General features: G+C 32.3%; 2 protein-coding genes across 2 annotated transcripts; both read left to right on the forward strand.

Moving 5' to 3' along the window:
• The first annotated feature begins 18,789 nt into the window (after positions 1–18,789).
• On the forward strand, positions 18,790–37,958 carry LOC134727005 (uncharacterized). Its single transcript, XM_063591393.1, has 3 exons — positions 18,790–19,012; positions 21,259–21,408; positions 37,722–37,958. Exons 1-3 carry the CDS (start codon positions 18,816–18,818, stop codon positions 37,762–37,764), a joined length of 390 nt encoding a protein of 129 aa, XP_063447463.1. The 5' UTR covers positions 18,790–18,815; the 3' UTR covers positions 37,765–37,958.
• A 14,021-nt stretch (positions 37,959–51,979) lies between these two features.
• LOC134726384 (uncharacterized) lies at positions 51,980–54,688 on the forward strand. Its single transcript, XM_063590784.1, has one exon. The coding sequence runs from the start codon at positions 51,980–51,982 to the stop codon at positions 54,686–54,688; it is 2,709 nt and encodes a 902-aa protein (XP_063446854.1).
• Positions 54,689–72,089: the final 17,401 nt, after the last annotated feature.

Raw genomic sequence — 72,089 nt, forward strand, 5'->3', positions numbered from 1 at the left:
TCTGGAGGTCAAACTGTGTTTTAAAGGAATCTATAAAATATTTTGGGATGCTATGAATAACAAAAAAGCTAATTGCATTCAAGTGTGGACATCACAATTTGGTACCTGATTTATAAAATTTAAAGCTGGACGAAAGAAGTTACAGCAGTTTAAAGTTTTGGAGGTGAAAAATATTTGTCCTGTGCTACCCTAATAAGGGACTTATCGTTTGGAATTTTATTTGGAGTTCTGTAATTTTAGTTATTTTACTTTTTTGTGTATTTTTCGTAAATTAATACCGAACATACTAATTGTTCTATTTCAGTTTCAAATAATTTCTGATTTTAACATTATAAGTTATCAAAAGTGTTGCCATTTGTTGTCTCGAAATTTTAAGTGAAGAAGATATCACGGCCTAAATCTCAAACTGACATCATTAAACGCTTGACTTTCAATTCTCCAACTGTTACTATGCTAATTGGTATGAATTGCTGTTTCCTACCAAAGTGTATTTGGATTATGCTGACGGAATTAAATGTATATGTAAGACTAGGAATGTTCACTTGACAACTCTTCATTATTTTAAGTTGTTCATGTTCAACGGAGGCTTAATATAACTGGAAACATATCAACATACTTGACAGAACAGTCATAATAATTAATTAATTTATACAGTATATGAAACGTACCAAATAAAAGAAAGTGTGCTTACAAGTTCTGATGGCTAATATTTTAAATAAGAAGATATTGTAGAATTACCAATGAGACGATCGTCAATGATGAGCAAAACCCATACTGCAAAATCAGCTATATAAGGCCACGAAATTACAAATGTTAAACAAATCAAACGAAAAACTAACAGCTTAATTTATGTAAAAAAACAAAGAACGAAATACAAATGTGATATAAAGTATCAAATGAAATCCACATAATTACACACACCTGACTTGGGTCAGACACATACAGAATGCGGCGGGGTTACACATATTAGCGGGCGCCAAAAACTCCTAACCAAGAAAGTGGTGTATCAGTAAAACATATAAATAAATTATAAGATTTTTTGTTTAATCCCTTCGCACGCACCAAGCGTGGCAGGATATTTCATGTACATCCCGTCAACTAAAAGTACAAAATCTGTGAGAACACGCGATTAATGACAGATTAATGTACAGCCAAATATACAACCCATATCTTTGTATCTATTGAAGAATTTAGGTTCTAGGTAAATTGTTATCACGAAATCCCTGACCTAATAAGTATACATAATGCAAGGATAACGTTCATTAAAATCCGAAAACGTCACGAACTACACGGGCATAGGTAATGAGTTGTGATATATAAATCCCAAAAAGGAACAAAAAAGGGCAAACAAACAATAGGGAAAAAAATAGCCCGTGTAAAGTTTACCATATAAAACTAAAATATCTAAATTTAGAAAAGGACAGTTATTACAGTTAAAATTTCATTTGTTGAAAGTCAGTTCTTGAGGATAGATTTTGGCAGTTTGTTTAGAGAGTTTTTGGTTTTTTGACGAAAAAAATTTATCAAGATAACGATACTTTTTTTTTTTAGTTTATCATTCAAATGCTAATCAGACGAGTGTTAACTGAGTTTGATCATGCAATTCTAAAAGTATCAAAACAAGAATATTAAAAGGGTGCAATTGTTACCCGTAGGAAATACATACAACCTATCGAAACACTTTATTGTCGAAATGGATGCTAGTTACATATCTTTATTTGTTCAATTTTAACACATGTTTTTTTTGTGGACGTCGCATGACGTTTCCGTAGATTTTACTTTTTTCAGTGAATAATTCTTCTGTTGATATTCATTGTGAATGTATTGTGAATATCTTTATATAATAACCTAGTTGAAAGCCGTGCATGATGTAAAATAATAAAAGCAAAGAAAACTTTAGGATTTTCACTGCAATTTTGCTAAATACAGTACAATTTTGGTAGTCAATGCAATTTGGGTACTGAAACGTTAACATAAATACCCTTCTTATCAATTAGGAATGTTTTAAATCAGTTGCAGCAACAATTGGATTTTTCAAAAAGTCAAAATAGGAAAACTTTGTTTGACAACAGTGTAAAACAGCCTAACAAATAGTTTGCACCTCAACAATAGATAACTGTTTTTTATCACAATTATAGTTAATGATGCGTTCTATGGCAGTTGTCAAGGCACAAATTCAAAGGACTGAAACACATTCCTGGAGGACGAGATAAACTGATTGTTTACGGTCGAGGCACTGCAACATTTTGTATTAAAACAATAGTTGATTTATTTCTTTTGTATTTAAATTCCTTTCCATTGATTACCTTTTTTCACTAATATATGTCACATTTGAAAAATGATGGCACTTTGCTATCATTTTATTGTACTTGATGTCACAATATTTAAAACATTGTAATCTCTGTCTGCTCTTTCGTCCTACATTATAATGAATAATAGATAGTGTTACGATACAAGTGCATTATCATTATTACACAGTTACTGAAATGGCAAACTGGTTTGTTACAATATGCATTCTTTTGTATGCCAGTGTGCAGCTTTCATTGGAATATTGTTATCCAGGCGGACCACCATTAGATTTGAAAGGAGGTAAGTTGGATATCAAATAAATATGTTTAAAATTGCAATAAAACAATGTCCATTATTTACATATTCAGATGAACTGACTATCAAATAATGCAAAAACAAATCATCATAATCAAATCAGAAACACCTCTTGCTTGTCAACTTTTTGAAATGAAAAGAATCATGTTCAAAGGGGTGTTAGAGAAGAATTCGACAAAAGACATGAAATATATATTTTTTTTTTCTTTTTCAAACATTTATCAAAGTAGAATAAAGGAAAAATATTGTTGCGTCATCTTAGTACAGTAATGTCATGTATTATTTACTTCCATGTAAGTCATTATTAATTTTTTATCTTATTTAAATTAGTATTCATTTAACGTCACATTATCAAATTGAACACAGTTCTAAAATTGACCACATTTTGAAAAACTCAAAGCAGCAGAAGTTTTCATAGTGACTAAATAATTATTAACTTCATAATTTGCCATTATGCATAACTTTTAACAAATCTTTTTTTGCAAGAATGGTCAAATTATATATCAACAGATAAAGTATTCTAAGACAAATGTGAAAAGCTATTACATTTTTAATTATTTTAACTTAATGCTGACTTTACTTTTATATATATTCTTTCTTTTTTTTTAATTTCAAACAAAATATTAAATAGCTGTTATTATCTCCCTGATTAAGTATTTAAGAAAGAGCTGAATTAATGGACAATTTTCTAAATGGTGAAAATGTTGATTGTAAAACAAACAAATTAGTGTTTTATAGCAAACAAGACAAGGTATTCTATGATCTTATAACAACAACAAAATTAAGTTTTTCAAATATCAATCAAATTATGCAGGAAAATGTATGAAAATAAATAAAAAATAAATAAAATTAGTGTAATAAAGAATATATTCTTATGATTAATATATTCTTAGTCAATCAAGAAATCATAAATTTGTTTTAGATAAAACTCCAAAAGCATGTTAAAGATGTAATATGTTACATATCGTAACGGTCAACAGACTCGTAAAGTTTACGTAGGAATGATTTCAACTTCACCATTTCGAACTCTTGGTTTAATAGCTTCCTTGTGTGCAGCAAACATCTATCAGGAAAATCATGATATGTCATAGTGATGATTTTAGTTTCCCAATTGTGAACTTTCCATTTCTAATTAGCAACATTCCAGCAGCGCCTGCATACGGAATATATCTCCCAACTGATACGATAATTTTCTATGTGTTGTACATTAGTAACATCAATGACACGAAAATATACAATCACACAGTAACATGTTAAACTAGACATAATATGCCAAACGACACAGTAAATATTATAGATTTGATTTTAATTGTAAATGACAATCAAACACATTCTTTAACAATCTGGTTAATGATTGAAAAGTCACATGCACGATTATTAGTGCCGTAGAGCATTTATCATTTTGGGTATGAACAATTTATCAAACAGACAACAAATGTAAGTACACAATGATTAAATTAGTATTTCATTTAAGGTACATGTATAATGTTTACAATACGTTTTATTTCAGCTGCATATTTACCTGTTTGTGAAGGTTTTGGTGTAGTCATAGAGTCAATTAAATTGTCGAATTCCGCTTATGATATCAATTGACTTGAAGTAAAGCCTTTAGACTAATATTTAAAGATTATTTCAACATTCCCAAATAAAAAAATAGTTAGTTACTGTGGATTCATTTATTTTCACGAGTACCAATTTTCGCGAATCGAGGAAAACCTGCATATTCGAAAACAAAAGACAACATATTTATTTGCTGTTTTTAAAGGACAAGTAACTCATGTCAAAAACAGATAAGAAAAATGTGTATTCCTCTCATTGTTACCGCCTGTTGACACTATTTTCTTTTACTTCATCAAATTGAAAATGAAAATGGGGAATGTGTCAAAGAGACAACTACCCGACTATAGAACAAACAACAGCAGAAGGTCACCAACAGGTCTTCAATGCAGCGATAAATTTCCGCACCCGGAAGCGTCCTTTTGCTGGCCCCCCCAAAAATATATATACTAGTTCAGTGATAATGAACGCCATACTAAACTCCAAATTTTACACAAGAAACTAAAATTAAAAATAAGACAAGACTTACAAAGGGCATAGGCTCCTGCTTTGGGACAGGCACACAAATTTGGCAGGGTTAAACATGTTTATGAGATCTCAATCCTCCTCCTATAACTCTAGCCAATGTTACAAAGAAAAGAAATAATATTCCGCACATTAAAATTCAGTTCAAGAGAAGTCTTAGTCTGATGTCAGAAGATGTAACCAAAGAAAATGAACAAAATGGTAATTATACATAAATAACAACAGACTACTAGCAGTTAACTGACATGCCAGCTCCAGACTTTAATTACCTCAAAAACATTTTGATTAAAAAATAAAGAGGTATGGTATGATTGTCATGACACAACAATTTCCCTAAGGTATTATGAAGTGGATGTAAGTTATTGTAGGCAATTGTACGGTCTTCAACAATTAGAAAAACTATACCGTATAGTGGGTTTCAAAAGGGCTCGACATGCAAAATATCAAAATATATTTTGGGAATATTCACAGAATACAATGAAACTCTCGTATGTTTTAAAATAAAAAAGCGATTGATGTTTTTCCTTATTTGTAGATGAACTCCAGCCCTGTGTTATGAAAAATAATATAACATTACATGCTGGCGAAACATACAACAACTATCACGAATGTATGAAGTATATGTGTCATTATTTTGGACAATATTCTCTTTGTTCGTACGTAAGTTTACACATAACGCAAGACGACAGCGTACTTTGACCTTTAACGTATTTTAGTTAAAGTAGTATTTTGGGCACCAACATCATCAACAATGGCTTCTAATTTATTTCCAAAAAAAAGGAAGAGAACAATTTCTACTGAATTTGAACCACATCAGGGCTATTTTGATAAGTCTATCACTCTTTACTTAAATTCACAGTATATAGACCAATATAAGAACTTTAATGTAATGACAATATAACGACTTAATACTGAAACGGTTTGTCTTTTTCTCTTTGATATTGCGATGTCTGTTCTTCATTCAAGTTATGGATCTTGATTGCTTTCAAGCTGTGATTTATTGAAGCAGCATGTACTGTAAATTCAGAAATTTTTGCGATTTTGTCATTTTACACAAAAAAGACTTTAATTTTTGCGATATTGAGAAAAATCCTGTTTAACTCTTTTATTAAAATTTCAAAATGTGAATTTAATTTACCATGGAGGTTTTCGCAAAAAGAAACACATCGAAATTATTTCTGAATTAACAGTTATCATTTATAGCAAAATGTATATATAAAATCACATCAAATAAAAATGTTGTTTGTCTTTTTTTTTCTGGACTGACCCCAGAAGTAACATACTGCAATAAGCCCACTAACACAGCAGGACATATTATGTTGACTCAAAGAGTATTTTCTATTGCTATTACAAGTTAAACAAATGTTAAGAGATGCAATAAAAACTATATAAAAAATGTTTTATATGAAAATGTTGGAAGCAAAATATTCATCTAAACTTACTTGCACATTACCTTAGAAAAGTTGAGGTGTTTCAAAAAGAATTAAAACTGACGATACGTTATAATTCATTAACAAAGTTTTGAAATACATGCACATTTTCCTTCACTTTAGCAGTACTCGCAATTATGCAATTATTATTACTTCAAAATTACAAGATAACGTATTTATCATTATAGTTTATCTTTCTAGATACTAGCATGCATGCACATGTCTGCAAAAATATTCATATAGTTTATTACTATACTTAGATGAAATGTGCATATTACATTTCATGAAATACATATGTTTTGTTTTTACAGAATCGATGTACAAAGTGGACGTGTTCCCCCTATCGAATGCATTGAAATACGAGATAAAAAATGTAAATATCATGTTGTAAAGAGGGATAACCATAGTATCCCATGTATTCCTCATAACCCTCCTGATGTTGTTGGATAATATGACAAACAGTTCAACAGAAATTGACAAAAAAACGAACTAATTACGGAAACGATTATCAGAAAATAAAAATAAAAAAACATCATTCGCCTTCAACAAATTATCGAATCTATGTACTTTGTTAAATGTGTTTGACTTGAATGGAAATCGTAAATAAATAACTTACATGTATATAAGTTAAAGTGTTAGGAATTCAGAAAATGACATTGTAAAAGTAAAGTTGCGTTTTATAACTTAGTTCTTTTCTGTGGACAGGAATTACATTGAGACAATACTTTTTCAAAATCGACTTTAATTAATTGCAAAGGAGTGCCTCCATCCTCTATCTTTTGGATCAGTTCCTATATAATCTAATTAATTCACCTTTATATCTACTTTCAAGAAAATCAGTTTTGTATTTAGCTAATTTAATTTACCAGAACCTGTTGAGTTTATTTGCTAGACTTGCTGTACGTCAAATCTTAAAATAAACTTTAGACTTAACTTCCTTTGGTACCACTTAAAGTTGCCTGTATTTGAGGGATAGAGAATTTGAATAAACCTTCATAGTGACGTACATATTTTTTGAGGGGATATCAATAATAGAATTGAAGAAATGTTTTCTTGTGAGATTCAAGCGACAACGGATTAAAATACGTTTCAAAGTTTGAAATAAGCCTTCTATCAATTACCAATAATTCTTTGATCTAATACCTAAACATTGTTATTGAGAATACGTTTTGAAATTATCTTTTTAGTGTATTGTGTTGTTTCCTTTCTTTGGAAAAAGTAAAAGTTCCATTTTGTCCCTCTACTACATATGTTGTTTTAAGACATGTAAACAGTTCATATTAATATAATTTACCTAATAAAGACAATGGAAGTATACACAAGAGGGACTCTGTGTTTAATTGTTATGCTGTTTCGTACTTTATTCGGCATTTTAAACGTTTTTGGATTCGAGCGTCACTGATGAGTCTTAAGTAGACGAAACGCGCGTCTGGCGTATATACTTTATTTAGTCCTGATATCTATGATGAGTTTACTTACGTGTATACACCAACAGTCATCAAGAATCAAACACATACAATTTAAATTAATAGAATTAAAAAAAATCAGATGACACAGTATAATATTTTACTTTTTTTTTAAACTTATATTTATTGTCGAAATGCGCATCTGGTGTAGGAATTTTTTTACCGTTTATGTTATTAAATGCATTCCTTTAAAAATCTGGTCAGTGATCTAATAGGCCACATGCACGATGTTGTTTATTTATAAGTGCTATAGAGCATTAGTTTTGACGGATGAATAAATTCAAAATAGACAAATAATGCAAGTACAACATGTCCAAGCCGAATTATTATTTATCTAGTTATAAGGTTTGCAATTAGTTAATTTCACCTGCAAATTTTATTTTTTGTGAAGATTACGATATATTCAATTTAACTGTCATGATTCGCATGATATCAGTTGGCTGGCATTTTTTTGTACTAACGAAGAGTTAATATCAGACTATTCTTGTTCTATAAAATTGTAAATAGACTCGTAGAAACTCCAACAGAAACATAAAAAAAGAGGGACGAAAGACTACAGAGGGACAGTCAAACTCATATATTGAAAAAAAAAATGATGGCCAAGAATAGAAAACATAGAAAACTAAAGACTTAGCATCACGAACCCCATCAACAACTGGGGTTGATTTCTGGTGCTCCGAAAGGGTAAACAGATCTTGCTTCACATATGGCACCCTACGTGTTGCTTATGTTATTATAAATCCGGTCTAATTATGTAGGTCACATTCGTGGAAAGGGAAGGGTAAGGTAGTGACGACATAAGGAAAATATTCAATATCATCTGTGAAACGGTTATCCCATAACGGTCAACCAATTCGCGCAACTTATTTTTTTATTACTTTTTTTTATTTTTTGGATCTTTTATTACCAGCACATACATATTCCATTTTCATTGCTGAGTTTAACTACTATATCACAGAAAAAGAAAAGACGTCACTGTTTTTTCACCGACGATGACAAAAGTTATCAAAGGTACCAGGATTATAATTTAGTACGCCAAAGCTCGTTTACTCATTGCATATTTCTTTTCATTGATAACATTAGTTGATAATTTACTCTCAAAAACATTACTGGAACTTTACCAAAATATTTAGAAGTTCGGACACATTAATTTCTTTATTGAGAATCAAAGATGGTTGATACAATATTATTATATCACGAAAAATGATAAATAAGGAACTAGTTGCTTCCAACGGGATATATGGCAAATAGTACGAACTAAATTTCTCATTGGGCTCTTACTTTTTCTGTATGTCCTCCTACGGCCTTTATATAGATCAATTGATATATAACGTGTGTATTGTATGAACGTGTATAAAGAGCGGTATCCTTGAGTCAACAACTTCTCCATCAGAGTAATGTGGAAGAACCTTAATCGATAATACACACAACCATAATAAAGAAATCAATGATGAACACGGTCGGTTTCTGTGTCCTCTTATTGAATGGGAAAGTGTAAACATCCGACATCATTAGCTTTCTTATCAGTCAGTTTACATAATGTTTCCTTCTCTCCTTCGTCACCTTTATATGAAACTGAATCGCTTGTTGGTTGATGCAGCCGAAGCAGTTGTCGCACCCCTGTTGATGTTCTCGTATCGTTTTGAAATTCATGTGATTCCAATTCCTTTATGATTTTTTTTGTTTGATATATCGTGAATAGATCTAGATTTACGACTTTCTAAGTTGTAAAATCATTGATAACTATTACATACTGTTCAATTTATATATGAATATATGAAAAGACGAGTTATATTTCATTATCCATGGGACGTGTCATTGAAACTGTCCTAAGATTTGTCTTAAGCCACATCCTAGGACAAATTTAAAAACAGTCTCTGGACTGTCTAATGATACATCTAAGACTGTACATCGGTGTTATCCTAAGATATATAAAACTAGTAGGATTTCTGTACTTACAATAAGTTTGTAATTAGTAAATCAGGTAAAAAGAAGAAAATATTGAAGAAAATATGCCGTTAAATTGTGTAAATATGCATATACGGCAACAGTTATGTTTAGTTATAACAATAAGGGACGAACTCAAAGTGCCAAATTGTTTTGATTTTTTACATCATGACAAAGTGAATCTCGCATCATCTTTCTAAAGAAACTCAGGACATTTCTTATTCATTTGGTAATACTTTACCTTATAAAACACGGATAAGAGCAAAACAATCTCATAAGATGATCGTAGGACATATCTTAGTCCTAAGACACCTGCTATGATACGGCTCCAGTATCAACTTCTTACAAAATAGACACAAATCTGCAAACTTTGTTTTATTTCAAACTAGGATGAATATAGTTCAAAACGATTTACATGCATTAACCAAGTTTGACTGAAGTTGTCAATCCAAACTGTTTGGTTCTGGAATACAAGCAAATAAACAAGAATAGTTATAAAACATAATATGGTTTGTTCGTAATTTCGACGTTTGTAAAATAAACAAAATCTTCCCTTGAAAATGATCTGATTAATTAAAAAAACAATTACCGAAAATAATTAATGCTGTCATACACAAGACCGAAATCAAGCTGTAATTACTATCATTCGACGAAACACTAATGCTGAAAACATAAACTGTGCATTGTCCTTTCACAACCAAAATAACTAATATAGCATCTACTGGTAGACGTTCATTTAAGTACAAATCAAGTACTGTAAAATACGGGTACCTAAAATTTACAATTATCCTAAAGAAACAAAATAGTACTGAATATTAAAAGCTGATTTCCAGTACTACATATTTTACCGCTATTAATTATTGCAAACACAGTCTCACTGCATAATTCGAACAAATTATAAATCTTCATATTAGCTTTGGATTTTGCATACAGTAAAAATGTTATGCATTTGCAATTTGTATTTCGCCTATATTTATTGATCATGTTCGAATTTTAACATTGTTTTGACTTTGATTTGAATTCATACTTTACAGAGTATGTAAGGTTTGAAACGTACATGTCAAATGCGCAAAATAAATAACTTAATATAAGAAATTCACAGACTTTTCGATATTAATAATAATCAAACGATACGTATCAAAATGCACATACATATCAATTAATCGAAGCTGTGCAATTTAAATGAATTCATATCATCATATGTTTAAAAAGATATGTCAGACATGTTTTTAATCAACTATTGGACTTTATCGGAGGAAATATACACTTAATTTATAAACCTTATATTTAATTAGAAAAATATTTACTTACAATGCACTATAAATCACAATATGTAAAAATAAGTTCCTAAGGAAGATAATACTTACCCCAATTAATGGAATCTGTCCCTATGCGCCTTATTTTAAGTCTAAATTTTCAGTATTCGTATTGTCATTTTATAAATTCATGCTGATTCAAATACTACAATAGGAAACAATTTGACAATGATTGAATTTAGAAGTGACAAACCTGTGTTAATTCCCAGTGTATATAGCAAAGACTTAATACAATGTTTGGTGGTGCGCTAGGCAGATAGGAAATGTAACGATACAATGTATGTTTATTTGTAACAGGCGATTAAATTATTGGTGTCGGTATCGGATTCGACCGGAACTTATTAATTATTGGCAATATTAATTATGTGGAAAACAAATGGGTATGGAATAGTATAATTTTTAATCTACAATATTGCCCTACTAGTATATTAGCTATAAAAGTTGAATTCTTTGAATTGTCGTTTTTACCCCATTACGACATACAAATTGGACCTTGTTATTTTAGTATTATAGATGTTCACAAGTTAAAATAGTGTTTTCATTTCAAACATACCTGATATTTCTGAAAATTACAATTAATCAAATAAAACGAGCACTAGAGCTGGAGAAATTGAATAATTTTGATTATTCGTGGCTAGGAAAACATAGATGTCTGTGCAAAGAAATTCTGCAAATGTTGCCGTCGCTAAATTCGCTAAGTTGCTCGCCTCAGCTGGTTCCTCTGGTCTAACAACAACAACAATTTCGTTATTGTTGACTACATTGGCTCTTTCTTCTGTCATTTTAAACCCTGTATTACTCGTCATAATGGTATTGAAACAACTGATTTACGTTGAAGCAGTAGACGATATTTCAACCTTTATTTCAAGCGGAAGTATTTACAATTTTGCAGTTTGATATTCATCAAATATTTACAAAACTCAATGATACCGCCATAAGAGTCTGGTAAATATTTATTTTAATCCTATAAAACAATATATTTTATGGAAAGTGTAGTTTTCGAAAAAGATCGTAACACCTAAACATTAAGTCCTCATCGTTTGTAAAAGTGAATGCTGTTAGTGCCTCACAAGAAAGAAAATAAAAACATTTGAAATTCTCAAAATTAGTGTAACCGAACAAAAATATTGATAATTGACCTGTCCTCGGTCGGATTAACATTTATTGTTGCACTCTGTATGCTGACTTCTAGAAGTCGTTGGTAATAGATGTTCACTTTCTGAATATTGTGTTCTCGATGATCAGTTAATGACACTAGTTGTCGAAATGCGCATTTGATGCAATAAATTTAGTACTTTTAATGTTTTTAGAGTTATTGAGTCGTTATGCATCTTCCCAACAGCTATATATTATTTAACATTTAAAGTGTGTTTCTCCTTCGTCTGTCAAATGTCAAATTGCATCGATCTTTTTGTAACGCAAAATTCAAAAAGGGTCAGAAGAAAAGCAAAATTATTTAAAATGATATTAATACCACTCATTGAGCAATTATGGTCGATTATATAAAAAGTTAGTCTTTCAATAGCACCGACCGTGCAAAAGCTTAGAGCCAGTAAAGGTCTCTAAAACATCCATTTGTTGTTTCACTAGAACTTTTTAAATTTTAGTTTTTGAAAAAATGCATAATATTCATAATTTCATATAAATTGTTTGATAAAGAAAGGCAACAGTAGTATACCGCTGTTCAAAACTCATAAATTCATGGACAAAAAACAAAATCGGGGTAACAAACTAAAACCGAGGGAAACGCATTAAATATAAGAGGAGCACAACGACACAACACCGAAACGGACCAAGCATTAGACAAAACACCACGAGAATAACAAATATAACATGAAAACCAAATACATGAATTTGGGATTAGACAAGTACCGTGCCACGTCTTATCTCAATATCTCAAAAATAAGAGAAAACACAAACGACTCAACGTTAAAATGCAACACACACAGAAACGAACAATAATATAACAATGGCCATCTTCCTGACTTGGTACAGGACACTTTTAAAGGGGAATAAAAGTGGTGGGTTGAACCTGGTTTTGTGGCATGCCAAACCTTGTACTTTAATGGCAAAGTTAAATATAACATTGAAATGACAACATGATATTACAGGACTACAATACAAATAAATAGGAGAACATATTAGACAAAGAAAAACATGATTAATAGATAACAAAAAGCATCAGGTTTAAAATTCAATACGCCAAAAACGCGCCTTGTCCACACAAGACTCACCAGTGACGCACATAAAAGATCGAAAGTGAAATAAGTACAAAGTTGTACAGCACTGAAAATCAAAAGTTGAAAAGGTTTCGCCAAATACGGCATTGTTGTTATGCCCGGGATAAGAACATTCTTATTATATAGAACAATTCGTGCTATTGCAAACAGTAAATTTTATCAAATGAATATGAAAGAGATATACATTAAGAAACTGAAGTATTAACTAATTACAGAAAACTAAACCCGAATACATAACGCCCAGATATAAAAGATCGAAAGTGAAAAAGGTACAAAGTTGTACAGTACTGAAGATCAAAAGTTGAAAAGGTTTAGCCAAATACGGCATTGTTTTTATGAAAACACCGAAATAACATTGTCGTAGTTATTATGAAAACCCTAGAATTAAAATGTAAATGATACGAAGAAAATTAACCTTCATCGAATAAACCTATTGGGTCCAACCTTTATCAGGACTATTGTTTATACAAATAGGCGGATTACTATTAAATGTCATTTATATCGATGTATTTGAGTATTATTATCTTGTAAAAACTTAAATCGACACGGTTATAAGCAATAAACGTTGAATTTTAAACTTTTGCGGTAATTTATTGTGCCTTTTAACCGAAATTACAAATTAATTTTGCTCGTGGATTTCCAATATATCACTATATTGAAGGCTTATGGACTTCCATTTAAAAAAATATATCTTTATATTTTGGAACTTGCGTCGTCAAAAAAGAAATGATTCATTGTTTCATTTTGAAACATATTTTTCCCCTTTAGTAGACTTATTTTTTTCGACCAACATCCAATATTCTTTTCTAATCGTATTCTAGTTATATACCCTTACTTCCATGATTTTTTAAGGAATGATACTAATAAGATAATAGTTCTTTAACGTTATATTATGTTAAACAGCTGAATAGTCTTACTGATTTATTAAAATTTGAATGACAATATGACTGATATACAAGAATGTATATGCAACAACAAGCATATGTACTACTATATATTTGTATGATGATATCCCTAGCTTAACAAGTTTGATCGATATTTGATAAAAATTCTACTCTTTCTCGCACAAGGTACTGACTCAAGGATTTACGTTCTTTTTTATCATGAGTAATGATTGTAATCCTCTTTATCTGTTACTGTTGTCTTCGTTCTGTGTCAGGTTCAAATAATAAAATACAATGTCAACGGATATTATCCGAAAATAAAAGACCTAGTGATTCACAACACCAGTTTTGTGTCCCTTTTAAATATTCCAATTAGGCATTTCATGCGCATTGAAATAAATCATGTATTAATTTCTTTCAATATGACTGTAGATTGTTTTTGTTATTAAACAAATTCATATCATGTTATTTTTATGAACTTAGATATATATTAAGTGGTTTCTGACAATCATCTTTTCTAAAGGACATTTTCACTGATGTTGATTCTTTCTAATTTTTAAAATGTCAAATAGAATACAAATTTCAAATCATGAGTTTGACAATTCTGATCAACGACATACGCAATGATTGCTCTAGACAACTGTGGTTATAAAAACGAGTATATATACTTTTTATAAGACTTACTAAAAAACGGTGCGGGAAATGGACACGATTAATTTTCCGGATGCGGGAAGCGGGAATGTAAAAGAAATAAAAAAAATCTGTTCTGAAAAAAATAGGTGCGGGCGGGTCCGTCGAACAAGAAAGGAGCATGAACCAGTAATAAGTGATCACTTTGTGAAATGGAATTTATACCAAGCATTGTTTGTGGAATTCCTTGGTACAACAATATACGTTTTTATAGCTACAATTCCTTATTATGATACATCAGCTCCAGGAATGGCGCTTATCGCACTGATAGCATGTTTTGGCAAAATCAGGTAAAAATTTAATATGTGAATTTATATCTCAATTCTTTAAATGAGGAAGGTTGCAAAAAAGAATGTTTTGTGTATAAGATTGTTTTTGTGAGATTAGAAGACCGAAATAAATTTCACTAGTCAGAGTAATTTATTTTCGATTTTATTTTCTTATCTTAAAAAAAAATAGAATAAAGTCAAAGTTAAGTAGTGTTTTGATATACTAGTATATGCATTAGAACATAACAAGTAACTTCGATGATCTATAACATGTATAAGACTTTAAAATGTACAAAGTGTTAATGGAAAATCATTGGTAAAGCCTGGTGCTAAGGCTTTTAATAAAACTGCTGTTTTATGAACGATCTGGTATGATTTTAGTCTAAACTTGGTCGCATATTCATCAGCGACGTAAAGCTAGTTTATTGTAGTTGTTAAGATAAACGATAAAACTTCGAATGCGGGCACGTAATTGGAGAATTATGTATGGGTCTTCTACTATTTGTTGATATTTTTATTTAAACAGCAAACATCCTTTGTAACTTTTGTTTTTGTTGAGTACATGTTTGAATTACCTGTACGTTTAATTCGTATTTTAGTTATTCTACCAGCTTGTTGCATATTGCAGAAATGTGTGCAGCGTTCTGATTTTCAAATGTTATCAGTGTATCTTTCAATAAAGGCAACAGTAGTATACCTCTGTTCAATAGTCATTATTCGATTAGGCAAAAATAAAATCCGGGTGATAAATTTAGAACGAGGCAAACAAATAAACAGCATGAATTAGAAGAACACATCAGAACAACAAAAACACTGAAATTATGAAAGCAAACGCCAATATACATAAAAACGGACGTTTGATAACAATTGCCCTATTCCCTATTTGATGAAGAAAATCGGCTAGAAATATTGCTAAATTAACACCATTACGTGACAGACATACAGTACAAAGCAAACGCAACAAATGCAACAACACTTAGCACAGAGAAAACACATAATTAAATATATACTTTTCAAGAGCCCTTTTTCAGTTTGCATGATACATATATAATCTCGTCAAAAGGTCTGTTAGAATAGCTTGTCATTTAAAGTCAAAATGTTGTAATTCATTTGTCTGTGTAGTAATTTCCCTTAAGGATTGTTTAATATTCTAGGTATGATGTGATATGAATTTGTATAAAAATTAGAAACATCGAAGGGCGCAGTGAGAAATATCCTGTCAGGTTACAACAGAAAAAAATCATCTTGAAATCCAGTTAAAAGACTTGTTAGGTTTACATTTTTTTTATCCTCTTAAAAATCAAAACGATTTAAGAAATTTGCACTATGTCCAAAAGCCTTTAACAGGAATTTTACTGTTAAATATCTACCATCTTGAGCCTCACCTTGAAATGCATTGCGATATTGACCTCAATTTTATATCTTTACACTAAACTGTTTTCCTTGGAGGAAAACATGTTTAAATTATTTTAAATGGCGTTTTTACTCAATTATATATATAGGTTCTTCTTCCTACTGAAGTCGAACTGGATCGTTGTTAATAGGTGTTACTCAAACATACCGGTTCACCAAAAGCAATTTTGTTTAATTTTGTGACAGTAAGAACTGAAATATCTGGATCGATTTATTGTGATAAAATTGGTAAAATAATGTGCTCCACTCTTCTTTTTAGATTTAACAGCATTTGGTAGATATCACTGCTAAAATATGCCCGAAAATATATGCAGTCCAACAGATATTACTTCTAAGCTAACCTGAATTGAAATATCATTAAAACTTTGTTTGTTTCGTTTTACTGTTAATTCAATTTTAATTTTACCGACATACATGTACTTTTAGAGTTTTAGCCCAATACAAATTCGGCCTTTACCAGAGTTGGCCTTATAGTCAGAGTTTACAAAATTTGTTTTGTTAAATGTTATTTTTACATCCTCGGTACTTACTTTATGATTCAGTCTTGAAACAATGTTCAGTCGTGAGCCACTGATTACACTTTTGTAGACAAAACGCACGTCTTGCTTAGAAATTATATCCCAAATTTCTTAAACTCGGACTTTATGAAAAATTATCCGTGTATAACTTGTTTTTCGGTGAAGCATCAAGTAAGAACCCTTTTGAATCCTTAATATTCTCAAGTCGGACCCGTCTGTATATCAGAGTTGTATGTTCCGGTCGTGTGTTAAAGCCAATTTACATGTATTGCAGCTGTAAACTTTGATCCAGGTCCCTCACTACGGAATCTTCTTAACCTTCAGGAAATAAAGAATCTCAAACAAAGCATTATTAGCCTTCTGTATTCTTAGTTTCTTGTTAGTATAATTAATTTATTATTTCAGTGGCGACCACTTTAATCCTGCTGTTACAATAGGGGTCAGTCTATGTGGACGTTTGTCTTTAAAAGCAACAATATTATATCCCGTCGTCCAAATGGTTGGTGGTTTACTTGGTGCGGCACTCACAAGGTTAAGTTTTTAAATAATTCAACTGATTGCTAAAAGAAACAAAAGTAACAACATTTTGGATACATTTTTTCGATTTCATACAATATCAAATTTCTGGACAATAGTTCGTTCCTATAGAAGCTCTATACAAATTCTTGGTATTTCTTTTCTACAACAGTATAATGATCCGATATGTACCCTGTCTGAGGGAGGATTGTTCCCAACGTGATGATACCAAAAACAAGTCATAGTACGACCTTTAACACAGGGCCTCGACCCAGACCCAGACCAAACAGCAAGATATAAGGGACCCCACAATTAAAAGTGTACACAATTCGAACAAAAATTCAACGATCTAATTTATATACAATGTATACAAACAGGACAATACCAAATATTGTTTATGAATATCAATAAACGATATCTACATTGTAACTGCTGAACAACAGGCCCTTGAATCAATCAGGACATGTGCATAAACATGCAGCGGGTATGGATTAGTTTCGTATTGCCAGCATACAATTAATTTGCAGTTAAAGACATTTCTTTCCGCAGTTCTTTGACGTTTATTCTAACAACGAACATTTCTTGAAAGGGAAGTAAGGGGAAGGACACCAATGTTTTGTTTTGACTGATATTTCCCCCTGTTGTATATTTATATCGGTGTACTCCCACTTAAGTCTTGAGATACATGTGTATCACACCCTGAATCAAATATCATTTCATATATTTACAAAATGTAATGGGGTGCTTATATGTTTAAAATCGTTATATATAGGTAAGACTGTGATTATAAAAACGAGTATTTATACTTTTTATAAGATTTACAAAAAAACGGTGCGGGAAATGGACACGATTACATTTTCGGATGGGGGAAGTGGGAATATATAAGAAATAAAAAAAATCTGTTTTCAAAAAAATAGGTGCGGGCGGGTCCGTCGAACAAGGAATTAATTTGGTGTGGCCTTAAACAGAATTTCAACCTATGCAATTAAATTTAGAATTAAAATGGGGAATGTGTCAAAGAGACACCAATCCGACCATAGAACAGACACCATCAGAAGTAACCAATAGGTATTTAATGTAGCAAGAAAGTCCCGCACCTATAGGCGTCATTCAGCTATCCCCTAAACATATATCTATACTGATTTTAATTTTATGAATTGCTAAGGGATACTATACTTTACTCTACAGTTCAAGAGAAGTTCGAGTCCGATGGCAGAAGAGGTAACAATTATGATTAATTGGATTCATCTACTCAAAGTACATGTAGTCACGAACTAAGACGCAGCTGCAGCTAAAACAGTATTTCCAACTCTCATTTTTTTCTAGTTGATACCAAATTTGACTATAAATGGCTGCCGTTATTATTGCATTTGATAATATATGATCGTAATTCTCTTTACTAATTGCAGGCTATACAACCACCTCTGTCATATATTGACAATGAATATTACTTTGGAAATGGTGTCACCGTTATTAGGAGATGATGTTAAACCTGGATGGGCAGTGTTTTGTGAAGGATTGGTTACATTCTTCCTTGTGCTAACTTATCTAATGTGTACAATGGACAAAAAGAAAACCAATTGGATGCTGTCATCATTGGCAATTGGATTTATTTCCCAAGCTAATATTCTTGCTGCGTAAGTTAAACTGTTCGAGGTATAACCGTAATAATTAACGAAACACCACTTGAGTCGCAAATTGTGCCTATCTATGAAGTTATTGAACATTTCATTTTATTAAAGCAACAATAGATTACCATTGATACGTTGTGTTATCCTTTGTTTAATGAATTCTATGGTAAAACAGGAAAAATTGTCCATGAAGTCTTGATTAAACGAAAATTGAAATATATACATTAATGATCTAAAGAATTTGTATGTGCCCATGACAGTTCTTTAAAATGACAAATTGATGATATGGGTTGGCTTATAATTATTCAGATACAGGAAAAAATATGCTGAATAATAGCTTACAGTTATCTAATAAGGCTGAGGTTTTAGAAAATTTATCGAATGTCTTAAGTATCTTGTCTTAGGGAGGAATAAATCCTACTTTGTAAAGAATCACTCTGACTCAAACAAAACATTCTCTGAAACCGATATTATCAACATGCTTGATTTCTTGATTGACAACATATTTGTTACGTTCGAAGGATGTGTTTTTCAACAGACTGTCGGCATCCCAATAGGAACAAACTGTGCCCCTCTACTTGCTGACTTGTTTCTTTATTATTATGAGGCTGACTTCATGCAGGAACTTCTTAGGAAGAAAGATAAGAAGTTAGCAATATCCTTTAACTCTACTTTCCGCTATATAGATGACTTTCTTTCACTAAACAATTCAAAATTTGGTGACTATGTGGATCACATCTATCCCATCGAATTGGAGATAAAGGATACTACAGATACAGTTAAGTCGGCTTCATATCTTGACTCAAATCTAGAAATTGACAATGAGGGTCGGTTGAAGACAAAACTTTACGACACAAGAGATGATTTCAGCTTTCCAATTGTGAACTTTCCATTTCTAAGTAGCAACATTCCAGCAGCACCTGCATACGGGGTATATATCTCCCAATTGATACGATATTCCCGTGCTTGCATCTCCTATCATGATTTTCTTGATAGAGGGTTACTGCTCACAGGGAAGCTATTAAACCAAGAATTCCAAATGGTGAAGTTGAAATCATCCCTTCGTAAAATTTACGGACGCCATCACGAATTGGTTGACCGTTATGGAATAACCGTTTCACAAATGATATCGGATATGTTCCTTACGTCGTAACTACAATCCCCTCCCCTTTCATGAATTTGACCTACCGAATTAGACTATTTACCGGATTTGTAATCACATAAACAACACGACGGGTGCCGCATGTGGACAGGATCTACTTACCCTCCCGGAGCACCTGAGATAACCCCTAGTTTTTGGTGGGGTTCGTGTTGTTTATTCTTTAGTTTTCTGTATTGTGTCATGTGTACTATTGTTTTTCTGTTTTTCTGTTTGTCTTTTTCATTTTAAACTATGGCGTTGTCAGTTTGTTTTAGATTTATGAGTTTGACTGTCCCTTTGGTATCTTTCGTCCCTCTTTTAATTTTAATTTCATTTCTTGTTATGGAAGTCCATACATTATGAAGCTTTAAAAAGTGTCTTTATTGGCCTTATCTGTAAAATATCCCCATTGTTCACCAAATTGCTGCATTAGAAAACAGACAAATTTCAGAGCTAATACCAACTGGTTTACCTTTTAATAATTGTGTATGTTCACTTGTGTTTATATGTTTTTTGATTGAGTTAACCCATTCAACTGATATTTTATAGAGTTTCTATCTATTTTCAGATGTTACACTATTGTTCCATAAAAGGTTGATAGTTGGAAACATTTAAAATCTTTAAACGCTCTGCATTTGTTTGCACCTGTCCTAAGTCAGGTACTTGATGTTAAGTAGTTGCCGTATGTTGATGTGATTTTTGTTTCTCGTGTTTTGTATTTATATATTAGACCCATGGTTTTCACGTTTTCACGTTTAAATGGTTTTACACTACATGTAGTCATGAATGATGATTCTTCATATGTGGACTTTGCAAGAAAGAAGTTATAATGTTTAAAGACTATCATTCGCACCTCTCAACATGGAAGGACAGTCTTAGAAAATATGAATATGGTTTATATACAACATGTCAAGCTCTAAATCCCCATCCGATATTACACATTTAATTAAACGTGTGTGTGTTTATTTTGTTTTTGTTATAGCCAGTTGTTTTCATGAGATTTTTCATAAAAATTATCCAAAAATGTAGTAATGTTCAAATAGTTATAAGAACATTCTGTGAGGTTTAGAATTGTCATGAGGTTATTTAGTAACCTTCATTTACTTTACAGATCCTATATAACTGGAGGGTCAATGAACCCATCAAGGAGTTTTGGGCCTGCTGTTTGTATATCAGTTTTCACGAAGAACGTATGGAAACATCATTATGTTTACTGGGTAGGACCTATAGTTGGATCAGCATTAGCTGCATTTGTCTGGAGGTAAACACATTTTGATTTGATCTTCATCTCAGCTCAACTTTGATTTGAAGAACTCATTTCTTAAGTGAAAGAATTTCTTTCTTTTTTTAATCTGAAATGGTAAAATCCTTCTGTCAAGGTTTGAAGCCGAATCTAAACATGGGTAGCACATTGAATAGAAATGTATTTAAAAAGGCATGTAATCAATAGATTATTGCCTCTCTATTTGTGAAATGGTAAAGGAATTTATTTTGTAAATCTGAATTTTAATAACATTTAAACTTAGTTGATATCCTCACTTTCTTTGCAGATGTTTTCATTGGCAGTGGAGTTGCTCATTACTACCAAAATAACAGTATCTTTCTACAGTTGAAGCATGTGACCAAGATAGAGAACAAATTGGGCTGATATTAACCATTAAGGTTTCCAAACATGTATACAACACTGTACACAAATTACATCATGCAAATACTGATATCGGGCTAATAATCACATTATTATTACCAGTTTTACTACTCAGTAACTGATCGTGATATAATTCCACAATAAAGGTAGTTTTGCGATTTTGGCAAGGGTTCTAATCAATACCTTTCGTTGGAAAACTGACATCTATGTTATTAATACAAATAAAGTTATACATATGAAACAGGACTTCAGAATATTCTCATAATTTTAACCATGTGAAAAATGGCAGATGGATTTATGTATTTAATAGATAAAATCCAAGATTTTTTTAGAGAATAGACCAAAAAATCCGCAAAAAATATGTAAGTTTTAAAGCCTCTTAAATAATCATGAGCCATGTTCATACCCCAACGACTAATTTCTAAAAATGTAATGGAAACATGTCTCATAGCATTTGAAACTAATAAAAAAAAAATAAAAAAAAATAAAAAATAAGAGATTTTATTTGGTTTGAAAACTTATACAAAGTCTTTGAATAATTTTACCAGTCAAAGTGGCATTTCATCTCTTTAATTCACTTAGTCATCAAACTAATTATGATCTCATTTAGGCACACACATATCGTTTTAGAGCAAACATAGATTGATTTGAAATAAGATAGAATTAAATTCTGACAAAAATAAGCCATTTTAATTTGTAATAATTACATTAGATGTATGTTTCATTTTAATACTTTATTTTGATTGGCTAACTGCACATCACGTGTTATTCCGTAAGCTATTGCATCACTCAATAAAACTTTTCATTCATGATAACACGTGGCCAAACAATAAAGTGCACAGATGAATTAAATACAAAAACTATAAAATTCATGTTTTCATGGTCATAGCTAAAAAATGTAATTATAAGTATTGAATGCTTCTTTTTGTAACTTTATAGGTTTGTAAAAGCGTGACCGTGCGCACATTTTTAGTATGAAGCGCTTCCGCGCTTCATACAAAATGTACTTCGGTCAACGCTTTTACACCCCAATAAACTTACAAAAAGAAGCATTCAATTCTTAAATGAAGTACTTTCAATTGAAAAACCACATTTTGATTTTGTTAATTTTACTTTTATATAAAAAGAATGTATCTTATCTTGAATCAAGGACTGGATGAAGGAGACTTCCTATCACAGTTGATAATTGAATACAAACTTTTTTTGGGGGAAAATTACTTTTAAAAAGACTTGAATGTTTTCAGTTGACTCCTCTTTTGAAAGAAGCTTCCATGCTTAGTGAATAATAAGATAAGGTAGAAGTATCATTCTAGTGTAAAAAAAAACTATGTATTCTTTGTTAACTTAATTTAAATAATTAATTTGTCCTAGAATGGAAAGTTCATATGCACAACTATTTTGATCAAAATACAAAATATAGAGCACATTTATATGCCCCTTACTTCTAACAGTTTAAAATTCTGCAATTCCCTGACATCACTTCATTTTGGGTTTCTTAAATTTCAATTCCATCGTTGATTATGTCTTTTTATACTGTTGACATTCCAATGTTATGTCTCTTCAATATGTAACATAGACGTCAAATCTGGGAACCATAGATATAGAAAACAAAATAACTATGAAGTTTGATATACAAGATTATACATGATACGTTAGTATTTGAGGTTTAAAGAAAGTATCATTCTGACATTGTTTTTCATTTAAACAGTTATATTTAGCATCAAAATGCTTTCATACTTAAATATATAATAAAGACATTTTCTTACACGTACCACGGTAAATGCCGACGAAAATGCATGGAATCTATATATCCTTAGATATTCAGACACTTTACACAAACTATTGTTATTGCATTTAAACGACATTTTGAGACTAAATTCAGTTTTTATGTCCTTTTTTTCGAGAGCAGTCCGGGCTTTTTTGAGTGTGTCCTTTTTTTTCTCGAGTGATTATACACATTTGTTAAAGTTATCTAAATCTAATCTGGGCGTCACTATTGAGACTTGTGTGGACGAGGCGCGTTTTTGGCGTATTAAATTTTAAACCTGATGTTTTTTGTTATCTATTAATCATGTGTTTCTTTATTAATACATTCTCCTATTTATTTGTGTTGTAGTCCTGTACTATTATGTTGTCCTTTCAATGTTATATTTAACATTGCCATTAAAGTGCGAGGTTTGGCATGCCACAAAACCAGGTTCAATCCACCATTTTTTCTTTAAAAATATCCTGAACCAAGTCAGGAATATGGCCATTGTTATTTTATTGTTCGTTTCTGTGTGTGTTACATTTAAACGTTGCGTCGTTTTGTTTTCTCTTATTTTTGAGTGTAAATTTTCATTGCGAAAAGACGTGTCACGGTACTTGTCTATTCCAAATTCTTGTATTTGGATTTGATGTTATATTTGATATTCTCGTGGGATTTTGTCTGATGCGTGGTCCGTTTCTGTGTGTGTTACATTTCAGTGTTGTGTTGTTGTTCTCCTCTTATATTTAATGCGTTTCCCTTGGTTTTAGTTTGTTACACCGGTATAGTTTTTTATCCCTGGATTTATTAGTTTTGAAGAGCGGTATACTACTGTTGCCTTTATTTAAAACTAGAATTGTTATGCGTTTACGTTTAAAAACTATAAAATAAAATCAGTAAGTTCTTTCAAGGCACATGGTGTATCAACACTTGCATTAAATTTTATCATTTTAACAAGTAGTGGTCATTTGTATAAATTAATTTTCTCACATCTTAAAAATTGCATGTACATTATTGTACGTGATGTCAACAGACTAATGTGAGTGTTCCGGACCATATAAGCATTTGGAGCTCATGGGATTACTATTATTGAACAGCAAAATGTCGACTTGGAAGATAACTTCTCAAAATGTCTTTATGAACTGTTAAACAAGAGTTCAACTTTTTTACTACTGACAACATGATAAATAGTCTGATATTTGATACTAGAGACGGACAGAGAACAGATACTATAAAAAAGAAGATGTGGTATGATTGCTAATGAGACAACTATCCGGAAAAGACCAAAATGACACAATCATTAACAATTATATGTCACCGTACAGCCTTCAACTATGAGCAAATCCCATACCGCATAGTCAGATATAAAGGGCCCCGATAAGACAATGTAAAACAATTCAAACGAGAAAACTAACGGCCTTACTTGTGAAAGGAAATGAACGAAAAACAAATATGTAACACATAAACAAACGACCACCACTGAATAACAGGCTCCTGATTTAGACAATTAATTGAAAGACAGAAGGTTTCAACTTGTAACTTGTGCTGTTTTGGTAAGACTTTGAACTATAAAATTAATACATTTCATGTAACCGTCATTGTTAAACATAAGTTTATTGTATTATTGAATAGTTTCTAATGTATACCTATATTGTCCCAAATGGGGTTTCCACTTGGGCTATTTTTTTTGGCAAATCAATATATTCTCCGCCACTTTATTACTTTTTGCGCAAAGTAACATAAATCTATCTTTCGTTTAAAATTTTCCTTTTTTTCTACCCCACCCCTAAATTGTTAGTTTTCCCGTTTGAATGGTTTTGCACTAGTTATTTTATGGCCCTTAATCACTTGTTGTTCAGTGTGAGCTAAAGCCACATGTTAAAGGTCGTACCTTGACCTATAATGGTTAACTTTTATAAATTGATATTTGGATGCAGAGTTGTCACATTGGCACTCATAAAACATCTTCCTATATCTATCATATGGTCCGACCATACGCGTACAGTTTGACTATATGAATATACGCATATGGTCGTGACCATAGGCGTATGGTCTTAATACTCATATGGTCCGAAACAAAGACAATTCGAATTGAGACGTTCATACATATATTGTATAAGATGCGATGTATGTTTGTTCTTAAAAGAGTGTACTGACATTTCCTTATCTGTTTGTCTTGTATTTTGTGTTGTTTATGTTTATGTTTATTTTTATTGTTTAAGAAATGGAAACCGAAAATGACTAAATGCTACAACTGTGAGAAGGAGTCTGATTATGCAAATAAAATAATTGGTAAATGATAACTTCCTTTCAATAAAAGAAAAGTGTCTTAAAAGTGGAAAATATAATTATTAAACAAGACATTACAATGTTGTTCCAGGTGTCGTTCGAAGCACTGGACAACCTAGATGTTATTGGCCTATAGACCCCGTTTATAATGACAAAAAGATCGATCTTATGTTGTAGTGTAAAGGCACTGGATTAAATAAGATCGATCTCGATCGATCTTGCTTGTGAATATAAACGCGAACTGGTCTTTCAAAATCGATTCAAATAAAGATCGATTCAATTTCGTTGCCAGTGTAAACGGGGTCTATACACATTTTGTATTTGTATATCATTGCTAAAGGATCATATTTATGCTAAAGAACTACTATTCATTTCATTGTTGATTTTATCTTGAAATTGTTTTCAATTTTTGTTTTCAATGGCAATAAAAATAGGGTGGATTGAGTGTGTGTGTTTTTTTATTCTTTTTTATTAATATTATTCTTATATTTATCTCCGGAGTTCAACACAAAAAATATTATTAACTGTAAAATCAAAAGTAGCATCAAATGAAGTTAAAATGAATATCAGTTCCCTGCATTATGTTCTAGACACCGTTTTGTTAAGGATCAAGTTGTATAACCGTCTCCAAACAGAATTTTTGCATTAAATTGAAAAAAGATTCTTTTTGATATATTTTTGATGCCTTATTGGGAATATATGAGATTTTGCTTCATCTAATTACAGTTATAAACTCGCAAAAAGGTCATTTTTAAAGTCTAAAATACCTTCAAATGTCTTGTAAAAGAGGGACGTAAGATACCAGAGGGACAGTCAAACTCATAAATCTAAAACAAACTGACAACGCCATGGCTAAAAAAGAATAAGAATAAACAACACGAACCCCACCAAAAACTAGGGGTGATCTCAGGTGCTCCGGAAGGGTAAGCAGATCCTGCTCCACATGCAGCATCCGTCGTGTTGCTTATGTGATTACAAATCCGGTAAATAGTCTAATTCGGTAGGTCAAATTCATGAAAGGGAAGGGGATTGTAGTTACGACGTAAGTAACATATCCGATCTCATTTGTGAAATGGTTATTCCATAACGGTCAACCAACTCGTGATGGCGTCCGTAAAATTCACGAAGGGATGATTTGTAAAAAACCCGGACCATTTGTCTAAAAACCCGGGCGATTTCACAGTTGCTCTCGAAAAAAACCAGACAATAACAATAATATTTTTTTTATTAAATACACGGAAATTGTGCTTTTTTGTTGATCAAAACATATAAAATATTCAATATTAGATGCGTAGTAATGTTAAAAACTGTTATAATTACGAAATACCCGTTAATTGAACTTGTCGCATGTTTTTTTCACTCGAAAAAGCCCGAACTACGCTCTAAAACAAATGGACCAAATCACTCGAAAAACAACGACCCTAGCCGGACACTATACCTACCGTGCGTCTGGACAAGAACAAGACGATACATATTGCCGGTCTTTGTTACATTGAAAAGAAGGTGCTCATCTGGAAGCAGAAGAAACAAAAATCCTAGATTTATTTAAGAGTGAATTAGTAGACTTTTATGAAGAAGAACTACATGTAATATACATAAACAATGATGAATAAGTTAACATGTAAATGCAGACTACTTTCATGGCTACTCATAGCTGTTAAAGACACAGTTGTCCAATATTTTTAATAACATTTAAACAATGTATTGAAATTGACGTTGCCTTTCGATTGATTATAAAATTTTATGACAAAGAATGCTGATTTAGCTTCCGAAATTGTAACCTTTCCATTTCTATTCAGTAACGTTACAGCAGAGCAGGCTTATCGACTATACATCTCCTAGTTAATTAGATATTCCAGAGCTTTCGATTCTTATCATGATTTCTTTAATAGAGTGTTGCTGTTGACAAATAACAATAATCAATAGTATTGAATTTAATGCAGCTGTCATACAAGTTAGAGGTTTAGCTAGCTATGATAACAGGTTTATTCCACCATTTCTATATAAGGAAAAACCGGCAAAAAATCAGGAATATCCATTATTCTAACAGGTTTCAGCTTTTGAATTTGCATTTGCTAAGGGACATTCTGTTTAGAATTAATCACGGTTTTTGTACATACAAGATAAGCAACACTGGTGCCACTATGCACGCAAAGAAGGATCAGCTTACCATTCACAAGTATCTGAGACCATCTTTTATTTTTGTTTGCTTGGGTTTGTGTTGTTCAGTGTTAATTTTCTAATGTTGAGTTTTTGTGTAATGTTTTTTTTTGCTTAGGTCTTTTATCGATTTCTCTCAGGGCAGACAGTTTGTTTTCGAATTATGAATTTGCATTTACTGTTTGCTAAAAGTCATAAGGCTGATAGTAGAACAATCCTTTAAACTTACACCCGCTATTAGGATGAAATAATTTCACTTCTTCATGCAAAATGCAGTGACTATGTTGAACATATCTAGATTGACATCTAGAAATTGACAATGGAGGTCGGTTAAAAATTGTTACAACATAGAGATGATTTCAGCTTCCCTATTGTGAACTTTCAATGTTTGTATAGCAGCATTTATGCAGTGCCAGTATACGCAGTATATATCTCCAAATGGATACTATTTTCCCGGGCTTATATTTTCTATCATGATTTCCTTGATAGCGGGTTGCTGCTAACATGGAAGCTATCAAACAAAATGTTCGAAATAGTAAGGTGTAAGTCATCCTTTCGTAAATTATACGGAAGACTTGGTTGACCTTTATGGAATATCCGTTTCTCAGATGATATCACATGTGTTTCTTTTCACGAATGTGACCTACTGAATAGACTATTTACTGGGTTTGAAAATGCCTGTACCAAGTCAGGAATATGACAGTTCTTGTCCATTCGTTTTTAATGCGTTTTGTTATTTGATTTTGCCATGTGATTATGGACTTTCCGAATTGACGTTCCTCTTAGTTCAGTATTTTTGTGATTTAACTTATACTAATAAGATAAACTAATAGTCCTTTAACTTTATATTGTGTTAAGCAGATGAATGTCATCTACTGATTTATTACAATTTGAGTGACAATGCGACTGATATATGTATATGAAACAACAAACATATTTACTACTATATATTTGTGTGAGATATCCCTAGCTCAACAAGTTTGATCAATATTGGATAAAAATTCTACTCTTTCTCGCATTAGGTACTCATAGACAAAAACACTGACTCAAGGATTTTCGTTCTTTTTTATCATGAGTAACGATTGTAATCCTCAATATATGTTACTGTTGTCTTCGTTCTGTGTCAGGTTCAAATAATAAAATACAAAAGTCAACGGATATTTATACGAAAATAAAAGACCTAGTGATTCACAACACCTGTTTTGTTTACCTTTTAAATATTCCGATTAGGCACTTTATGCGCATTGAAATAAATCATGTATTAATTTCTTTCAGTATGACTGTCTATTGTTATTGTTATTAAACAAAATTCGTATTTTTGTGAACTTTGATATATATTAAGTTGTTTCTGACAATCTTCTTTTCTAAAGAACATTTTTACTCATGTTGATTCTAACTAATTTTCAAAATGTCAAATAGAATACAAATTTCAAATCCGGAGTTTGACAATGCTGACCAACGACATACTGGAAATGAAGTCCGAGTTGATATAAGCAATGATAGCTCAAGACCAAGAACAAGAAAGGAGAATGAACACGTAATAAGTAACCACATTGTTGAATGGAATTTATACCAAGCATTGTTTGTAGAATTTCTTGGTACAACAATATACGTTTTTATAGCTACAGTTCCTTATTATGATTCGACATCTCCTGGAATGGCGCTTATCGCGCTGATAGCATGTTTTGGCAAAATCAGGTAAAAACAAATGTAAGAATTAATAATTCAATTCTTTAAATGAAGGTTGTAAAAAGAATGTTTTGTGTATGATATTGTTTTTGTGAGATTAAAAGTAATTATTTTCGATTTAAATGTCTTAACTGTTTGGGTCTTCAACTATTTGTTGATTTTTTATTAAACAGCAAACAACCTTTGCTTTTGTTGAGTCTGAATTACCTATACGTTTAATTGGTGTTTTAGTTATTTTATCAGCCTATAGCCCATTGCAGAAATTCGTGCAGCGTTCCGATTTTCAAATGTTACCAGTGTATCTTTTAAAAAAGTTAACAGTAGTATACAACTGTTCAATAGTCAGTATTCGATTAACCAAACATTTAATACGGGTGATAAATTTTAACCGAGGAAAACAAATTAACCACATGTATAAGAGGAACATATCGGAACAACAAGAAACATTTAACTCATCAAAAGCAAACGCCGCGAATATGCATAGAAACAGACTTTGATAACAACTGCCCTATTCCTTATTCGGTAAGGAACATTTTAGATAAATATAGTGTATTCAGGCATAGATAACCTTAGCTGTATTTGGCAAAACTATTCGGAGTTTTGGTCCTCAATGCTCATCAACTTCGTACTTTGTTTGGCTTTTTTTTAAATTTTTTTTTTGGATTCACTGATGAGTCTTTTGAAGATGAAAAGCGCGTCTGGCGCATATACTACATTTAGTCCTGGTATCTATGATGAGTTTATTTGAACCTTGTGTAATGGCTAGCCAAATCTATCGCTTATATGGCATGGTTAAAAATATTGCTAAAAAAACAAAATTACGTGACAGGCATACAGTACAAAACAAATGGAACAACAATCAGTACAGAGAAAAACATAATTAAATAAACTTTTTTTCCAGTTTGCATGATACATATAGTCTCGTCAAAAGGTCTGTTAGAATGTCCCTATTTTTTGGTTGGGTTCTGGTTGCTTATTCTTTAGTTTTATTTGTTGTGTCATGTGTACTATTGTTTGTCTGTTTGTCTTCATTTTTAGCCATGGCGTTGTCAGTTTAATTTCAATTTATGAGTTAGGCTGTTCCTCTGATATATTTTGTCTATCTTGTATGTTACGATCATGTTACCATTTTTTAAATACATATACTGCAGCTGTATATCCTTTTTTATGAACGAGCGCAACAGACCTCTTTTCTTTCAAGGACTCACTGATCTTAAACAAAAGCATTATATGTATTATATATACTGTAAATTTATTTTAAAATTACTAAAAAAGGAATACTAAATGTTTAAACAAGTATCAGATGGAATGAAACCCAAAAATGTTTATATTAAATGGAGTGATATTTTTTTCATTTCTAAATGCTTTATATAATATTTAAAAATGAACTTTCTGTTTAAGAATAGTAACATGAGTAAAAAAAGTTTTGATGTTGACTGTATCTGGACCATTTCAGTTGAAATATTTGAATGTAAATACATGTATGATCCAATTAAATTTTTCATGTAAATATTTTTAATGTGTCATTTCAGTGGCGGTCATTTTAATCCGGCTGTTACAATAGGGGTCAGTCTATGTGGACGTTTGTCTCTAAAAGCAACAATATTATATCCCGTCGTCCAAATGGTAGGTGGTTTACTTGGTGCGGCAGTCACAAGGGCAAGTTTATGGATAATTAACTGTATATCTAAAATAACAAAACAACAACAATTTTAATACATCAATTTTCAATGTCATACTCTATCAAATTACTATACCAATGCGTTTCATGTATGCAGTTAGTAAAAAGTAAAATAAAAAGAATACTCCGAAGAAAATTCACAACGGAGATTTCTAATCAAATATTAAAATCAAAAGTTTAAACTCATCAAACGAATTGATAACAACAGTCATTTTCCTGACTAGTTACAAGCTTAGACAATGGTGAATATGAAAAGGGAAGACAGATACCAGAGGGAGAGTCACACTCGATAGGTTGAAAAATAAACTGACAACGCCATGGCTGAAAATTAAAAGACAAACAGACAAATAATAGTACAGAAAACACATAGAAAACTAATGACTAAACAACACGAAACCCACCTAAAACTTGGGGTGATCTCAGGTGTTCAGGACGGGTAAGCAAATCTTGCTCCACATGTGGCACCCGTCGTGTTGCTTATGTTATTCCAAATCCGGTAAATATTTAAATTCGGTAGGTCAAACTCGTAAAAAGGGAAATGGTATTGTAGTTACGACATGAAGAACATATCCGATTTCATCTGTGAAACGGTTATTCCATAACGTTTTTAAACTGGTTGTATAGCTATCTTAACCTCTTAATTGGATGACAATCGCATCTAACTCCATTATATTAATAAAGATGTGTAAACAAAACAAACAGGCATAATAGATAAAATTGTCACAAATAGGGGTACATCAGTCAACATTTTGTTATTATCTTAATCAGTACGTAAACAAACAAAGATGTAACAAAGAAACACAAAAAGTAAAATTTACAATAACACAATGACACAATGCAGGGTTATACAAGTATAGAACCACATTGTAGGAATTAAAGAAACATAATAAAGCGTAAGACACAGCACATTAGCAAAAATGAAAGAAAAGTATACAAAAATTATCATAGCACAATAACGCTATGACGGGATGTATAAGTACAGAGCCACGCCTATCATCCAAAAACAGACTAAAAAGTAAAAGTAAAATTCATGAAGACAAACAAAAGAATAACACGTCATTTAGATGATAAAAACCGTCAGTACCAGGAATCTATACTTTAAGACCATCGCTCATTATTTGTTAAGTTGATACAGAATATTCATCAATAAGGTCTTGGTACCTTCTGATGATTTGTTTAAGAAAAAAGGACAAGACGTTCTTTGATCTACCCCTGGTTCATCAACTTTCTACTAGGTCACTCTTTTATGTGACATACTACACATTTAAACTCATTTTTTTTTTAAAAGATACTTACGTTCATGTTTTCCCTAACTTTGAAAAAAAATACCGGATAGAAATCCAAGATTAAATCTGTAATGGAATTACGTGTTTAATAATGACATCATTTTTACGTTACAGTACGTATGATACATACATATACACATTTTGCATGGTAAGATGATTTATTTTATTACTTAAAAGCCATAGTGAGTAATTTGAGCGTCACTGATAAGTCTTATGTAGATAAAACGCGCGTTTGGAGTATCAAATTATAAGCCTGGCACCTGTTTTTTTAGGCATGCGTAATGTATTTTTATATTGTTTATTTGTGCATTTCTCTGTCCTGAATAATCTTTCAATTATTTGTACTGTAGTCCTGTCATGTAATGTTGTCCTTTTAATAGTGTTAAAAATTGATATAAAAGCGCGAGGTTTGACTAGCAACAAAACCAGGTTCTGTTGCTGGTGGACGTTTCGTCCCCGAGTCCACAAGCCCACTTCGGTGTTGACATGAATATCAATAATGTTGTCATTTTTACAATTTTCCTGTTAACAAAACTTTGAATTTTTCGAAAAATTAAGGATTTTCTTATCCCAGGCATAGATTACCTTAACCGTATTTGGCACATCTTTTTTGAAATTTTGGATCCTCATTAATGCCTTTTTTGGCTTAATAAATATTTTGATATGAGCGTCACTGATGAGTCTTATGTTTACGAAACGCGCGTCTGGCGTACTAAATTATAATCCTGGTACCTTCGATAACTATCAACCCACAATTTTTGTCTATGTTCTGTACAAGGAAAGTCAAGGAAATGGCATGTGTTATCTTATAGTTCGTTTCTGTGTGCGTTCCATTGTCGGTTTGTTTTTTGTTGAACTTTAGTATCACTGAGGTTCCGTTGTTTCCTTCATATAGTTGACGAGTGACCCTCGGTATAGTTTGTTACCCGGATTTGTTTTCTTACAACCGATTTATGACTTTCGAACAGCGGAAGACTACTGCCTATATTTACTGACATTTTGTAAAAAGAAAGAAATGTCTGTTCGCGACATTTGACTTTTTCGTCGCAATAAAAGAATATTCAAATAAAGTTCAAAAGTACAAAGCTCAATATATGTTGTCCACCATTATGTTGATTATAAATCAAACTATATTTAAAAATATTAAAAATTATTATAAATTAAGGAATGTATCTCCCTCTTGCAAAGCTCTGATTCCTTTCACGAATTTGGCTATACTTTTTGGACCTTTTGGATTATAGCTCTTCATCTTTTATATAAGCTTTGGATTTCAAATATTTTGGCCACGAGCATCACTGAAGAGACATGTATTGTCGAAATGCGCATCTGGTGCAACAAAATTGGTACCGTTGATTTTATTTGATGTCACTTTACTTAGTCGTTAAATTTGAAATTTATCATGCACAGAAATTATTTTGCTTTGTTGCGTACCGAGCTTGAGTACATAACCTTTATTCGTGGTTTTGGAAATTGTTATTTGGATGGAGAGTTGTCTCATTGGCACTCACACCACATCTCCCTAAAATAGTCAAAAGACTGAAATAAATACGTTTCCATTGGACTGTCAATATTTTATTTCATTTATCTACTGATTTTTCATTTAATGTAAGAAAATCACGGCAATTGTTTTCGATTTACTATTCGAAATCCTCTTTTTTTACCGAATAACTATGAAAAAAAAATCAAAAAAAAATCGTCATGTACAGTTGATTTATGATAAAGTTACCACTTCCATATACGACCAATAGCTGCCATATTAAATATGTATCACATCTAAACATTTTTATATCATAATTTAAACGTATAATATAACTATGCAAACTATTTTATTCCAAAGAACCATGATTCACCAACACCCTATGAATAGTGACGATATGATGGGCTATACAATCACTGGGCAAAAGACAAATATTAACTATAACGTCAACTGCATACTAAATAAAGTTTATCCTTCTCTAGCAGTTTCCTTTAAATTATACGAATCGTACACTTTTACAAGTAAACTAAAGAAAGTCAATAAACATGTCTGAGTATGTATTGACAAATAATTTCAATGTAATTGAGAGTTACAAATGTATGTTGGACTAAAACTGGCAATTCTTCTTCAACTGATTTGATCAAATGATAACTTACTAAGAACTTGCATTTTTGTTACTTTTTCGATACGAGACAAAATAGCGTTCAAAGATAATTGTTGATTTTACTACGTATGATAAAAGCATTATGTTTTTTCTTATTGATTGTTTGTTGTGTTGTAGGCTGTGCAACCATCACATGAATATATTGACAATGAATATTACTTTGAAAAGGGAATCACCGTGTTACGGGAGAATGTTAAACCTGGATGGGCACTTTTATGTGAAGGATTGATAACATTATTCCTTGTACTTACTTATCTAATGTGTACACTGGAAAAAAAGAAAACCAATTGGTTATTGCCATCATTGGCAATTGGATTTATTGCCCAAGCCAATATACTTGCCGCGTAAGTTGAACTGTTATACCCACCAATTTTACAATAAATACCAGTCTATTAATTAAACTTCTATAAAACATTTGAAAATTGATTTGGAAAATAAATACTCAGTCTACTAGTATTTAAATAATTATGATTAAACTGTTGAAATGAAAATGAGGACTTACAGCTAAATCGGATTGGTTTCACATACTACCCATGATACACACACTATATCTAATATGATTTTCATTACGCTTAAACGATTTGATGAAAATTTTCTTGTCAATAGTATATTTTCTCTCTCCAGAAATTAAGTCAATTCATAGGCTTTAGTATAATTATTGTGTGGATTATTCAATTACATTTTGACGGCAATTTTATTTTCGTCAGTCAAACCAAGACTTATAAAATTATATATCGGTCATCGAAACATATTGTAGACTGAATAAAAGAGTAAATGTATTATCTTGTATGAAAAAACGCAATCGAAATATCCTTTGTAATTAGGAGACATATCTTAAAGAACAAATATGTGGATATAGGAAGATGTGGTATGAGTGCCGATGAGACAACACTCTATCAAGGTCACAATTTAGATAGTAAACCATTATAGGTCAAGGTACTGTTGAGCTAGTGTAAAACTATTCAAAAGGGAAAAACAACGGTCTTTTTTTATCTAAAAAAACGAGAAACGAGAAACACTTATGAACCACATAAATAATCGACTACTAATGAACATCAGATTTCTGACTGAGGAATGGTTTGTATCCCTTAAACACGTTTTTCCACAGAAGACACATTAATAACGACCTCAGAAATAAAGAAAAATTAATCTTGTAAGTAATATGCTTCTCTCAATCATGATTGACTGTCTATTAAAATTATTTGATTTCTTAGTTTTCAACTTTTTACGCTCTATTAATTTCTATGGTAAAGCATATTGAGAATATCATACTGTATCTACTAAGCATAGTTAATGTTAAAATTAATATATATATGTTATATTATTGTTTCAGAAAAAGGAGAAGGCTTGGTACTATTAAAACGTTAAATTCCGCTGCAAATGCTTGCAACGGTACTTAGTTATGAATCTGATGCACAGTAGTGGTCGTCTGTTAATGCAGTTCATACGCGTTTCTCGTTTCCCGTTGCACTAATATCATATCTTCTTATTTCTACATATGGTCATAAATTCTATTATGATGTCTACAATGATTGCAACGTGATAAAGTGCGTTGATAAATATCTCTTTAGCTTACAAAAAGACTTTTAAAACAGAACCATTTAATATCCAAATTATAACTCATTTGGAAGTTTTTAATTGAGTCAAAATGCAAGGCCTTATTTTTGCATTAAAAGAAGTGACCGCTGTAATGTTTAAGCATCAAATTGATATACCAATATGAAAACATTACAAAAAAAGGTGATGTTACAATCAAAGGACAAAAATAAGCAAGTCATCAACGAGGCAAAATGTAATCTTTAAAACATCAAAATGATAGGTGTCAAAGTAGTCAATAATGGACTAATTAAAAATAATACAAGGTGGATAATCAGTTTATATTTCCTCAAAAAGAATTGTCGTAAAATTTCATTAATGAAGTTTTACTATGTAATTTTCTTAAATATAATACAAAGCATTGGTCACTTTGCAATTATTAGGCAACAGGTCGTGCAAAATTGCCCAATTTAGCATAGACTTTGACACATGTTTGTCCATAAAAGAAATCTATAAAATAGAATTTGGAAAAAAGTACCAGAATATAGGTTTTATAATATGCTTTAAGAAAATAAAAATAAAAAATGATGTAAGGAGCTTGTTTTATGTTACAAGTCAAACAAATTTCCTTATCATTCCTGTATTTTTTTTACTGTAAGAGTAACCTTCTCTTAAATGGCTAAATTGAAAAAAAAATCTACAAACACAAATCATTTGTATTTGTTTAAAAGTGTTTGGAAAATACAATTAATCACTTAGTTAACTGAATACATATAAACAATCTTATCAATCAGTTGCACATTTGTCTCCAAATGTGCAGATTAAGACAAAGATCTAGCGCAATTGTGTTCTGCAATTGTTTCATTCAAAATGGCGGTACAATATGAAACACCTAATGAAAAAATCATCTACAGAGTTAGAGTTGATGTCATGACATTTATTTAGAATATGTTTTCCTTACTTGGTAGAGACCTTATAACCAGAGCATCAATGAACCCAGCAAGGAGTTTTGGGCCTGCTGTTTGTATGTCAGTTTTCACGAAAGACGTATGGGAACATCATTATGTTTACTGGGTAGGACCTATAGTTGGATCAGCATTAGCTGCATGTGTCTGGAGGTAAATGAATTTTAATAATATCAAACCCTGCGTTGAATAGCTCATTTCTTAAAAGAAAGATTTTTTTTAGTTTTTCTGAAATTGCGAAACACTTCTGTCAAGGATTAAAGACGAATCTAAACATAAGTAGTACATTAAATAGAAATATATTTTAAAATGGCATGAAATAAGCAGACTATTTCCTCTATTTTGTGAAATAGTAGAATAATTAATCAGCTTTATTTTGTTAATCTGAATTTTGATAACATTTGAATTTAGTTGTTATCCTCATTTTCTTTGCAGATGTTTAAATTGGCAGTGGAGTTGCTCATTACTACCAAAATGACATCATCTTTCAACAGTTGAAGCGTTTGACCACGATAGAGAACATATTGGGCTGATATAAACATAAAAACAATTTATAATCACAAATACTTATACAGCTATGTACCAGTATTACCTCATGCAAATAATGATATAGGGATAATAATCACATCATTATTACCGGTTTCACTACTCAGTAAATAAACTCATCATAGATACCAGGACTAAACTTAGTACATAAGCCAGACGCGCGTTTCGTCTACAAAAGACTCATCAGTGACGCTCGAATCCAAACAAATTGGCCAAATAAAGTACGAAGTTGAAGAGCATTGAGGACCAAAATTCCTAAAAGTTTTGCCAAATACAGCTAAGGTAATCTATGCCTGGGGTAGCTGATCGTGATATAGTCCAAAATAAAATAAAAATATAGTTTTGTGTTATTGCTCATCCCTCTACTCAATACCTCGTTGAAAAACTGACATCTATGCTATTACCACAAATAAAGTTATACATATGAAACAGGACTTCAGAATATTCTCATTATTTAGCCATGTGAAAAATGGCAGATGGAATTATGTATGTAAGGTAGTTCAGGGGTATAGAAAAAAAATGACAGAATTTGCTTATACTTTGTGAAATTTAACTTTGAAGTATTGTCAATGAAAAAATGCCAAAAAAAAATGGGGGTCACCGGCTATCTAAGAGATATTTTGACCTCTGAAAATGAGTGAAAATAGGTTATAGGGAATTAAAGGAAAAATGGACAAAAATACATTTTGATTGAATTTTCAAACCAAAATAAATGACAGAAGTGGCTCATTTTTTCATACTGTAAAGCTTGATGTCTCTATTTTATAAAATTGAAATTAAATTTGGGGGTCACTGGCCATCCAAGAGATTTTTTGACCTCTGAAAATGAGTGCAAACCGGCTTGATATTGGGAAAACAGACATTAAATATCTTTGATTGAATTTTCAGAGCAAAATAAATGACAAAAGTGGCTCATTTTTTCATACTGTATAGCTTAATGTCTCTATTTTATAAAATTGAAATAAAATTTGGGGGTCACTGACCATCCAAGACATTTTTTGACCTCTGAATTCTTATTCATTGTTCAAAGAGGGATTGACCTCTGCGGTTGTATAAAGCTGCGTCCTGCGGAGCATCTGGTTATTATTGTGCTTAAACCATATTTGTGACAACATACGAAAACTGTGAGCTGAAAATCTGCTTATTTTTTATACGCCCGTCAAAATTTTGACGGGACGTATTATGGTATACAAATGTCCGGTGTCCGTCCGTCCGTATGTCGGTCTGGCGTAAACATGTCGCACCGTAACTTGAGAACGACTTATCCAAATTTCATGTCGCGCCATATCTCAAAATCGATTTTATGATTATTGGTACAAACTTTACACATGTCTTTGTTATATTAATCTCAAGATCTGTATACTTTTTGATGATGATTCAAAATTTCATTTTTGAGTGATTGAGTATTTTGTAAAAAAGGGGGAGGGTTTTTTTTACATGTTGTGCCGTATCTCTATAACAATTTATGATTATTGCTTAAAACTTTACACACTTCTTTGTTATATTGATCTAAAGATCTGTATACTTTTTGGTGATGATTCAAATTTTATTTTCAGTTATTGAGTATTTGTTAAACAGGGGAGTTTTTTTTACATGTCGCGCTGTATCTCATGAATAATTTATGATTATTGCTTAAAACTTTACACACTTCTTTGTTATATCAATCTAAAGATCTGTATACTTTTTGGTTTTGACTCAAAATTTTATTTGAGTGATATTTAGTTTTTTGTAAAAAAAACAGGGGGGGGGGGGGGTGTCCAGCCGTGTCTCAAAAACTATATATGGTTATTGCTTAAAACTTTCTCAGAAACTATTGATGATTATTGCATATAACTTCCACATAAGACGTCGGGCGTATCATGCGCTCTCGGGGCAGCTGTTTATTATCCATAAGTCTCATTCTGTCTTTCTTTCTAAAAGGTTTTTATGTGTGAATATTTGTGTTTCTATATAGAAGGAAGATGTGATATGATAATTGATTATTGATGAGGCAACTCTCCGCAATAGACCAAATGACACAGAAGTTAACAGCTACAGGTCAAAAGCCGTTTTCGCATAGTGAGCTGTAAAAGGCCCTTCAATGACTAATGAAAAACAATTCAAATGAGAAAACTGAAGGCATATTAATGTACAAAATGATGAACTAAAAAACAATATGTGACACAACAAAAGACAACCACTGTCTGAATTACAGGTTCATGACTTGGGATAGGCACATACATAATGTTGTGGGGTTAATGATTGAAGGTGACAACCCTTCCCCTTAACCTGGGACAGTGGTATAATTTGGTACAACATAAGGGGTTTTATCAATTGGTATTATTCATTTTTGAACTCTAAATCTAGCGAAAAGTAGATTACCAGAGATACATTTGCAGAATGAGTTGTATGAATAGTCGGGACCCTTGTCTTACAAACTTTATGAAGCAAGAAAAATGTGATAAGGTTTGTTTGTACATAAAGTCTGAAATAGAATTAGAGATTTCAGTATATTCGTATTTTACAATATTTTTTGTAACTGCTGTATTTCACATGTTATTTTTCTTTCCTACTGTAGGATAGTAAGTGGTTCAAATATACATGTTTGCCTCTTGAGACTTAAATTACATGCAATAGAAATAAGCCCACAAAAAAAGCTAATTTTCATAACTACAGTTGTAGTATGTATTTTTAAATGTAAATACAATGTATGTGCTAGGGGCCTAAATTGACCCTGAATTATTTCAAGTGTTTTTGGCCTAAGACTTTTTAATACATAACATACATGTTGTACTATTAAATTATTACATGTTATATACTATGCAATTTGTAATTTCCTTTTTATTTAAAGTACATTTTAAACATATGGGAGGATTCAGAGGCAGCCCTGGGAAAAATTTGGTTAATAAGATAGGGAATCACTGGAGCATGACTCCAGTAAACACACGACGTACTCCCAACGTCGGTTAATGGTCGTCTGAACGTCATGTATTGGTTGTACGTCGTACCAACGTTGTGGGAACGTAAAAACCCAACGGTGGATGCAGATGTACAGACGACGTTATAAAATTACGTCGAATTTACGTAAAATTTAGTACCCTGTCAGGACGTAACATTTTGTTACGTTCTGTCAACATTATAATAACGTAGTGAACAGACCCTGTAAATACCAGCTGACACATTAAAATCTGGTTTTATGGGAGACTTTTGTGGTTATGAATCTTACTAGATACATCATTCACCTTCATTGAAATGTGCTCACGATTTTTTCGATTTTCAAAATATCCCCCGTTTTTCCCCGCACAGACATAATTAAAACCAGACACAAGTTGGTTCCTTTTTCCTTTTTCCTTTTTCGATATTCAAAAAATATTACGAGTCCAAACTAAAAAAAAATTTCCTTCAAAATTTTTTTTCCTCAAATTTTTTTTTTCCTCAAATATTTTTTTCCTCAAAAAAAATTTTTTTCTATAAAAAATTTTTTTCCTCAAAATTTTTTTTCCTCAAAATTTTTTTTCCTTAAAATTTTTTTTTCTCAAAATTTTTTTTCTCAAAATTTTTCTTCCTCAAAATTTTTTTCCTCAATTTTTTTTTTCCTCAAAAAGTTTTTCAATTTTTTTTTCGTTTCCTTATTCGATTTTCATTTCCTTATACAGTTTCTATTTCCTTATTCGATTTCCATTTCCTTATTCAATTTTCATTCCCTTATTCGGTTTCTTTTTCCTTTTTCAATATTCGTTTCCTTTTTCAGTTTCTAATCCCTTATTCAGTTTCTATTTCCTTATTCGATTTTCATTTCTTTATTGGATTTTCATTTCCTAATTCTATTTTGATTTTCTCATTCGATTTCTGTTTCCTTATTCGGTTTCTATTTCCTTATTTGGTTTCTATTTCCTTATTCGGTTTCCATTTTCTTATTCGGTTTCTTTTTCCTTATTCGGTTTCTGTTTCCTTATTTGATTTCTTTTTCCTTATTCAATTTTCATTTCCTTATTCGGTTTCTTTTTCCTTATTGGGTTTTCATTTCCTTATTCGATTTCCATTTCCTTTATTCGATTTTCATTTCCTTATTTGGTTTCTTTTTCCTTTTTCAATATTCATTTCCTTTTTCGGTTTCTATTTCCTTATTCGGTTTCTATTTCCTTATTGGATTTTCATTTCCTTATTCGATTTCCATTTCCTTATTCGATTTCCATTTCCTTATTCGGTTTCTTTTTCCTTTTTCAATATTCATTTCCTTTTTCGGTTTCTATTTCCTTATTCGGTTTCTATTTCCTTATTCGGTTTCTATTTCCTTATTTGATTTTCATTTCCTTATTCGATTTCCATTTCCTTTTTCGGTTTCTTTTCCTATTTTCAATATTCATTTCCTTTTTCGGTTTCTATTTCCTTATTGGATTTTCATTTCCTTATTCGATTTCCATTACCTTATTCGATTTCCATTTCCTTATTCGGTTTCTTTTTCCTTTTTCAATATTCATTTCCTTTTTCGGTTTCTATTCCCTTATTCGGTTTCTATTTCCTTATTGGATTTTCATTTCCTTATTTTATTTCCATTTCCATTTCCTAATCGATTTCTGTTTCCTTATTCGGTTTCTGTTTCCTTATTTGGTTTCTATTTCCTTATTCGGTTTCTATTCCCTTTTTCAATATTCATTTCCTTTTTCGGTTTCTATTTCCTTATTCGGTTTCTATTTCCTTATTGGATTTTCATTTCCTTATTCGATTTCCATTTCCTTATTCGGTTTCTTTTTCCTTTTTCAATATTCATTTCCTTTTTCGGTTTCTATTTCCTTATTCGGTTTCTATTTCCTTATTGGATTTCCATTTCCTTATTCGATTTCCATTACCTTCTTCGATTTCCATTTCCTTATTCGGTTTCTTTTTCCTTTTTCAATATTCATTTCCTTTTTCGGTTTCTATTCCCTTATTCGGTTTCTATTTCCTTATTGGATTTTCATTTCCTTATTCGATTTCCATTTCCATTTTCTTATTCGATTTCTGTTTCCTTATTCGGTTTCTGTTTCCTTATTCGGTTTCTATTTCCTTATTCGGTTTCTATTTCCTTATTCGATTTGCATTTCCTTATTGGATTTTCATTTCCTTATTGGATTTTCATTTCCTTATTTGATTTCTGTTTCCTTATTCGGTTTCTATTTCCTTATTCCTTTTCCATTTCCTTATTCGATTTCCATTTCCTTATTCGGTTTCTTTTTCCTTATTCGGTTTCTGTTTCCTTATTTGATTTCTTTTTCCTAATTCAATTTTTATTTCCTTATTCGGTTTCTTTTTCCTTATTGGATTTTCATTTCCTTATTCCATTTACATTTCCTCATTCGATTTCCATTTCCTTATTCGGTTTCTTTTTCCTTTTTCAATATTTATTTCCTTATTTGGTTTCTATTTCCTTATTCGGTTTCCATTTCCTTATTCGGTTTCTTTTTCCTTATTCGGTTTCTTTTTCCTTATTCGGTTTCTGTTTCCTTATTTGATTTCTTTTTCCTTATTCAGTTTCTATTTCCTTATTCGATTTTCATTGCCTTATTGAATTTTCATTTCCTTATTCGATTTTCATTTCCTTATTCGATTTCTGTTTCCTTATTCGGTTTCTATTTCCTTATTCGGTTTCTATTTCCTTATTCGGTTTCCATTTCCTATTCAGTCCCTTTTTCCTTTTCATTTCCATTATCGGTTTCTATTTCCTTATTCGGTTTCCCTTTTCCTTTTTTAGTTTTTCTCATCATGCTGAACACTGCCAACCTGCCAGAGTTTGCCCAAACTAATGATTTTTAATATTTTGGTGAAAAACTGTTGTTTGACCCCTCTGTTCTATTTTTAGTAATGGTTGCCATTTTTTTTTTACCGATTACAATTTGAAGCATACAGTTTGTGCATTATACCCTAGGAAATAGACCTGCTAAGATTTATCAAAATCCATTCAGTGGTTTCAGAGGAGAAGATGTTTGACAAATTGTTAACGCAATGACTGATGACAGACGACCACAGACACCAAGTAATGGCAAAAGCTTACATTTCCTTTTAGGAAAGGTGAGCTTAAATGCATTTGATGTACAAGTTCTGTATATATAAAAATTGAAAACTGGTTTTATTTTTTAAATGTATAGGGTAATAAATGCATGTAACAGCCACATTTTAGCAAGAAGCGAGGAACCACATTTATTTCTATATTGCAACAAATCTAACAAACTTGTACTTCATTACTGATTCTTTCTTATGACAGTTTTAAACAAGGAGTTTGAAGACTTTTCCTAAATTGTATTGTATTGCGTACTTGCTATTATTGCATGTGTATACAGCATAAAATCATTTTATTTGCTTTTTAGTACTAGTTATGTTATTTTAATTTTAGCGATGAATAGTAATATTGCCGTAGATGAAACACCCATCTGGTTTACCTATTTTTAGCGCGGTATCAAATTTTACCAAACAGTTCAATAAAAACAAAATCCTTCTGTATGATGTCATCAATTTATTTAGTACCAAGACCATAACAAATAAACTGTAGTCAAATATAAGTACTAAAACACTACTTTAGTATTCATAGTAAGGTTCCAGTCATAAATTATATGCAGCAATTCTGCATGTACAATAACAACAACGTGTATTTTTGGCACCTCTAATGGTCATTGCGGGACATACTGTTTATAACCATTTTATTCCTCTTTGTATAGCTATAGCTTAGACTATATACATGTACCTCTTGTTTCTTTGTTGTAATGCTTTTGAATGACGTATAAGGTAGCAATACACAGTAAGGAGTTTGGTTTCGTATTTTGGCTCCGGTGGATATGAAAGTTGTAGTGCAATAAAATTCATTTTTAGACAGCTGATTACTAATTTAGCCTTCAAAGACGGTTTAAATAAGAACTTGAAGATTGTTTTTACATGTTTTATAACCTATTTACTGTTTGACTCTCCGTATTTTCAAAGCTAAACTGGCCATAGGTCTGGAAATTAATGTAAACAAATGTTTACAAACGCTTTTTTTCTACGCGAAGTATTTTACATAAAATCAAAAATCGCGTATTTTGGCATTTACGTCCTCCGTAACCCCTCTAATGGTCAATTCGGAACATATTGGTTTAACCATTTTATTCCTCTTTGTATAGCTATAGACTGTATACATGTTTACCTTTTGTTTCTATTCTCTGTTGGTACGCTTTTGAATGACGTATAAGGTAGCAATACGTTAAGCTTTCGAATGAGTCATAAGGTATATATGTTATAAGGGTCTGAAGAGTCGCAGCAGTCCATTTCATTATTCAAATTTCCATTTCATTATTCAAAATTGGCTATTTCTTAATTTCACGCGTATTTTGGCATTTAAATCTCCGTAACACCTCTAATGGTCATTGCGGAACAATCGACATGTTATATCTATAATCAGAGGATTAAGAAAAGCAAAGATCTTGTGAAAATAAAAAAGACAAATATGTTTAGTATTTTAATTTTTATATGTGATTTGGTATCCAGGTCGTACGTACATTAAACCAAGGAATTTCTGTTAAGAATAGTTAGGAAAACCCACTAGCTTATCCTCCGAAACAAAATAAATAAATTAAAAAGATCCGGCATTATTCCACATAGTATTTTGATTTATTTCTTACAAAATTGATTAATAATTTGAAAATTAGTTAGGTTATACGAAAATGACGAATTATGAAATACGGGATAGTGTCAAAAAATATAATTCTTTGTCATTATTCACTTTTCAATTTGAATACTGAAAGGAGTATTGCAATGAGAGCTCTTTTTGGTCTCAAAATATAGCAGTTTTACAAAATTAATAAAATGTTACAGTAAACTTTTAGTTTTTATTGAACAGTATAGTGCTTCTGGTACATAAATATGGGCTATTTTTTTTACTTTAGACGGTTTCGTGTAAAACTAAAGTGGCCGCATTCGTGTTCATCCATAATATTGAAATGGAAGTTGTATGTTATAATAATACATAACATATATAAAGGTTGAAAATGAACACGGATGCGGCCACTTTCATTTTTGACAAAAACCATCCGAACATGAAGTGACATTTTTCGGCATATTTTGTTGATTTTTCATATTTGAGCTTGAATCAGATCGTTTTTAATGACTAAACAGTTCAAATCTTTCACATAAACTAATTGATTCAAATAAAATAGACACTTAAGTGTTTGATAAGTGGTACAAATCTTTTATCAGATGAACCTGAAATTTGAGGCCAAAATCGGTCCTTACCGGACCTACCCCTTTAAACTATTTCATTTAATTCATTATTCAACACTTAACGTTGAAAAGTGAATAATGAACTATTTCGTTATTCAGTATTTAATTTTGAAAAATGAAAAATTGAAGTACTTCAGCGCGGTATTTGTATGGATTATACGAAGAAAAACAGCATTATGAGATCAGAAGCTATAATCTAAATTATAGAATTGAAAACAAAATGCGAGAAGATAGCTTAAAGAAAATGCTTGAGAATATCAATAGATACAATAGAGTCACCGTCCGGTTTTTCCTTCTAAAATTTAAGATAGCAAAAGTTCATGTAGATTCTTTCAGAAAATGCACTATGTCCCCTAAAAATGCCAATTTATAAACATTAAAAATCAAACAAATAAAGTCTACGTTTATAAAAAAATTGATATTTATCAATTGAATTGTGTTACAATGATTAATAAATAGACCCTAGGTTTTCTTGTTATTTACAATCCAAGATATAAGGTAAAAAAGCCCCCCCCCCCCCCCCCAAAAAAAAAAAAAAAAAAAAAAAATTGTCAAAATCATCATCTGTATTAAGGAGTCGATTAACGGTTTCGATCATGTTGTCTCATTTGTAGAACTGATCTTGCTGATCACCATAAATTTTGTCTGTATCTATTATAATTTTCAAGATAGTAGGCAAGATAGTTTGTCATTTTAGGGCAACTAATTCTACATCAAAATGGGAAATGAGTCCATGGGACACAGATAATGCCCCCGCTCGTATATTACTTAAGAAAGGGACATAACTTGATAACGACAAAAGTGACACTACCCACATTTGTTTTTGATCTAACTTCTGTTGTAATAACTATTGTGTATAAGTTTCATAAAATTTACTTTTGGCCGTTAGTTTTCTCGTTTGAATTGTTTTACATTGCCATTTCGAAGCCTTCTATAGCTGACTATGCGGTATGGGCTTTGCTCATTGTTGAAGGCCGTACGGTGACCTATTGTTGTTAATTCCTGTTTCATTCAGTCTTATGTGGAGAGTTGTCTCATTGGCAATCATAAAACATCTTATTTTTTATATTAAGTTAAGAAACACAAACGATAAAGTCAGTTATTTCCCCATTTATATAGGGCATAAGAGGAAAAGTGAGGCCATCAAAATTCATACTTGACCTGTGTTTTTGTTGTATACTCATTGCATATAAGCTTCATGCCATTTATTAAGGCAAACTGCAGTTAAAAAACGGATATAAAAAGTTCAGCAGGTTTTTTCATTTCCAAACTCTAGAGCAGTAAAAGTGGCGCCTTCAAAATTCAAACTTGATCTGGGGTGTGTGGTAATAAGCATTGCGTTTAAGTTCCAAAACATTGGTTTGGGGCGAACTATAGTTAAAGAATGGAAACCAATTTCGGGCGTCATCTGACAGTTTTCACAATTGGTAGAGCTCAACATCCTGCTTATGTCAGATTTTCTCTTTTTTTTAATGGTTTTCAAAATAATAGAAAAAACTTTAATTTTACCCCGTATGTTCTATTTCAGTCATGTAGGCGAGGTAATCAGGCTTATTTCTTTTTAAATAAGATACCCTAATAATGATTTTTCGAAGTTCAAAATAAAACCTGCAAAAAATTCGAGTGTTTATATTGGACATAAAGCAAAATCAGCGGACAAAAAGCAAAACGAACAAAAAGCAACAGACAAAAAGCAAAAGTGTCGGACAAAAAGCAAAACGGACAAAAAGCAACGGACAAATAGCAAAAGTGTCGGACAAAAAGCAAAATTATCGGACAAAAACGAAAACGGACAAAAAGCAAAAGTGTCGGACAAAAAGCAAAATCATCGGACAAAAAGCAAAAGCGGACAAAAAGCAAATTGCGGACAAAAAGCATCGCATCAATCCATTTGTCAAAAAGCAAAATTATCGGACAAAAAGCAAAACGGACAAATAGCAACGGACAAAAAGCAAAAGTGTCGGACAAAAAGCAAAATTATCGGACAAAAACGAAAACGGACAAAAAGCAAAAGTGTCGGACAAAAAGCAAAATTATCGGACAAAAAGCAAAAGAGGACAAAAAGCAAATTGCGGACAAAAAGCATCGTATCAATCCATTTGTCAACCGTCATTCATAAACTCGTTGTCATTTTAGAATTATGTCGAAGCCTTTTGTTAATTTGGAACCCCTCATTTCCCTTAAAAAAAATTTGGCGAAACATATCAACCGAGCATTTGGATAAAAATTGCTTGTTTGTCTTTCTTCAACCGTATCGGTCGTATTGTAAATTTAATTGAAGAGCCCGGCGTATATCTGGTTTATAACAAGAAATCTGTGAGGTTATTCTAACTTGACATACAACAAACACGAATTGTCCATGTCAAGGTCCTACATTCAAAAAAGCAGTACATAGCTTTGGATCCATACTATTATTTTATATAAACAGCATAAAAAATGTTCAACCCTTACACTTTACAGCAACTATAAAATATATATGCCCAAATAAGGGACCGTTTGAATATGCATTCTACACAAATTTTATGTTTTTAGCCCCCAAAAAGGTAATATTTTTTTTTCGACTCGCTTCGCTCAGCCATCATTAAAAATGTCGTCCCTTTTCTAAAATCCAGAATCCGCCCCTGACAGTTGAAGCTTATCACACTTTATTCAAATTAGAGTCCGTTCAATTTGGAGGATAATTGGACCATTTCTAACCAAAAAAACCAAAAATATTGATAGTATGATATCATTGTAATTCTAAAACCAAAAGAAAGCATTTGCTATGTTGCATGCAAAGGAAAAGTCCTTTTACGTTATAAGTGATAAGAGTAGTGTGTATATGAATATCTATGTTATCAAGGAATTGTACTTAAGTAATATATACAATTCATCAATTCCTTGATTCTATATATATATGTTGTGTACAAGTTGCGATTTTGTACAGGTTGTAACCTGTACAAAAATATTGTACATGTTATAACTTGTATAATGCAAAAATATAAGTTATAACATGTACAAAAGTACCTCGTACATGTTATAACCTGTACACAATATTGCTTAAAATTGGGTTTAACTTGTACAAAATCAAAAAATAAGGATATTTAGACAATATACGTATAGTGTCTTGAAATATGAAATTTATTTGTATGAGGCTTAGAAACGGGAAAATGCGAGGTTCTACCGAGCATTTTCCCGTTTCGTGCCGAATACAAATAAATTTCATATTTCAAGACACTATACGTATATTGTTTTTATACTGAAATCGAAAAAAAAATTGAAAAATGAAAAAAAGATGTAACGAAAAATGTTAAAAAAAGTGTTTGGAATTTCCCTCTTGAGGTACCAATTTGGGGGTATTTCCCTATGAGCGTATCCCAGGTGGTAAGACATTGGCGTATTAAGGAATTAGAAAGGGAAAATGAACTTAATTAATAACATTTGATAAACATGATATATAAATAACCAATTTGAATACATAAAAGTTTAAATTGAAAAAAGTTTGACCATTGTTACTTAACGTTGTCATGGTCGTGACGTGATGTTGTTGATGAAATACAATAAGGAGGCGGGGCTTATAGGTCAGTTGGGGTCATTGACGTATAAAGCTAACGTTTATACGTATAGCTTTATCTGTACAGTAAACTAGCTGATTGCAGTATAAATTTTTCTATTATCGTAACAGATGTTATTGACCTCAATAATATTTTCATTACGTTTTTATCATACTTTCATGTTAGTGTGTTTTGTCCTTTTTTGATACAGTTTATGTACAGGGGTCGGTATTACGAAGCGTTCATTAGACTTGTCATAAGATATATTTTAGGACATGTCTTATGATCCTCTTATGACTATCTATGGACATATCTTTATTTGATGAATTATAATTGTGAGTGTCCACTTTGAAGGCAATAGTAAAACATTTTCATTCTAGTTGACGCTAAAAGACATAAGAGGATAGCCAGGACAGATGTGTCTACAAATAAATTTGGAAATGGAAATGGGGTATGTTTTTAAAAGACAACAACCAGCCTTGGTGCAGACGACATCCAAAGGACACAAATACATGCTTTCGAAGTAGAGGATATATATTTAAAACATCAAAATGACATCCGCCTCATGCAATGATTTTATAGTTTATATAAAAAAAAAATATAAATTTAAGTAATGCTGAAGGCCAAACATGTTGAAGAGTAGATCCAACGATATTGATAATGAAGCGTGGTACAATAAAAACTATTTCAGCTCTCTCTTGCTTTTACATAGTAAGCATATGAGACATTGTTTTAGTCTGCATGCTATAAAACGAGAGGGAGGAGTATTACCCAAAATTTTTAGGCATCGTTCTTAAACATTTTGGAAGAATTTAGTTATTAGTATCTAATGTGATTGTCATTGAGGAAATGAAAGCTCTAAGTAAATAGTGTCACACTTATTTAAGCCATGATGCACTACATAAAACATACAATTACATGAAAACACATTTTGCCAACATAAGTCATGAAACATATATTTCTTAAACTTTGTGATCATTGTCCTCTACAGAAAAAGACACTTTCTGTTCTTTATGCATTGGTGAATTTAAATGTATATTTTACTTCATTAAGATTGGTCTTAAATTTTGTACAAGTTAAAACCATTTTTAAGCAATATTTTGTACAGGTTATAACATGTATGAGGTACTTTTGTACATGTTATAACTTGTATTTTTGAATTATACAAGTTATAACATGTACAATATTTTTGTACATGTTATAACCTGTACAAAATCGCAACTTGTACACGACATATATAAACAGGCAATCCTGCTGGAACTAACTGTACCATGGGAAGAAAGAATAGAAGATGCCTACGAGAGAAAGAGACTGAAGTACCAAGATCTACTTGCAGAATGTAGAGACAATGGATGGCGGGTTTGGTTATTTCCAGTGGAAGTGGGAAGCAGAGGGTTTGTTGGACAGTCTATGTGGCGAGCATTGAGAGCATTTGGTATTGTTGGAGGGGAAAGAAGTAAACTGATAGGGAACTTGTGTAAAGAGGCAGAGACAGCATCGATGTGGTTATGGAGGAAAAGGTCAGAACAGTGGAAGCAGTAAAGTGTAGAGGCAGGGATGGATAGCCAAGACGTGGTTTCGGGCTGGGACTTGATCACCCCAGTCGGCGCACCCCTGGAGGTTGTAGTGGACAGCGCCGAAACAGCCGAGGAAGGAGGATTCACCTGAAGACGGAACCACGCATCTTTCCAACAGGATGTATTAAGGTAATTTAACCTGGGAAACCAGTGACAGCCAGGAAAGTCTGGATGACAACTGAGAACAGAACAGTGACAACCTGGAGAGACTGGGATCAAGGGGTGCAGAGGCTTGGCAGGCCGAAGCACATCTTCTGTGAGGAAGAACCCACTTACATCTAGCTATGGAACAATATATAATAAGACACCCCCAAGGTTGTGCGAGAGCGGGGGAGGATGAGCAACCTACAGGATTGGTAACACCGGAAACAACACAGGAACGAACAACGACTACGAATTTGAACAACGGAAATGTATGCATCTGTGGGAAAGTTTGCAAGAACCAACGAGGTCTGAATATACATATGGGAAAGATGAAATGCAAGCCAAATCAGAGCATAACACAACGCACAGGGCAACCTGGTGAGACGGAGGAGGAGGTGGTTCAGGATACAAACCACAGCGACCACAGCCTCCATGTGTTGTACAATGAGGAGGACAGCATGGTAGAGGGGAATCAACAGGAAAAGGAGGGCTTAGACAACAACAGACAGCCACAAGAGCCAAAAAGAAAACCAGACACAAGTGAGAACATAAGAAGAAAGAAAACAATAAAAGTAAAAGTGAATGGCAACAGTTTGATGAGGATGTGGATGCAATTTTGAACACAACATTGGCAGGTAACATAGACAGGAAGATAGAATCAATGACATCATTTATTTACAACATAGGTATGGACAGATTTGGTGCAGATGAGAAAGAGGTGGTGAGACGAGAGGGTCAAAAGAACAGAAGAGAATCCAAAATAGCAAAGATGAGGAAAGACCTAAGGCAACTTAAGAAAAGATATAATCAGGCATCAGAGGATGAAAAACCAGCATTATCTGAGCTGAGGGACAACATCAGGAAGAAACTCAAGATCACAAGGAGAGCAGAGAGAACTAGGAAAAGGAGGAAAAAGAGAGAGAAAGCAAGAGCTCAATTTACATCAGATCCTTTCCAATTTACATCAAGATTGTTGGGGAAGAAAGGATCAGGACAACTAAAAGCTAGTAAAGAGGAAGTAGAAGAATATTTAAGAGAAATGCACAGTGATCCAAAAAGGGAAGATGAACTCCCAGATATAGAACAACTTATACGTCCGGAGGATCCAGAGCAGGTTTTTGATGAATCACCACCAAAGTTGAAAGAGGTAGTAGATGTTATCAAGAAAGGAAGGGCAGCATCAGCACCAGGTCCAAATGGAGTACCATATAAGGTATACAAGAACTGTCAGAGAATTACAAGACGTCTATGGAAGTTAATAAGAGTCATCTGGAGAAGAGGTCGACTAGCAGAGAGTTGGCACAAGGCAGAAGGGTGCTTTATACCAAAGGAAGAGAAGTCAGAGACATTAAAACAGTTTAGAACCATCTCACTGTTAAATGTAGAAGGAAAGATATTTCTTGCTATTCTTGCTAAAAGGATGACAAACTACATGCTGAGCAACGAGTACATTGACATTGCAGTACAGAAAGGAGGGGTACCAGGTGTATCAGGCTGCATTGAACATACAAGCGTATTATCACAGATAATCCGAGAAGCGAAAGATTCAAAGGGAGAGCTCGCAGTTGTCTGGCTGGATTTAGCGAATGCATATGGGACAGTACCACACAAGTTAGTTGAGTTGATGCTGGAGAGATACCATGTACCTGACGGTGTAAGAGAGCTGATAAGAGAGTACTTCAACCATCTGCAGCTGAGATTTACCGTTGGGGATTTTACAACATCATGGCAACGTTTAGAAGTGGGAATAGTGACAGGATGCACGATATCTGTCATCCTTTTCTCCGCAGCAATGAATATGATTGTGAAGTCAGTAGAGAAGAAGAGCAGAGGTCCATGGATGAAGTCAGGAGTACGGCAACCACCAGGAAGAGCATTCATGGATGATATGACAATAAGCACAAAGACAGTTATCGAAGCCAGGTGGACACTACAAGAGCTTGATAAGATGATCACCTGGGCAAGAATGAAAGTGAAGCCTAGCAAATCCAGAAGTTTGGTAGTGAAGAATGGTAAAGTCAAGGAGGAAAGGTTTAGAATAGGAGACGAAATAATACCAACAGTCTCAGAGAAGCCAGTTAAGTGTCTCGGAAAATGGTTCAACAACACCTTGTCAGATAAGTTGAATGTGGAAGATACATATAAGCAGTTGGACGACTGGTTAAAGGCAGTAGATAAGAGTGGACTACCAGGAAAGTACAAGGCATGGATTTACCAGCATGGGATATTGCCTCGGCTGCTGTGGCCACTTCTTGTGTATGATGTACCAATGACAACGATAGAGGGAATGGAAAGAATATCAAACAGTTACTTACGTAGATGGCTTGGAGTACCACGCAGTTTCAGCAGTGTGGGCCTATACAGTTTAGGAACCAAGTTACAGCTACCACTCAAGTCAATCACTGAGGAATTCAAGGTGACCAAGGTTAGACAACATCTGACGTTAAAAAACAGCAGGGATGAGAAAGTACGATCAGCAAAAGTAGAAATAAGAACTGGAAGGAAGTGGTCAACAAAGAAGACGATAGAAGATGCTGAATCACGATTAAAGCACAGTGAGATAGTGGGCAGAGTTGCAGTTGGAAGACAAGGGCTGGATGTTACACCTACAGCAAAATGGAGAACAGCAACAGTGGAAGAAAAAAGACATCTGGTACAGAAAGAGGTACGATCGATGGAAGAAGAAAGTAGAATGGTAAAGGCAGTGAGCATGAAGAAGCAGGGAAGCTGGTTAAACTGGGAGGGAGCAAGACAGCAGAAGTTAGGATGGAATGAGATCTGGAAGATGGAGCCACATAGGTTGCAATTTAAGCTGAAGTCAGTATATGATGTATTGCCAAGCCCAACAAATCTAGCAACATGGGGATTGATAGATGACCCAAAGTGTGTTCTTTGTGGTAAGCCAGCAAACTTGGAGCACATCTTATCATCATGCTCGAGTGCTTTGAAAGACGGGAGGTATACATGGCGACACGACAAGGTATTAGGGACACTAGCAGACACCCTAGAGAGAAACATCAGGAAGCCAAGGAAAAACAAGGAAGGACTTACTTTTGTCAATTTTGTTAAGGAAGGAGAGAAAGGTCAGAAGAAGAAGGTGGAAGGAAGTGGTTTATTGGTAACAGCAACTGATTGGCAAATGTTGGTAGATCTTAAACAGAAGTTACAATTCCCTCCACAGATTGCAGTAACAAACCAGAGACCTGACATCGTCATTTGGTCCGCCTCAACAAAACAGGCAATCCTGCTGGAACTAACTGTACCATGGGAAGAAAGAATAGAAGATGCCTACGAGAGAAAGAGACTGAAGTACCAAGATCTACTTGCAGAATGTAGAGACAATGGATGGCGGGTTTGGTTATTTCCAGTGGAAGTGGGAAGCAGAGGGTTTGTTTGACAGTCTATGTGGCGAGCATTGAGAGCACTTGGTATTGTTGGAGGGGAAAGAAGTAAACTGATAGGGAACTTGTGTAAAGAGGCAGAGACAGCATCGATGTGGTTATGGAGGAAAAGGTCAGAACAGTGGAAGCAGTAAAGTGTAGAGGCATGGATGGATAGCCAAGACGTGGTTTCGGGCTGGGACTTGATCACCCCAGTCGGCGCACCTCTGGAGGTTGTAGTGGACAGCGCCGAAACAGCCGAGGAAGGAGGATTCACCTGAAGACGGAACCAAGCATCTTTCCAACAGGATGTATTAAGGTAATATATATAATAGTGTTTGTATGCTATTTTATTAGATAACAAGTGTGGACACAGATGAGTGTGGATTTGTTTTTCGTTTATTATTTGTACATAAATAAGGCCGTCAGTTTTCTCGTTTGAATTGTTTTACATTGTCATTTCGGGGCCTTTAATATCTGACCATGCGGTATGGGCTTTGCTCATTGTTGAAGGTCGTACTGTAGTTGTTTTAATTTCTGTGTCATTTTGGTCTATTGCGGAGAATGGTCTCATTGGCAATCATACCACATCTTTTTTATATGTATTCAAGCATGTCAAGTGGATATTATGAGCATCTAGTTAATGTGTCTAGATATTTAAAATAATATTCATTATGAAAATGGTAGTGCAAAATTATTCTCTTTTTTAATTTTGGTTATAATATATGGATACAAATACAAGTGATACCATAACAGTATTTGTTGTGGTATGAAAGTGTAGTAAAACATTTACTGTAACAATGTTAGTGAGAGCCTTGGTGTAGTGGTTAGATCATCGAAGGAAATCAAAGTCTACCGTTAATCGTGACCAAAATCGGATGAAAGAATACAACAATGATAATGTAAATATTTCTAATATTGAGAATCGTACAGATGTGATATGTTCAGATACATGTAGTTCACCTGAATATAATCATATACCGAGTGAAAAGGTATCGACGGATACCTCCGATGTGATGGATTTTGTCGATAACCCGTGTGAAGCCTCCGCTTCTACAGGTAACATTGATAGTATTGAAAGTCTAAATATAGAACTGTCGATCGATAGAGGTAATGCATTGCCTATGTCACCAACCTGTTTACCGAGTAAAATTATAAACAATGGAAATAAAAGTAATTAAAGAGTATCTGTTGATATAATCGAAAATAATAAGTGTACCGTAGATGAAGATAATGTATTATCAAAATGTATAACGAGTAAAGCTAATAACAGTGATATTGTACCTACTCCGGCAACATGTGATAAAGTGAAAGAACATAATAAAAACATACAAGATAGTAAATTTATTCATAAAATTGTTTTAAAACAAAAAGTGGTATGGACATATTAATTGGAAAAACGCAAAGAGGACGTCTTGTATTATTTCATATGGACCATAAAGATTTTGAAGTTCTCCTTCGCGGTGAACAAGATTATTGTATATTTAACAAAGTGGTAACCGACGATTTTAAAGATGTAAGAACAACAAAACTGATGACTGATACAGTGCGTCAAAGAATATTAGAGATGGAAAAAAATTGTGAAAAATAAAAAAAACTCTAACAGTTTATTTTTTCAGTATTTTATAATTTGTTTTTGTAGTGAGAATTGTGTATGTTTCTGTGAGAAAATGGGGAAAATGTTTTTGCTGAATAATGATAATTATATTGTGATGTTGTTTTCTTGTCTTATTATTGCTGATAATCGACTTCATATTTAATACTTTTGATATTCATTGCGTTGTGGAATGGACACCAGCCCTTTGCGATTTTTTTCGATTGTATCATTGTTCGTCATATATTCGACAATAAGACTGTAGAAACAATAACTCTATAATTTTTTCATTGTATTCTGTGTAAGCTTTTTATAATTTTGAATGTATGAGCTGAATGTAAGATTAGAAAGAGATTGAATATGATATATGAATTGATATATATGTAACACTCAGAAACGTGTCCTTCCCCCAAACGTGTCCGATACTCCCAGACGTGTCCACATCGACTAAAACTGACGTTCGGTCTTTACTACATCTACATCCCAAAAAAGCTCGCTATATTTTTCCTTTCTTGTCTTTTGTTCGAGCCTGTATATTGACCTCTAGATATCTTTCAATTACATCCAGTTTGGTGTGTGTTGATGTTTGATAGTTGTAAATATAAGGAAATAGTAACCGAATAAGGAAATGAAAATTTAATAAGGAAAAAGAAATCAAATAAGGAAACAGAAACCGAATAAGGAAAAAGAAACCGAATAAGGAAATAGAAACCGAATGAGGAAATAGAAACCGAAAAAGGAAATAGAAACCGAATAAGGAAACAGAAATCGAATAAGGAAATGGAAATCGAATAAGGAAATGAAAATCAAATAAGGAAATAGAAACCAAATAAGGGATTGGAAACCGAAAATGGAAATGAATATCGAAAAAGGAAAAAGAAACTGAATAAGGAAATTAAAATCGAATCAGGAAATGGAAATCGAATAAGGAAATAGACACCAAATAAGGAAATGAAAATCGAATCAGGAAAAAGAAACCGAATAAGGAAATGATAATCGAAAAAGGAAAAAGAAAACGAATAAGGAAATGAAAAAAAAAAATTGAAAAACTTATTGAGGAAAAAAATGTTGCGGAAAAAAAAAATTTGAGGAAAAAAAAATTTGAGAAAAAAAATTTTGAAGGAAAAAAAAAATTCAGTTTGGACTTGTAATATTTTTCTAAATTTGAATATCGAAAAAGGAAATGGAAACCGAATAAGGAAATGAAAATCCAATAAGGAAATGAAAATCCATTAAGGAAATAGAAACCGAATAAGGAAAAAGAAACCGAATAAGGAAATAAAAATCCAATAAGTTAATGAAAATCCAATAAGGAAATGGAAACTGAATAAGGAAATAGAAACCGAATAAGGAAATAGAAACCGAAAAAGGAAATGAATATTGAAAAAGGAAAAAGAAACCGAATAAGGAAATGGAAATCGAATAAGGAAATGGAAATCGAATAAGGAAATGAAAATCCAATAAGGAAATAGAAACTGTATAAGTAAATTAAAATTGAATAAGGAAAAAGAAACCGAATAGGGAAACGAAAAAAAAAATTGAAAAACTTTTTGAGGAAAAAAAAATTTGAGGAAAAAAAAAATTTGAAGGAAAAAAAAAAATTCAGTTTGGACTTGATATATTTTTCAAAATTTGAATATCGAAAAAGAAAATGGAAACCGAATAAGGAAATGAAAATCCAATAAGGAAATGGAAACTGAATAAGGAAATAGAAACCGAATAAGTAAAAAGAAACCGAATAAGGAAATGAAAATCCAATAAGGAAATGAAAATCAAATAAGGAAATGGAAACTGAATAAGGAAATGGAAACCGAATAAGGAAATAGAAACCGAAAAAGGAAATGAATATTGAAAAAGGAAAAAGAAACCGAATTAGGAAATGGAAATCGAATAAGGAAATGGAAATCGAATTAGGAAACGAAAATCCAATAAGGAAATAGAAACCGAATAAGGAAATAGAAACCGAATAAGGAAACAGAAATCGAATAAGGAAATGGAAATCCAATAAGGAAATGAAAATCCAATAAGGAAATAGAAACCAAATAAGGAAATAGAAACCGAAAAAGGAAATGAATATTGAAAAAGGAAAAAGAAACCGAATAAGGAAATGGAAATTGAATAAGGAAATGGAAATCGAATAAGGAAATGAAAATCCAATAAGGAAATAGAAACCGAATAAGGAAATAAAAACCGAAAAAGGAAATGAACATTGAAAAAGGAAAAAGAAACCGAATAAGGAAATGAACATTGAATAAGGAAAAAGAAACCGAATAAGGAAATGGAAATCGAATAAGGAAATGGAAATCGAATCAGGAAAAGGAAATAGAAACCAAATAAGGAAATAGAAACCAAATAAGGAAATAGAAACCGAAAAAGGAAATGAACATTGAAATAGGAAAAAGAAACCGAATAAGGAAATGAAAATCGAATAAGGAAATGGAAATCGAATAAGGAAATGGAAATCGAATAAGGAAATAGAAGCTGTATAAGGAAATGAAAATTGAATAAGGAAAAAGAAACCGAATTAGGAAACGAAAAAAAAAATTGAAAAACTTTTTGAGGAAAAAAAAATTAGGAAAAAAAAATTTTGAGGAAAAAAAAATTTTGAGTCAAAAAATTTGAGGAAAAAATTTTGAAGGAAAAAAAAATTCAGTTTGGACTTGTAATATTTTTCAAAATTTGAATATCGAAAAAGGAAATGGAAACCGAATAAGGAAATGAAAATCCAATAAGGAAATGAAGAAAATCCAATAAGGAAATGGAAACTGAATAAGGAAATAGAAACCGAATAAGGAAAAAGAAACCGAATAAGGAAATGGAAATCGAATAAGGAAATGGAAATCGAATAAGGAAACGAAAATCCAATAAGGAAATAGAAACCGAATAAGGAAATAGAAACCGAAAAAGGAAATGAACATTGAAAAGGAAAAAGAAACCGAATAAGGAAAAAGAAACCGAATAAGGAAATGAAAATCGAATAAGGAAATGGAAATCGAATAAGGAAATGAAAATCGAATAAGGAAATAGAAACTGTATAAGGAAATGAAAATTGAATAAGGAAACGAAAAAAAAAATTGAAAAACTTTTTGAGGAAAAAAAAATTTGAGGAAAAAAAATTTTGAAGGAAAAAAAAAATTCAGTTTGGTCTTGATATATTTTTCAAAATTTGAATATCGAAAAAGGAAATGGAAACCGAATAAGGAAATGAAAATCCAATAAGGAAATGGAAACTGAATAAGGAAATAGAAACCGAATAAGTAAAAAGAAACCGAATAAGGAAATGAAAATCCAATAAGGAAATGAAAATCCAATAAGGAAATGGAAACTGAATAAGGAAATAGAAACCGAATAAGGAAATAGAAACCGAAAAAGGAAATGAATATTGAAAAAGGAAAAAGAAACCGAATTAGGAAATGGAAATCGAATAAGGAAATGGAAATCGTATTAGGAAACGAAAATCCGATAAGGAAATAGAAACCCAATAAGGAAATAGAAACCCAATAAGGAAATAGAAACCGAAAAAGGAAATGAATATTGAAAAAGGAAAAAGAAACTGAATAAGGAAATGGAAATCGAATAAGGAAATGGAAATCGAATAAGGAAATGAAAATCCAATAAGGAAATAGAAATCGAATAAGGAAATAGAAACCGAAAAAGGAAATGAACATTGAAAAAGGAAAAAGAAACCGAATAAGGAAAAAGAAACCGAAAAAGGAAATGAAAATCGAATAAGGAAATGGAAATCGAATAAGGAAATGAAAATCGAATAAGGAAATAGAAACTGTATAAGGAAATGAAAATTGAATAAGGAAAAAGAAACCGAATAAGGAAACGAAAAAAAAAAAATTGAAAAACTTTTTGAGGAAAAAAAAATTTGAGGAAAAAAAAATTTGAAGGAAAAAAAAAAATTCAGTTTGGACTTGATATATTTTTCAAAATTTGAATATCGAAAAAGGAAATGAAAACCGAATAAGGAAATGAAAATCCAATAAGGAAATGAAAATCCAATAAGGAAATGGAAACTGAATAAGGAAATAGAAACCGAATAAGGAAATAGAAACTGGAAAAGGAAATGAATATTGAAAAAGGAAAAAGAAACCGAATTAGGAAATGGAAATCGAATAAGGAAATGGAAATCGAATTAGGAAACGAAAATCCAATAAGGAAATAGAAACCCAATAAGGAAATAGAAACCCAATAAGGAAATAGAAACCCAATAAGGAAATAGAAACCGAAAATGGAAATGAAAATTGAATAAGGAAAAAGAAACCGAATAAGGAAACGAAAAAAAAAAAATTGAAAAACTTTTTGAGGAAAAAAAAATTTGAGGAAAAAAAAATTTGAAGGAAAAAAAAAAATTCAGTTTGGACTTGATATATTTTTCAAAATTTGAATATCGAAAAAGGAAATGAAAACCGAATAAGGAAATGAAAATCCAATAAGGAAATGGAAACTGAATAAGGAAATAGAAACCGAATAAGTTAAAAGAAACCGAATAAGGAAATGAAAATCCAATAAGGAAATGAAAATCCAATAAGGAAATGGAAACTGAATAAGGAAATAGAAACCGAATAAGGAAATAGAAACTGGAAAAGGAAATGAATATTGAAAAAGGAAAAAGAAACCGAATTAGGAAATGGAAATCGAATAAGGAAATGGAAATCGAATTAGGAAACGAAAATCCAATAAGGAAATAGAAACCCAATAAGGAAATAGAAACCCAATAAGGAAATAGAAACCCAATAAGGAAATAGAAACCGAAAATGGAAATGAATATTCAAAAAGGAAAAAGAAACTGAATAAGCAAATGGAAATCGAATAAGGAAATGGAAATCGAATAAGGAAATGAAAATCCAATAAGGAAATAGAAACCGAATAAGGAAATAGAAACCGAAAAAGGAAATGAACATTGAAAAAGGAAAAAGAAACCGAATAAGGAAATGAAAATCAAATAAGGAAATGGAAATCGAAAAAGGAAAAAGAAACTGTATAAGGAAATGAAAATCGAATAAGGAAAAAGAAACCGAATAAGGAAACTAAAAAAAAATTTGAAAAACTTTTTGAGGAAAAAAAAATTTGAGGAAAAACAAATTTTGAGGAAAAAAAATTTTGAGGAAAAAAAAATATTGAGGAAAAAAAATTTGAGGAAAAAAAAAATTTGAGGAAAAAAAAATTGAGGAAAAAAAAAATTTCCGGAAATTTTTTTTGAGGAAAATAAAATTTTGAGGAAAAAAAAATTTTGAGGAAAAAAAATTTTGAAGGAAAAAAAAAATTTAGTTTGGACTTGTAATATTTTTCAAAATTTGAATATCGAAAAAGGAAAAAGGTAAAAGGAACCAACTTGTGTCTGGTATAATTAAATTATATGCACCAAAATATCCAAGAAAATATTACAAATTCAAACTAAATGTTCTCATATAAATATTTTAAATGAATATTTATTGTTTAATATATACTATTATCAATTTTTGTCATTTATTATTTTTAATAATTTCATAATCGTTTTATAACAGTGCACGTTCAGCAGTCCTCGGGTTTTACCGCTGCATACTACGAAAACTCTGAGCATGCGCACTTTTACCGCCTGAATTTTGAAAACAGTGATAAAAGTTGCAGTGAAATATTTAGCTCGATTAAGATTCCAGAACAAAGAAAAAGGTAAAATATAAAAGAGGGATGAAAGATACCAAAGGGACAGTCAAACTCGTAAATCTAAACCAAACTGACAACGCCATGGCTAAAAATGAAAAAGACAAACAGAAAAACAGTAGTACACATGAGACAACATAGAAAACTAAAGAATAAACAACACGAACCCCACCAAAAACTAGGGGTGATCTCAGGTGCTCCGGAATGGTAAGCAGATCCTGCTCCACATGTGGCACCCGTCGTGTTGCTTATGTGATTACAAATCCGGGAAAAAGTCTAATTCGGTAGGTCAAATTCATGAAAGGGAAGGGGATTGTAGTAACGACGTAAGGAACATATCCGATATCATTTGTGAAACGGTTATTCCATAACGGTCAACCAACTCGTGATGGCGTCCGTAAAATTTACGAAGGGATGATTTCAACTTCACCATTTGGAACTCTTGGTTAAATAGCTTCCTTGTGAGCAGTAACCCTCTATCAAGAAAATCATGATAAGAAATGCAAGCACGGGAATATCGTATCAATTGGGAGACATATACCCCGTAAGCAGGTGCTGCTGGAATGTTGCTACTTAGAAATGGAAAGTTCACAATTGGAAAGCTGAAATCATATCTTTTGTTGTAAAGTTTTGTCTTTAACCGACCCTCATAGTCAATTTCTAGATGTAAGTCAAGATATGAAGCCGACTTAACTGTATCTGTAGTATCCTTTATCTCCAATTCGATGGGATAGATGCGATCCACATAGTCACTAAATTTTGAAGTGTTTAGTGAAAGAACATCATCTATATAGCGGAAAGTAGAGTTAAAGGATATTGCTAACTTCTTATCTTTCTTCCTTAGAAGTTCCTGCATGAAGTCAGCCTCATAATAATAAAGAAACAAGTCAGCAAGTAGAGGGGCACAGTTTGTTCCCATTGGGATGCTGACAGTCTCTTGAAAAACACGTCCTCCGAACGTAACAAATATGTTGTCAATCAAGAAATCAAGCATCTTGATAATATCGGTTTCAGAGAATTTTTTATTTGAATCAGAATGATTCTTTACAAAGTAGGATTTATCCCTTCCTAAGACAAGATACTTGTATCTACGTTGGCCATTCTTTTTTATGAAGCAAAGTAATACCAACTCTTTTAATTTGTCTTTTAGTTTGGAATGTGGAATACTTGTGTAAAGAGTAGAAAAGTCAAATGTTTTAATACTGTTACAAGATGGAAGAGAGTTAGATTGTATGTACTCTAAAAGATCTTTGTAATTTTTAAGTATCCACATCTGATTCACGCCACCTCTAGAAAAGGCAGTTTCACAATAACTTTGAAGCCCGTCTTTGATTGCTGATAAAATGGATGTTAATAATTGAGAAAGGGGTTTCGTGTAGCACTTGGAAGACCCAGCAATATACCGTTGTTTGTAAGGACACTTATATAGTTTAGGTATCCAATACAGTGATTGAAGATCCAGTTCTTCATCTTTGGTTGAAATACCAAAGGAACAAAGAACAGACCTATGATTATCCAGGATTTCCTCTTCGGTAGGTGTCGTGAGGGTATATGTTGGGTTTCCAAGTGAATTGTCTATACCTAATTCGTTTATCAAGCAATTAATGTAATGACTTTTACAGACAAAAACGATGTTATTTGGGGCTTTGTCTGCGGGGACAACAACATATTTATCATGGAGGTTAGATAGATGTTTAGCAACATTTGGATCTTTGAAGATTGACGTAGCATGGGCATTGATGGACCCATTCATTTTCTTAATTCTGATTTGTATTAACGACCTCACTGCCTTAATCCATTCGGATAGAGTGTCTACGTCTTCATTCTCGCGCTTAGCCCGTTGCCTGGCATAACCTTCGACTGAATCTATCAGAATTTTAAAGTTGTATTTCCAATTGATGGATTTCGGCTCACGATATTTCGGACCTTTCGATTACACGTTTCGTAGAGAAGTGTTATTAAGAATGATAAGGTCTCTGGTAATAATGTGGCCAGCAGGATTATATGTGAATTGGGAACTAGTACAAGTGCAATCAGGAGGTTTAGACTTGAAGTCGTCAATATCGAGATCCTGCAAAACGCGTTTGTAATTGAAAATTTTAGTTGCAATAGGTTTGGTATAGGTATAAGAAATTATTGGTACAGACTGGTCTTTGAAATAAGGAGGTATTTTCGATTGAACTAATTTATGATGAAGGATATTGCCTAGGTTGACGCCATCGAGACCTTTGTTGGCAAAGGAAAGATTTAGAAAAGATCTTTTCTCTTTTTCATCTTTTCCAATGCGAACTGGCTTCAAAAGTCTGTGACTAGCAATATCCGAAATTATAGCTTGTAGTTTGTATTGGTTTGAATGAGGGTTTGTAACAGTGGATTCCAAACATAAATTGAACAGAGAATGAAGTTTTGAAAGGGGTAATGAATAAAGTTTCGTGCGATTGTGATGAATACCTAACGGTTTTTGTATGCATGGCAGCAAGTCATTAATAGAGACATCATGCAGAGAGGGTGATGTATAATGACGATGGCCATGACTACGTCTACGTCGAGGAGTCGAGTTGAAAATATTCATCACATTCACCGAGTTACACGAAGGACTAGATAGAATACCTATACAATCAATTTTGTCATTGCAGCCATACGGTGTTGCAGTTCCCAATTGTCTAATTCAGTAGTCTTCTTTTTGTCTACGGAGAGTCGTTGAAAGATTAGGATTGTTCGAGCTATGGTATATTTTTTCGATAATTCGAACTGTCATAGAAACGATGGAATGATCGTGCTGATTGAAATGCTGGTATAGAATGTCGTTAGCATTGAGGTTAATGTCTGATCTATGACCGCACATACGTTTGTTAAGCCTTCCTTAAGGTAAATGTATACCAATCCGCAAAGGTTGCACTCTAATCCGTAGACGACATTTATCGATTTACAATTCAGATCATCGTAACTTCTGGTAAAATATGACTTCTTATTCAAATTGCTAGTGAATTCAGCATCTGTAATTAAAATAGCACAAGTTTTGCAGCCTTTGGTCTCACATTTTGAAATGCGACAGTGTTGTACTGTGTCATCAACAACCAAAATGTCTTTAAGGAGAACTGAACAAGGCTGTATATGAGTAATATTGCTGTTGTCACTAGGACGATGATCTGAATGAGTCGTGTTTGGGATATTTGACATGTCTGGTGATGAGGGGACACCTGCCGTATCAGACGACACCGTGTCCATGGTGACGTCTGTTTCGGACCTTTTTATACTGGGCGACGTCCGAGCCAGTTTCATGTTAGTTCTTCGTGAGTTCATGCAATTGTAGTTTTGCTACTGGGCGGATGATGTCCTCGTCTAGGACACTGAAACTCTAAACATTTAGAAGCATGTACCAAAGTGTCATGTTGAAGGCTGTACATTTACCTTAATTGCTAATATTTTTAATATTTGATTTTAGGAAGGAGGGTTGTCTCATTGGCCATCATACAAAATCTCACTTTTTGAATAGTATTACGTTTTAAATTTTTTAGGGAAAGTTGCTTTTGTTAAATGGAAATGTGTAAATCTTGTACTTCAGTATTGCAAAAATGAAACTAAGACTTTAACCTTAAAACTGTGTGAATCATGAATTGGACAAAATACATTTGATATTTAAACCGGACTAAAAGGTAAAAAAAAAACTTTTGTGACTATATTAGTACTGCTGGCAGTTTGGAAGTAAAGCATTTATCAACATTGTTGTCGTTTGTTTATGTAATTTATATGTGTTTCATGTTTTTTTATAAATAGATTAGACTGTTGGTTTTCCTGTTTGAATTGTTTTACACAAGTAATTTTGGGGCCCTTTATAGCTTGTTGTTTGGTGTGAGCCAAGACTCCGTGTTGAAGGCCGTACCTTGACCTTTAATGGTTTACTTTCGTGATTTGAATGGAGAGTTGTCTTATTGGCACTCATACCACATCTTCCTATATCTATTGTGTCCATCTTTCCTAATTTGGTAAAATTTACAACTTAAAACAGGTGAAAAGAAGAAAATATAGACCCTGTTTACTTCTTCAATGAAAATGTATTGCTCTTATTAATCAAAAGAGGACAAGGGTCATTTACAGTTGAGTTGCAACGTTGTCACAACGTCCTATGAAGGTCATACATTACGTCACAAATAACGTTGTGTGGATGGTTGTCAGCACGTGCCTTGGAGTTCACAAAATTACGTTGTACCGACGTAATTTCACTACGTTGTCACAACGATAGTATAACGTTATCACGACGTAATGCCAACATTGGATTGTTTACTGGGGACCTGAGCGGGTCCCCTTTTAGGCAGTCAGTGAGCCCCCACTTATGAAAAACTCTGGATCCGCCACTGAGATTTTTTATACAACAAAAACATTCACGAGGTTTTAAATTGCAGGAAAATATCACCTCTTCATACAAGCCCCCCCCCCTTTTCATTCAAAAACCTACTTAACATGCTTAAAGTCACATACTTATACATTTGTATAATTTTGACTTTTGAATCATTATTAAACATTCTACATGTCTGATACATGTACATGAAATAAGTCTTTAAAACATTTTGTCTATAATATATATCTTATAATTGCCATGAAACTTGGTCCGTAGGCTTATAATTTAGTAAGCTCTGGTCACACAAAGTTGGTTAAGATCAGTTAGTTCCTACTATCCAATTAGATAGAAACATCCTTTGATTTTATCTTTATTTACAAAATAAAGACTCTTGTGTGATCATTACCATGCGTTCCACATGAAAATCAATTATATAATCATTTTTATAAATTTGATTACATATCTTGAAATCTTTTTTTTCATACACCTTTAAAAAATATACCTTAAAGAGGAAGTATTTAAAGAGTTGAAATTATACTGTAACTTTTGGTTATGAATGGACCAGCTAAAAAGCGTTAAAAAATGTTTGACGCCATCAAGAGAATATGACACGCACTTAGTGCAGGTGTAATTTTTAAACGTTTGCATTTAATGTCTTTAACATATTAAAGAAATGCACTTCGAAATAAATGTGTAGAGACCAAGCAAGCTTTTAAATTTAGAAAAATATCATTTTATGCCAAGACCACTTTTCCTGTTTAGATAGTAAAAGTTTTGTTTTTCTCTCATGAAGATTCTGTAGGATCAAATATATCATAGGAGGGTAAGAAAAAGTTTTCAGGAATAGAGAATAATGCATGTAAAGTTCACAATGCATTTGTAAATAAAGAAATGAACATACATGTAACAATGAAGAAAAACGGGTTGTTAAATTATAAGAAGAACAGAAAAATGAGAAAAAAATTAACAGAGATAAATGGTATAAAGAATTAGATAGGAATGAAATGAAGGACCCTTAATCGGTTAGAAAGGTAGTTTTGTGAAAAATAATTTTTACAGTCTAGATCCCGCTAACTTGTTTAACCCCGCCACATTATTTATGTATGTGTCTGTCCCAAGTCAGGAGCCTGTAAATCAGTGGTTGTCATTTCTTTATTGTTACATATTTGTTTTTCATTCATTTGTTTTTATACAAAAAAGGCCGTTTGTTTTCTTGTTTGAATTGTTGTACATCATCTACATTGTCATATCTGGTATGGTCTTTGCTTATTGTTGAAGGCCGTACGGAGACCAATAGCTGTTTATGTAAGTGCCATTTTGGTCTCTTTAGGATACATTGAAGTTATCTCATTGGCAATCATACCACATCTTTTTTATATAGATGGGTTTTGCTCTAACATGTTTTATTTTAAGTGTGCATGCTTAACCAAAAATGTTATTACTAAAATCCGGGCAAAATCAACTGCCTCACATTCGAATACTCCCGGTTGACAACAACTACGGTTTGAAAGCTTATACAAAGTCTTTGAATAATTTTACCAGTCAACGTGGCATGTCAGCTCTTTAATTCACTCATAAAACTAATTATGATATGAACCGAATTACGCACACATATCTTTTTGGAGCAAACATAGATAAAATGAAAATTATGTGAATTCAATTCTGACATATATATAAGCCATTTTAAATTCCAATGAGTAAGTTCAATTGAAAAATTACTTTTAAATAAAAAGAATGTATCTTATCTTGCATCAAGTGCTGAATCTGGGGGACTTCCTATAAAAGTTGATTATTAAATACATACATAATTATTTTTAAAGAGACTTGAATGTTTTCAGTTGAATCCTCTTTTGAAAGAAGCTTAAATGTTTAGTAAATAATAAGATAAGGAAGGAGTATACTGCTGGTTTACCTATTTTCAAATATTCTATGTGAACTTAATTTAGATAATTTGTTTATCCTAGAATGGAAAGTTTACATGCACATCTATTTTGATCAAAGGTAAAAATATAGAGTTGTGAGGCACATTTATATGCCCCGAACTTCAAAGAGTTTCAAATTCTGTAATTTCCTTACCTCACTTCATTCTGGGTCTTCCTCAGAATTCAATTCCATCGCTTATCATGTCTTTTAATACTGTTGACATTGACGTTACAATATGTAACATAGACGTCAAATCTGGGAACCATAGATAAGAAAACAAAATAGCTATGAATATTGTACATCTCCCTAAAAATAGGCGTGGTTTAGAAACATATTAATTTTCACAAAGTGCACCAAATACAGAACAAACATTATGAACATTTGTCTAATGATATTTGTATGCACAATCCACCAGTACCATTACAAGTAGATGAATAAGGACTGTTTACTCTTGGTAAATGATTGAATATATATGCTATGTATATAGTTATATTGTATAGATTTTTGTATGTGTTACAAACTAATAGTGAAAAGTTTATATATCAAGAGACATATGAATTTGACCTGGTTGTAAAATTTATGGTTAGTAATTTTATAGTTAAATGAATTATTATGACACTTCCATTGTTTAAAAAAAGTAAGTAGGGTAAAATGTAAACGAGGTCTGGTAGGACCTCAAACAACACAAATGCCGAACTCCGAGGAAAACCCTTAACGGAAAGTCCGCAATCAAATAGAAAAAATCAAAAGCTCATACACATCAAACGTGTGAACAACAACAAGACGATACAAATCGCCGGTATTTGTTACATTGACAAGAAGGTGCTCATCTGGAAGCAGAAGAAACAAAAAACCTTAGATTTATTTAAGAGTGAACGAGGAGACTTTTATGAAGAACAACTAATATACATAAACAAAGATGAATAAGTTAACATGTAAATGCAGACTACTTTCACGGCATTTCGGTTGATTACAAAATTTTATGACAAAAAATGCTGATTTCAGCTTTCGAAATTGCAATCTCTCAATTTCTATTTAGTAACGTTACAGCAGAGCAGGCTTATGGAATAAACATCTCACAGTTAATTAGATATTGCACAACTTTCGATTCTTATCATGATTTTTTTTATACAGTGTTGCTGTTGACAAGATAACAATACTCGATATTATTGAATGTAATGCGAGTGAGAGGTTAAGCTAGCTATTATAACAGGTTTAATCCACCATTTCTACATAAGAAAATGCCTGCAACAAGTCAGGAATATCCATTCTTTTAATGTGTTTCAGCGTTTGGCTTTGCATTTGCTTGGTGACATTCTGTGTAGAATTAATTACGGTTTTTGTACTTACATGATTAGGAACATTGGTGCCTCTATGCATGCAAAGAAGGATCAGCTACCATTCACAAGCATCTGAGATCATTTCTTGTTTTTGTTTGCATTGGTTTCGTGTTGCCCAGTCTTAATTTTCTAATGTTGAGTTGTAATGTATTATTTTTTGGCTTTTGTCGTTTATCGATTTCTGTCAGGTGACTGAGAGTTTTTTTGACTTATAAATTTGCATATCCTGTTTGATAACTTTCCGCTATAAAGATGAAGTTATCTCACTACTTCATGCAAAATTTAATGACTATGTTGAATACATCTAGATTTACATCTAAAAATTGACAATAAGAGTCGGTTGAGAACAAATTGTTACAACAAAAGAGATTATTTCAGCTTCCCTTTTGGGAACTTTCCATGTTTTTGTAGCAGCATTCTAGCAGTGCCAGTATTCGCAGTATATGTCTCCAAATGGATAAGATATTCCCGGGCTTGTAGTTTCTATCATGATTTCCTTGATAGAGGGTTGCTGCTAACATGGAAGCTACCAAACAAAATGTTCGAAATGGTAAAGTGTAAGTCATCCTTTTGTAAATTTTACGGAAGAGTTGGTTGACCGTTATGGAATATCCGTTTTCAGATGATATCCCATGTGTTCCTTTTCACGAAGGTTACCTACTGAATAGACTATTTACCGAATTATAATATGAGCAACACGACGGGTACCACATTTGGAACAATATCTGCTACCCTTTTGAAGCACCTGGTGCTTAGTCTTTAGTTTTCTATGTTGTTTTTTTTGTACTATTATTTGTCCGTTTGTCTTTTTTATTTTTAACCATCGCATCGTCAGATTATTTTTGAAATTTGAGTTTGAATCTGCCTCTGGTATCTATCGTCCAATTTTCATAGTCTATTATCACCTCTTTAATTACCGTCTGACTTTTGAATAATATTTGTTGGTAGACATTTAAGACAAGGTCCAGAGTTCTTATTAAAGTGCATATCGTTTCCTTGGCAATCAAAATTTAACATTTGCCATTCATTTACCCCATCACATCTTGCGTGGCACACTATTTTTGAAAATAACATTATTAGTTATTCTTGCATTGCTTTAAAGTTCGGGTAATGAAATTGTAATAATCTATAACAGTTAAACAAATTATACGGGGTTGAAATAGAAACACATTACGGGTAATGTTTTAAACGTTATCTAAGATTTTCAATGAATATTCCAGAAGAGATCAAATTAAGGAATTATCAATGTATTGAAAGCACTAAATAAAACAGGCAAGATGGTACTAAAGGCAAATACTAAACATTGAATAATGTATGGAACTATTGTCTGCAACCTTAATATTTGGAACTGGTCTCAAACCTAAATGTTTGGACCTGGTCTGAAACCTAAATGTTTGGAACTGGTCTGAAACCTAAATGTATGGAACGGGTCTGAGAACTAAATGTATGAAACTGTTCTGACGGTTTGGAACTATTGTCTGAAACCTTAATGTTTGGAACTGGTCTGAAACTTAAGTGTTTGAAACGGGTCGTACACCTAAATGTATGAAGCTGGTCAGACGGTTTAGAACTATTGTTTGAAACCTAAATCATTGGAATTAGTCTGAAACCTAAATCGTTAAAACGTATCAAACGGGCTGAAACCTGAATGTATAAAACGTGGCTTAACCTAAATGTATCAAATTAGGCTGAAACCTAAAAGGTATAAAAACTGGTCTGAAACCTATTAAAAGGAATCTTTGGAAACTATTTAAACTGGTGTAAACTTTCGTATGAAACTTTATAAAATAACTACAACTGTCTGAACAACAGGGAAGCAACAGGGAAGCACGACGGCATGGTATGTCAGCAAACACTAGCTGACATAGTGGGAGATATGAGACGTAAAACCTCAGCACTAGCCCTGTTTGGACAATCTGTACCAAACCAACAGTCTCAGTATGTCTCAATTCTGTCCGCAAGTTCCAAGCACTACACTTTACTTTAACTTAACTGTTTGCATGCTATAAACTACTTCCTTTCCAACCTTTTCGATGTTCACTGTCTGCTGTCTTCGGTACAAAAAAAACGATATCGGAAAATATATAACTGTAGAAATATTATTATCTTCTTTAACAGTAAATTTGTAACACTTTAAATACATATGTTTCTTACATTTATTTGTCCGTTGTCTTAAAACATAGGAGAATTGAAGTTTTGATAATTTGTTTAAAATAGATAATATGTAATATAATCCAACCTCTGTTTTTTGCAATTCAAATACAAGTTTGTGTAACCATTTTCAATCGAAAAGGGACTTCCAGATTTCATAAAAGGAAAACTTCATAGTGTGTTCCATTTTACACTTATTATTAACAAAAAAGTGGGGCAACTTTTTTCGTTCATAGAAAATAAAACACGAAAGTCATTTTTTTCAATGGTAGACGGAAAACAAAGTATATTTATTTATATTTGATGAAAGGATATATTTCAAGCAATTCCACTGCTTACCACTTCTACCGGTACAATCAACCTCAAAGTACAAACTTATATTAATTATATGAATTATATGCATATAATAGTATTGATGTTAA

The sequence above is a fragment of the Mytilus trossulus genome, chromosome 7 (assembly GCF_036588685.1).
Source record: "Mytilus trossulus isolate FHL-02 chromosome 7, PNRI_Mtr1.1.1.hap1, whole genome shotgun sequence".
Lineage (NCBI taxonomy): Eukaryota > Metazoa > Mollusca > Bivalvia > Mytilida > Mytilidae > Mytilus > Mytilus trossulus.

Coding starts and splice junctions, on each gene's coding strand:
- LOC134727005 (XM_063591393.1), top strand. CDS start 18,816: ATGAATATTACTTTGGAAATGGTGTCACCGTTATTAGGAGATGATGTT. Junction 19,013..21,258: donor CAAGCTAATATTCTTGCTGC/GTAAGTTAAACT, acceptor TTTACTTTACAG/ATCCTATATAACTGGAGGGT. Junction 21,409..37,721: donor TTAGCTGCATTTGTCTGGAG/GTAAACACATTT, acceptor TTTTCTTTGCAG/ATGTTTAAATTGGCAGTGGA.
- LOC134726384 (XM_063590784.1), top strand. CDS start 51,980: ATGGACAGATTTGGTGCAGATGAGAAAGAGGTGGTGAGACGAGAGGGT.